The 72,089-nt window shown below is 43.0% G+C and overlaps 1 long non-coding RNA gene across 5 annotated transcripts; it reads left to right on the top strand.

Moving 5' to 3' along the window:
- The first annotated feature begins 35,042 nt into the window (after positions 1 to 35,042).
- Positions 35,043 to 46,811, top strand: LOC142827059 (uncharacterized). 5 transcript variants are annotated; one of them, XR_012901436.1, is made up of 5 exons: positions 35,043 to 35,286; positions 39,643 to 39,707; positions 42,840 to 42,935; positions 43,633 to 43,744; positions 46,511 to 46,811. It is a non-coding gene; the product is annotated as an uncharacterized LOC142827059 (long non-coding RNA). The 5 variants fall into 5 exon arrangements; XR_012901438.1 differs by lacking the exon at positions 39,643 to 39,707 and having other exon boundaries at positions 35,043 to 35,274; XR_012901433.1 differs by lacking the exon at positions 39,643 to 39,707.
- The last annotated feature ends 25,278 nt before the right edge of the window (positions 46,812 to 72,089 follow it).

Below are 72,089 nucleotides of genomic sequence, written 5' to 3'. Positions count from 1 at the left end.
TGGCATTTGGAAGCCAAATTATGGCTAAATTCCTTGACTGTTCAAAGCTTTCTGTTTGCAGTGTTATTGTGGCTTGTGTCTCTCACCAACAGAAGTTTGTCCAATAAAATATATTACTCTTCCTATCTAGTATCTCCAAAGACCTCTGGGCAGGTTTGAAAAAAGGTATTTTAAATGTTACAAAAATGTTACACAAACTAATCCTTCCCATATTTAAAATTTGATTTTCCATGCAGATTTAAAGTATTATGTTTTTGTGGACTTTAAATACTATTATAGAATGACAATACCCATTAGTGGGATGATAACTCATATGCCACATTTGGTCTCTGTTTCATTGCTGTATCTTTTTTTAATTCCACCACTATCAAAAACAAGTCTTATTAAATTAGATTAAAAGATACAATATGTTAAGTGCCACCACAAGCTTTTAATCTAAAGCATTATGCATTCTTCTGCCAGGTTTGTATTAAATATCAATCCTTCTTCATGCTTAATTAAAAATGAAAAGATAAAAATTTGAAACCTATAAAGAAATTAATTTAATCATTGACAGAAAGTAAAGCCCTATAACAAACTTCAAATTAGAATCCTTTGTATTCTAACATGTTTATTTAGTTATTTGGTGCCCAGCATCAGGAAACTATTTTGCACAATCTCTCCCATTTTCTCTCGCAGCACATTGTACCAGGAAGAGGACATCTTCACAGAGACACCAGTTTTTGCCTGACCCAAGAAAACAAGTGCCTGCCCAATACAGCTTTAAGTCCCATTCAGCAGCATACTTCTGAAACCTGTAAGCTAAATTCATCTGACATATGACATTCAACCCTATGCAAAGATGCAGCACAATACTGAAATAAGGGAACAAAAGGAAAAAGAAGACACCCTGCAGGGCTGGCCTGGGTTACTAGGGTGCATAGGCCCTATGCTGGTCCTCTACAGAGGGGTGAATTTGATCTCCAAGTTGGGACACCTCAAAAAATCTCTCCAAATCACTTAATCCAGCGTTCGGGTTCTTTCGTATGGGCAAAGAGGGGACAGTATTAAATTATCTAAGTTACCCAGCTTTTAGTGATAAGGCCGTATCGCTACATCTGTGTTGCTAAAAGTTGGACAGTATAGCTGCTGTTTGTCAGCTCTTTTGCAGACGAAACACTTCCACCCCCAACAAGCGGCATTGGATGGAGCACTGTTCACATCAACACTTGTCGTGGGCAAAACTTCTATCTTTCAGGGGGGTGTCATTTAACACCTTTGAACAAAAAAAATTTTGACATTCAGTTTCCAATGTAGATGAAGCTTATGAGAAAGACTGGATTCAATGCCCCCTCTTCCCCAAAGTAGGCTACTGATGGACAAATTGACACTGCTATTGCTTCTGCTCTTCCTTTTCAGGGGAATATTCTTTAACATAATAATTTCAACAGTTCTTCAGATTTCTGCTGGAATAATCTAACTTGATCTCTAAGAACACACTGAGGTTAATCTTCAGAGGGGAAGCGAAGTTAGTCTGTAACAGGAAAAACTTAAAAAACAACAAATAGTTTAGTAGCACCTTAAGACTAACAAAACATGTAGATGGTAACATGAGCTTTTGTGGTCATCTGAAGAAGTGGGCTGTGCCCACGAAAGCTCATGATACCATCTACATGTTTTGTTAGTCTACAAATGCTACTAAACTATTTGTTATTTTTTTAAGTTTTTCCTGAGATTAATCTGTTAGCATGTTCACTTCACATTGCACCAAATGAAAATATTTATTTGTCTAGTAAGACTGCTAAAGCCCAGTGATCTTTTCATTCCATATGGAAAGTACACTATAAGCCACAGCTATTTTCCTAGTCCCTAGATCTTCAGCTAAAACTTGTGAAGCAATTTATTTTCCATCCATAAAGAAAGATGCCATGTAGTAGGATTTACAATTTTTCTGAACTTTAAAGCATTAGAAAATAAGTGTGTACAGAAGGACCAGTGAATTCATTACATACACTGAAGATGCTTGAGATCCCATTAATAATGTTCCTGTACAGCCAGCCTGTTGTTTTAGCTTCTGTGTTAACAAAAAAATAAATAAAAAAAATTCCTTTTTCTTCCTCTCTTGACCTGAAAGTGTTCTAAGAGACCAGTTCTCATAGAAGTAAAGAGCTAGTTTTACAAATTGTGGTATTTTCACAAACCATACAATGGTTGGGCTTCCCTTAAGGAAATGCTGTGATTTTAATATTATGCAAGAATACCAAAGAGGGAGCATTCTTATGTTAATTCACTATGTCAAGCCATTCACAAATGAAAAGCCCTTTGAACAGTGCAAAAGTTGGGTTGTTAATGGGGTTTGTTTGGTTCAAGGGGAAAAAGAAAATCAGAGTTTACAATTTGTGCAGTTCAAATGGTATGGGGTTTCTTCCATTTTTCTAAAAATATCTATTTTATAAAAACAAAATACAAAGCACCTGTCCAAAAAGAGAACTCATCATGTATATGAATCTCAAATGCTTGTATTTGGGAAATAATAATTACCTGAGTCATGGGACAGCATGAAACCCTCCCTGACTGAGCTGAGGTCTAATTTAATGTGATAGTTGTTTTTGACATTCAGAGGTTGGGAATAGTATTTTGCCCTTCTGGAAAGACATTATTTTTCATCAATATCACACCAGAAATAATTATATGGTGTTATTAAAACCAGAACTTATCAAGCATGTTTGAAATGAGGACCCTCAGTCTGCTATTTACTAGCAATCACGTTAAGCTTTATTACTGGAATTAGTGCACAAAGGTTCTGTTAGATGAGGAAAATATTTTTACTAATTTTTTTTTAAATCATCTGGCAATTAAATAAATTAATAAATACCAACAACATTCTTCTTATTTCTATAACAACTGTACAAGAATCCTGGAACTAAATAATGAATCATAGATAAATGTTATCCACCATATAAATATTTTCTGTACGGGGCCAACAAAAGACCTATGTACCATTTAATTTTTCTGTTAACCCTAATTTGAGGCTTTAAATGTGATCTGTTGGGTTTATAGGCTTCTGTTGGCTCTCTGCCTGGGGTGAATTTCAATTTCTGAGAACAACAGGGGGGTTCCTGATTAGAGCATAGCAAATAACTGATTTCTCACTTAATTGCAAGTCCTGAAAAAACTGAGAAAAAAAAGTTTCACTTTAGCCTAAACTAAATCACAAAATTGTGAAAAATCTCAATAAATTGGGAAAAAAATGTTTTGAGTCAAATGTTTCATACAATCCAAAATGGACTTCTTTAGGCATTTATAAAGGGTAAGGTTCACAATATGGCTGAAGGATAGAGGAGTACTGATCCTATATAAGCTGGTGGCAAGCTTGCTGCTTTTATAACTTTTAGCCCTGTGGGATAGGAAAGATTCAGGTTCAAGATTCCCCGCCCCTTTAGGTTGTCTTATGAAAGACAATGAATAGGCATTGAAACAGAACACAAGAGAGAATGACTGCATTGCTAAGTAGAAAGGGCATTCACCTAGGATGTGTTAGCTAGTGGAGCAAGGAGTTGTGTCTATTTAATTATTTATGAACAGTGGACCAGTTTCAAAAGGAGACACTGAGAAACACCTACATCAGGGTATCCCATAGCTCACTGACTAGGAAATGATCCTGAAATACAGGCGCTCCAAGTTTGTCTCTGTACTTTACAGGCTGCCATACAGGGCTCATCACTATATTATCTGAGAGCTTTCCAGTAGTGATCTAAGCAACATGACCACACATCTGTCATGTTTGTCCTCTCACCCTCTGGCCAGAGCGAGATGCATGCGCAGCACAATATCTTGTTTTGGTAGCTGTAGTTGTGATGTTTCTCATGACACCTAGGGCTATGTGTCACGTAGGTGAGTGGAGCTGCTGGTGGGGCTGGAACAGCCCTTCACCCATGGCTAGCCAGGGGCAGAGGGCTGCTCTCGGGTCCCAGTTAACCATTACCTGGCAAGTATTACCCATTAAGAGTGATGCTTACTGGGTTACCGGTAACCCATTCACATCCCTATCCAAGACCCTGATAGGTGTCCCCTTGTGGTATCCAGTCTTTGATCAATAGCTGCCCACAGACTTCCCAGACCATCTGCTCCCAAAGGAACAATGTACTCCAGTTTTATCTCAGACCACTGCTCCTGTATCATGCACGGCACTTGAGCTCAATTATAAAACAAAATAATTGATGTAAGAGAGAATAGAGATTTCAAATAAAAATCAGAAAGAGAGATGGAAACAAGTGGTTACATATAAAACAAAATATCAGGAGTTCTTGAGGCTAACTGTTAGTAAGCCTGTCTAAACTAGCTTTTCACCCAAAGTGTTCTCTATTATTTTCAACTAAGCCTGGCAGATCTCTTTCTTCCTTTCTTCCTTCCTTCCTAGAAAATCCTGTGTCAATTTACTGTCTAAGCAGGGTTCCCTGTAAGGCGCACACCTCCACAGGCGTGCACCAAGAATTTCAATCCCATTAACTCTCAGCAGAGCCATGCAGTCATGGCCCCATCTGCTCCGGAGGGCAGGGCAATGTGGTGGCTGCCGGAGCTGTAGCCTGGGCCACAGTACTAAAATATAGCACTACGGCTCGGCTCCAGTCCTGGCATACAGAGCATGCTTCCCGGAGAGCCCTAAGGAGCAGAGACAGGCAGTTGCCACTTTAGCCCTCAACCCCGCAGGAAGCAGAAAGGAGGCAGCAGTGTGCTGGTAGCTGGGTTTGGCTTTTAGCTAGCGACTGAGCTGTGTTTCTTTCTTCCTGGAGATGCACCCGGGCCAGTCCTGTGCTGCACACTGCAGCCACCTCTCCGTGAGTGTTAAGGCCACCCTCCTCAGTCCCTACCCATTTCTTCGACCCTCCCCAGGGCCCTGCCTTCTCTTCCCTTCTCCTAGTCCACCCTTTTCACTCTCCTGGTCTCTTCCCATCCTCCCACCCTGGCCTTCCAGTCACACACTCCCAACCCTCACTAGAGTTGGCAGATGGAAAAAGGGAGGGGACAGGGTGATGCTGAGAGAGGAGAGAGGAGGGACACTGGGGGCAAGAGGAAGGAAGAGGAAAGGGGAGGAGTGGGTGCCAGGAGAAGAGGGGTTGAAAGAAGGGATGTAACGAAGAAGGTGAGGGATGGAGCAAGTTATGTGTCAGGGTGCAGAGGATGCGCGACAACTGAGGCAGAGTGTGGTGAGAGGGTAGGCACCAGGGAGGAATAGGGCAAGGGAGGCAGGTGTTGGAAGGGCAGAGGCAGTGTTGGAAGGAGGAGGCACCAGGACAGAGCAGGGGGTAAGGGAAGGTACAGGTGTCAGGATGATTGTGGAGCAGAGAAGCATGGCAGGTGGGTAAAGGGAGGTGTTAGGAGAGGGGTTGGGGAGGGGGACTAGAGGAGGGGTGGGCATGAGGAGAAGGGAAGGGTGGGTGCAGGGGTCAGAGAAGATAGGGAGGGGGCCAAGTCCCCAAAGTGTTCAGGGAAATGAGAAAGGCAGCAGCCAGGACAGAAGAGGAGGGTGTGGAATGGGGGGCAGAAGCAGGCAGCAGGGGAGTAGGTGGGGGTGAGGAGAGGGTGGGAGACATGTAAGCAGAGGGGGAAAGGGAGAGGTTTATATGTTGGGTGCCACAGTGGCACACATCCGAACAAGCTTACATCACCTAATTATTGGTGCACAAGACAAAATTTACTCTGCTCATGGATGAAATATCATAGAGGAAACACTGTTTCTAAGCCCTGGTCTACACTAGGGAGTTATTTTTAAATAATTCCCCTTATTTTGAAATAAGAAGCGGAGCCTCCATATTACCAAGCCCCGTACTTTGAAATAAGGAGCTGGTTATTTTGAAATAATAACTCCTGCTTTCCATGAGGAATAACTTATTTCAAAATAGTTATTTGGGGAGTTATTATTTCAAAATAAATTATTTTGAAATAATTTCCTAGTGTAGACATGCCCTAAGTGAAGGATCCTAGGGTGTTTCTCCGCACCTCCAAATTTATTAAAATAGAACTTTGACTTCAAAATAGAGTGCCCCCTGCTGTTTACTTCTTCCTGTTAATTTCCTTCTGAAGTCTCCCCCAGCTCTTTATTAGCTTGACCTAGATTGCTATTTGTCTGCCATATAATATACATATAATATACAGTATTCTATCATGGAGATAAATGCCTTCTGTCATCTTTGGGAAGACATTTTTCTCCAAATAGATTATCTTTATGTTACCTGGTTTTAACTACAGACCTACAGAACATACTATTTAGTGTATGTACATAACCCCTCAGATAGTTTCCTTATGTGTAATGATTAGGAACAGTATGACATGGGTTTTCAGTAAGGACTACATTACCCCTTTTGTTGAATGCATAAGATCCTTGTACTCCTGTATACTCCTTCGGCCTATGGCACTTGGCATCAAAAGGTCCTTGGATTACAGTGGTTTGTTTAATATGAATATACCTATAGCCCTTCTGTATTCATATTCAAATCCATTTCTACACGAGGTAAAGAAGGTAACTGAAGCTGAGCCTCCCACATGTCAAGTGACTGCTCTAACCCCTGGATAAAACGTTAAAGCAATTACCTCCTCTGGCCATTATGTGAATAATATCTAAGTGTTTTTTTAAAAAAGCCTAAAATGCTTTAGTAAATTTGTGTCAAATTCATGGATGGTTTCAAGTTGAGTGAAAGTGCATTTTTCGTGAATAAATTATTAATCAAATATATTTTCCCAGCTTTATTGCAGGAACAGGGCCACAGCTCAGACACATGCCAATGGAAAGATTCCCAATAACTTGAATAAGCATTGGAACAAGCCCTTGCTATAGGTCTGGTACCAATTTCTTTCACTGGTCTTATTTCATTGGTTTCAGTGCAGTTGCTCCTAATAGGTATACATTGAAAGATGAAACATTCACAAAGTGTAAAAACATGGTATGAAAAAAATAACATGAAGGCAGACTCCGCATTCTAGCATTTCTTTCCATATTTCATCAAAAATAATCTTCCCCAGTGTATTACTTCAAAAAAATTGACACCTATTCATTGGCCACCTTACTCATCTATAGAGACTCTAATTAGTTCTTCAAATGAAATTATGGGTCCAATCCTGCTACAATTGAAATAATTGGCAATGCTCCTATTGACCTTAATGGGAGAAGGTTGAGGAACAATGTAACATTCCCCACAGAAATATTTTAATCAACACTAGAAGCATATGTAACTAATCAGCTACATTATGGTTAAAACAATTTTAAAAGTTAGAAAGATGACATAATCATAACAACAGCTGCTGTACAAATGGCACATCTGATTCCTGTCAAATGATTTTGGAACAAAAAAGCAACAATAAATGTGTGGTAAGATATCTTAGAAAATTTAGAATAATGTGCATCATGTACATAATCAAATCTTGCTTTTCTCACTAACCTAAGTAGTCCTGTTGAAATCAAAGGCAGTTCTTAATGTAAATAAGGAAAGGAAGGTTTAATCCTATTCTTCTTCTAAGCACAGAAAATACATGAAGGCCTAAGTCTGATGTAACATTTATTATGGGAGAACTTGTGAAGACAATCTACTATAGATTTGAGAGTGTTTGTGCATGAGTCTGTCTGTCTGTGTCAGTTTTCAAGAACCCTGTAAATGGGCAGCAGTGCAGTCCCGCAGCACCCCTTCTCTACATCCCCTCAAGGTCCCTTCAAAAGTCCTCTCAAGGTCCCTTCTGCTCACCACTCCGTCGATTCCTCCACTGTTTGCTTTAGCCCTTTACCTCCACCTCCATGTCCTCCAGGCGTCATCGCAAGGTCTCCTCTCCCTTCTCCGACACTGCCGTAACCGGGTGCCCCGTCCACACACTAGGGAAAAGGAAACAAGAGAAGAGCCGACTCAGCTCCCCCTTCCTCCTTCCTTCTCTCCCCTCTGTTGTCACATACTAAAATAGCAGTGAGGCTATAAACTGATATAGTTACTATATTGCACATCTTTTCTTTTAAAGACCACTGAAACCATTACATTTCCCAGCAGTCTCTCTTAAGTTTTCTAAGTGTACAGTTTCTGGTATCTATTCCCTGGAGGGAACTCCAACAAGAAGAGGCAGGTTGGTACAGCAGATAACTATCTCTTACAAACTATGCTTGATGTAGTAGGTAGTGATAAAATTCCCTTATCAGTTTGGATCCCCGGTGCCGGTTTTAAACTTCGGCGCCTTTTCCCACACTAGCTTACCTTCCAGTGTCCCTGCTCTCCCTGTGTCCACCTGACCTCTGGTTTGCACACTGGCCGGCACGTGTTTGCACTGTGAGGGAGCCCCTCCGCACACCGCTTCTGCGCAAGTGCCACAGGCCCAGAACAGCAGCAGCCTGCCAGCCGCAAGCGTGGTGCCGCCGGCAGAGCAAGTGCAGGAGGTGGGACCCCAGTCACAAACCCCTTCCCAAATGGCAAGAGTTACAGTAATAGTTAGCATCATAGTGCTTAGCAAGATACAAACCCCAGAAAGGGTACATGCTTTTCCTAAAAAGCTTGAAATTTAAATGAGTCAAGCAATGCAGTCCAGGCACATAATATACCAGATTGCCACCAAATGATGCTCCACTTCAGAGCCCTGCACCTTTTGCTTGATCTTGAAAATATAATTGAGTCCGTGATTGATTTGCATTAAAAAGCAGTTACATGCCTTGATTTTCACTTAATTTGAAAGAAGGTATAAAATAAATCAGTAAGAAATATGTGTTGAATAACACCACCTCCCTCATTTCACCTATATGACCATGGCATGGATTCATCATTTGCCAAATTTCCGCCTTTAAATCAAAGCTATTGTTGAGTTATACTGCATGAACACAAAAAGGCATTTTAAAGCATCGACTTTGGCAGGGGAAATAAGAATTAAACAATGATGGCTTCACTTATAAAGGGATTAATTTCAAGTGTTTTTTTTCTAAATGGAATATTCCTGAGCCGAGATTGTGCGTACCAAACTTTAGCCCAAAGCAACTACTTACCGATTTAATCATTTTTCCATATCTCTTTGTAAAACAAGCATAAACCATTTAACTATAGTAACAGAAAAGGAGCCTGCATACTATATCAAAGGTGCAATTTAAGTTACAAATGTACAAAGAATGTGGGATAATCATGTGTAAATGTAGTAGAAAGCTCATGGACAGTAACCTGACTTACATGATAAGGTGAGATTCCAGTTTGCTTTGATCCACAGGAGATGAGCTGTAAAACACACATCTCTTCCGCTGCCTAGGAATGAAGAATTCTATTTGCTGCATTATGCATAACATCATTACTGACAAGGTACAAGTCAAGAGCAAGTGGTTCACCTATCCCACTGGCATACTAAAATAGCAGTGAGGCTATAAACTGATATAGGTACTATATTGCACATCTTTTATTTTAAAGACCACTGAAACCATTACATTTCCTAGCAGTCTCCCTTAAATTTTCTAAGTGTACAGTTTCTGGTATCTGTTCCCTGGAGGGAACTCCAACAAGAAGAGGCAGGTTGGTACAGCAGATAACTATCTCTTACAAACTATGCTTGATGTAGTAGGTAGTGATAAAATTCCCTTATCAGTTTGGATCCCAACCTAAAGGCAACTGCTGTCCAGATTGTATAATGAAAAGATAGCATAGTGCAATTAAAGCTCTTGACCCACAGATACAGACTACCAAACATTGCTTGCTTTTTGCAGGCTTGAGGGCTGGGAATTTGGGCTTTACATTTGCTGAACAGCTTTTTCAAATCCACAAATAAAGTAACCTCTTCCCTCCCAAATCCGTCCCACCCCAGCCCAAACACATGCATGTGTATATATTATAGGCAAGGGCTAGTTGCGTTGTTTATGAACATTTTTCCACACTTCCCATTCAGAAAATTCCAGGGAAAACAGTTCAATATTTTCAAGAATTAAGCTAGAGATTAGGTGAGAAGCCTGGGAAGAGAACTGGGACTGTCAGCTGGTGGGGAAGGGAAAGATAGATCTGATGAGGAACTGGGAGAAGAAACTTCAGTTGGCTGGGGAAGAACACTAGGGCAAGATATAGGGTAAGATCAGGAGTGGCCAGGGAGATTGGGACTTAGTGAATGCAGAGAGGCTGGCTAGGGCTAGGACTGGTTGATCAAGAAGACTGGGATGGGAAGTCTAGGGAGTGGATTGTGGGACTAGGGAGGGAAGGAAAATGAGATTTGGAAACCTGGGGTAGGAGGAAGGGATAGGATTGGGACACGTTGGAGGGGAAAGAGCAGAAGCAGTTAAGCTTAGGCAAAAGTGTGCTGAGAAACCTGTGCCCTCTCAATACACTTATTTTCTGAACCTGGAACGGAACCCAAGATTCCTCGCCATTTCTCTACTGTCTGTGACCCCCTACCCTATCCCTGGGCAAGGTGTTACACCCTCCCACCCGCTTCTCCACAGAGCTCGTCTTCATAGAAGTAATAGGTTGTTATTCTCCAATTCCCAATGAAACTTTGAATGGCGGAGGTCAGAGTGGTGGATCTAAAGGTTCCAACCAAATCAAAACAATTGTGTCAATATGATGCCACGTGACAGAATTTCTGGGTTTTTTTTTCCAGTTTGCTTTTTAAAAACCTAGGTAGTTACAGAGGCCATTGGTTTGAAGAGTCAGGAATTAGGGAATGCCAGAATTAAGGTTGCCCGTGCTCCTAGAACCCAGTATGGGCTCAGTTTTTCAGTCCTTATGCCAGCAATACTCCCATTGCAGACAATGAGAGTTTTATCAACATAAGGACTGCAACTCTGGATGAGCAGAAGTCTGCTTAACCCTAGTGATCTTTCTATTACAAATGTAGGAAACACCCCCATAAAAAATGCTTGCCAAAGGAATTGTTGTTACTTTTGCATTGACTGTCTTTGGGTGATGTACTACTGCTGTTGTGATTAGTGGCAGTACTCATGCTAGATCTGCTGGATATAAGGGGGTGAGGAGAAGAGAGATTGAGAGAGAGAGAGAGAGAGAAGAGAGAGAAGAGAGGGCTGCTGGAAGGAATGGCATCCCATGCCTTTTCTGAAGTAGCCAAGGTTTGCTGGCTTTTAGAGTTTACTACAAGAATCAGTGCTGCTGAGTGTCATTCAAAGAGGGCAAATAGACTGAGGCCTAGGATGGCATTATTTCATCATATGCTGTGGATTGCTAATAGGGATGGTCAGATTGTGTTGTATGTTGGTTTTATAATTTTAAATAACTGGCAAGGTGTTCCAAACTTGGGGGAGAGCCACTTTTTATTTACTCTAAATCTATAGAAATAAAAATGTCAGCTGGACTCAGAGGCTCCATCTAGGCTGTGTCTACACTGACGTGATCTTGCACAAAAGTGGCCGCTCTTGTGCAAAAACTTGCTGCCTGTCTACACTGTCCGCGTGTTCTTGAGCAAGTAAACTGACGTTCTAATGTATAAAATCAGGGCTTCTTGCGCCAGAACTCTGACGCTCCCACTCAGGAAGAAGCCCTTCTGTGCAAGAGCTCTTCCAGAAGAGGCCAGTGTAGACTGGCAACATGAATTTCTTGCGCAAGAAAGCCCTATGTTTAAAATGGCCATCAGAGCTTTCTTGTGCAAGAGAGCATCTACTCTGGCATGGATGCTGTTGCGCAAAAGCACATCTCTTGTGCAAAAGCACATGCCAGTGTAGACACTCTCTTGTGGAAGAGTTTTTGCACAAGAGCTCTTCCGCAAAAGAGTTCTTCTGGAAGAAGCTGCCAATGTAGACATAGCCCTAGACTGCAGGCTTCTTTCGGAAGAAGCTTTTCTGCAACAGATCTCCCAGAAAAACTTTTTTCAAAAGAGAGCGTCTACATAGCAAAAGCACAATAAAAAAGCAATGTGCTTTTTCAAAAGATAGCGTCCACATTGATTGGACACTATCTTGCATATAAGGCCACCCGGAACCAGTTCAGGCAGGGCATTAGGTCACCAGTTGCTTCCGAGTGCTGTTGCCTAAGGCTATCTGAGAGACGCGCTTAAAGGGACCCCCCTGGACAGCCATTTCTCTGCTTCTGCTGCGTGCTTGCCTACCTCTCCAAGGGTACATCTAGACTACAGGCTTTTGTTGACAGAAGTTTTGTCGACAGATTCTGTCGACAAAGCTTCTGTCGACAAAGAGCATCTAGACTACATTCAGTTCTGTCGACAAAGCAACTTGCTTTGTCGACAAAACCCTGTAGTCTAGACACAACCCTAGATGCAATAACACCTTCTGTCGACAGAACTCTGTCGACAAAAGGCGTTATGCCTCGTAAAATGAGGTTTACCAGCGTCAACAAAACCGCTAAGTTCTGTTGACGTTATGTCGACAGAACTCAGCGGTAGTGTAGACGCAGGTATAGTTTTGTCGACAAAAGTCCACTTTTGTCGACAAAACTCTGTAGTCTAGATACACCCCAATGGACAGCAAAGCTCTTGCAGTGACTGCTCTGGTTCCCCAGCTTCTGGACACCACAGCATTCTTCTTGCCATGGAGCTGGAGCTGCCCCATGGCATGCAATGGCACCACACTGATATGCTGCAGTTTCTGCAGCAGTTTCTGCAGGCTGCCTTCATGGCCCTGCACAAGCTCAACACTGAGCATATCATTGAGACTCTCTTCCTATGTGTGGAAGCAAGACTCTTGCAACCGCACCTCACAGTGGAGAGATGCTTTTGGAGGCTGGACACCAGTTCCGACTGGTGGGACCGGCTGGTCATGGAGTGGTGGGAGGACCAACACTTCCAAAACTTTCTCATGCAGAAGGCCACCTTTATGGAACCCAGTGCCTAGCTCGCCCCTGCTTTCCAACGACGCAACACCCACCTGCGGACCGCCATCCTCCTGGAGAAGTGGGTCGCCATCGCCATCTGGAAGCTCACCACCCCGACAGTTACTGGTTGATGGGCAATCAGTTCAGCATGGGGAAGTCCACCATTGGGGCCCTCCTCATGGAGGTAAGACACTCTCGGGCTGCAGTCCCTGTGGCAGGGGGGTCCTGGAAAATGGGACCCTAGGGAAAGGAAGAGTGGGGGCAGATGGGAGTGGGCTGGGGAAGGGGAGAAGCCCCATCCCCAGGGGGTTGTACCATCTTGCCCTTACACATCCCTGCTGCTGGGGGGGGGTGGGGGGGTGGCCACATAGGGGGTGGTTCCTGGGGTGTTTGTGGAGGGATAGAAGGGAGGCAGGCACTTCCCAAGGGCTCAGGCACTCCCTTTCATTCTGTTTTGTGTGTTTCTTTGTCTCCTTCTGCAGGTTGTGAGGGATATCAACTCCATCCTGTTTCACAGGGTCATCTGCCTGGGAGACCTGGATCCCATCATTGCAGGATTTGCCACTCAGAGGTTCCCCAACTGCTGGGAAGTGATCAATGGAACCCACATCCCAATCCATGCACCACATCATCAAGCGGCCCAGTACATCAACAGGAAGGGCTATTTCTTGATGGTGCTGCAGGCCCTGGATGACCACCATGGACAGTTTACAGACATTTTTGTCAGGGGGTTGGGCAGGGCATACAATACCTGTGTACTTAGAGACTCTAGCCTCTACCAGAGGCTGGAACATTCTTCCCCCAGCTTGACTTTGGGACTGGGGATGTGCAAATGTCACTGTGCGTCATGGGGGACATGGCCTACTCCCTGAAGCTGTGGCTGATGAAGCTGTACACCAGCCACCTGGACCCCAGCAGGGACCAATTCAGTGCCCACCTCAGCTGGGCCTGCATGCAGCTAGAATGCACCTCTGGATGACTGAAGGTGAGATTCAGGTGCCTCCTAACCTGCCTCCACATGGGGAAGCACAACATCCCTGAGGTGGTATCGATATGTTATGTTCTCCACAATCTCATGGAGAGGAAGGGGGAGGCTTTTCTACTGGGGTGGGGGGCAGAGGCTGGCCAGGAAGGAAGGGCCTTTGAGCAGCTGTGGACAGCTGCCACCCACCAGGCCCATCAGTTGGAGTGCGCATCTGGGAGGCCCTGAGAGGGAGTTTCTCTCAAGGACCCAGTAACTGTCCCCAGGGCCTCCCCAGTAGGGGCCTGTGCCTTGCTCCACTGTACCTTTCCCACCACCACCACCCCGTTCCCTGCTTCCCTGAACACTCAATAAACACACCTATTCTGATTTGAACAAAATGAACTTTGCATTTTGTTCATAATAAAATAAACTGGGGAGGAGGGGGGGCTGAGAACCTGGATGGGAGAGGGAAGAGGGGGGCTCAGGTCTGGGAGTGGTGTGTGGGGTGGCTGGAAGTGCCACCTCAGGTCCGGGGACTTCAATAAACTTGGGGTTTGGTGGGGCCTGGGATAACTGGAGGGTGGTCAGGAGGGGGGGGTTAGGGATGGCACGGGGAGGGGTTTAGGCATAGAAGTGGGAGGGAGCACAGGCATTGCTTGGGGAAGGAGCAGAAGCATCGCTTGGGGGGCCAGGGGAGTGAGCAGAGGCATTGCATGGAGAACCGGGGAAGAGGGAATGGGCATAGAAGGGGGGGCAGGAGGGTGGGAGACAGGAACAGAGACAACAGCCGGGTGGGTGTGCCATCATTTCCTGGATGATGGCACACATGTTATCGCCCTGCTGCACAAGCTGGTCCCACATGTGGCTCCACCATTTAGCATCCTCCCAGACCTTCTGGGCCAGGCTTTGCTACATGTCATGCAGGACGCTCACATGATGCCTCAGGAGGTCCTCATGGACCCTCATGCACTTGTGATTCCCCCAGCAGTGGAGAATAAAGAGCGAGAGGTGTTCAGACGTGCACATGCTATCCCTGAGGCCGTGCCCTCCTCTGTGAGCAGTGACCAACAGTTCTCGGGCTAGCGGATGGGAAGGCCCTGGGAGCAAGGCCACGTGTGGACTGCACAACAGGCCCTGCCTCAGAGGGGCCCTGAGATGCCCAGGGGACCATGCTACCTGCTTCCTCTCCTCCCCCATGGACAAGCAGGCAAGGGAAGTGTCAGGCCATGGTGAGATCCCATGGGGTGGGAGAGGGGCCTAGAGCAGCCTGGCCTTCCATGGGAACTGCACACACACCTGCACCTGGCAGCGTTGTCTGCGGGAGCAGGTGGTGCCTTGCGCATGCAGGCATTCCCGTGTGCTATGTGCAGCACTCCTTGGTGTGTATGGGGTCATGCATCCACCCTTGTGCCCAGTCTGTTCCAGTGGCGGCTGGTGGTGGGAGGGCATCTCCCTCGGGGGTCAGACGTGTGTGTGGCCTCCTGCGAGCCTGTGAGCAGGATCACAAGAGTGCTCTGGGGCTGCCTCCTCAGGCTGCATGGTTTAGATTGGCACTGCACGTGCTTCCCCGAGCACCGACTGCAGCACGATGTCCAGCCCAAGAAGGCCAAGCGACAATCGCACCCCATCCCCTCTGCGCCCGCCTCTCCCACTCTGTGTGCATGAAAAACTGAAAGCAATCACCTGATGATCCCTTCCCACCATCAGAGGATGCCTGTGACACATCCAGGCCCTGAGATACCAGCTCGAGTGTGAGAGTGACCGTATTGGCCATGTCCTCTTTTTCCTGCACCTGATGTTCCTCCTCCTCCTCCTCCTTCTCAGTAGGGAGCTCCAGGTGTGTGACGATGGGCGTCTCGAGCCCTGAGTCCACCACCACAGGTGGGGAAAGAGCTTTCCCACCCCCGAGGATCTGGTGGAGCTCCTGGAAATAGGGGCAGGAGTGGGGTTCTGTCCCAGCGCAAGAGCAGAGCTCCCTGGACCTGGCATAGCCCTGGCGGAGCTCCTTAACTTTACTCCGGACCTGTTCCATTGTCTGGGGGAGTGTCCTCTCTCTGCCAAGGCCTTGGCCATCCAGCCATAGATGTCAATGTTTCTGTGCTAGGCGTGGAGATCCTGCAGTGTCTCCTCCACATCTCAAGGAGGGACAGGATCTCAGCTCTGGACCAGGAGGGTGCATGCCTCTGGCTGGGTCCTGGGAGTCCTGGTGTTGCTCCCTGTGAGGGCCAGGGGAGTCTCAGGAGATTTGTGGCTAGGCCATAGGTCCAAATCTGTGCGGTCAGGTGCAGCTCCCAGGGCCGGTTTCCTGCCACAAGGCTTGTCCCAGGTACCTGCAGCTTTGAGAGCTACCAGGAGAAAGAAACTATAGAGTTCTGATTACTTTGGATGCAGTGGCCACCAGGGCATCTGTGTTATTTCCTGGAGGCTCCTTCTTTCGAGTAAAAAAAAAAAAAAAGCCTCTTCCATGTCCACACATTCCTTTTTCCAAAAAAGCTCTTTCGGAAAAAGGCTTCTTCCTCATAGAAAGCTGTTAGAAAAACCCCTCCATTCTTTTGACTTTTTATCAAAAGAATGCAATAGCAGTGTAGACGTAAGTGTCGTTTTTCTAGAAAAACAGCAATTTTTCCGGAAAAACCCTCCAGTGTAGATATACCCAGAGGGGAATTTTTCAAAAGTTTCTAAGGGATTTAGGAGTCCAAGTCCCTGTAACTTTAATGAGCAAAGCACATTTGAGAGATAATGGCATTTCTGCACAAAGAATTAAAACCCAGCTCAGAACATAATAACTACCAGCCTAAATAATGCACTATTCGCCAATTGCTTAGTCCCCAACTAGTGAAATGTGGGCTAAAAAGGGATATCCAGAGATAGGGAACTGCTGCTTTGGACTCTGTCATTTGAAAGACCAATAAATGGGCAATAAAATATCCTTTGAAAGTTCAGGAATATGAAAAAGATTGTGATATATTGTAATATAGCAGATGTCATGCTATATCCTTTTTATGATTTGGAATATTTAAAGTGAAAATAAATCAGACACACTGATTAAGGGGGAAAGGGGAATCAGTGCTTGGTTATGTGCATTTGTTTTTGATTTGTAAATAACCCTTTCCATTGCCTAAGAAAGGAATCACATGGCAACGTAAGACACAATTCCAGTAATCCGTGGTCCATTCCCATTTTCTTTCATTTCTATTCACTCTCTGAAGGACCATGAAATTTGTTAACTAGCTCTGTGTAGAAGTTAGCTAGTGCCAGCTAGATGTTTTATATCTTCACTATTTCTGTCACCAACAATAGAGGGTCATAGGCTCAGTTTATTTTCAGTAAGAAATAAACGATGTAGTAGTTAGTAAATTATTTGCAATGCTTTCCCCCATAGCTTGGCTGCCTCTTGGGCCCAGTTCCTGGATGCTCCTTTGTATTGAGCCTGACAGGCACTTGAACCTACATACGAATTTGGCCCATAAGGAGATTCTTTGGATGCAATTCCTCACTTTCATGAAGAAATTCATTATGTTCCACAAGAAAACAAGAAAACAAACTGGCTCCTCCAGAGAAGTAAACAATACAATTACAAGAATTCTATTTCAAGCTAAAGCAATCACCTAGAACAATAAAACTCATACTCCAGATGACGAGAAACAAGAGACTCCGTATTGAGAGTATTCACTTGTGTCTTTTATAGAGCCACTTGAATTAAGGACATCAAGCTGAAGGCTGATATGAAAGTTGTCACACCAGATGCTAAGTTTGGCAGAGGAGTTTTGTTTTAAGATTTTTTTCAAAATAAAGTTAGTTTAAATTATTTAAACCACTGTCAAACACGAAGGCCTCAGTTCGTTTGTGTGCTGGTGCTGAGCTAAGTACAAGAAAGGAGACAGTGACAATGCCCTTCCCTTAGCTTCAGGTTGTCACAGAGTTCAGTGACATACTCCTATGCTATGGATCAGGGTTTCCCAAACTTTGTCAGAGTCAGAATCCCTACGGGGTCCTGAAAATTTGGTAGAGCTCTTAAAATAGTGTGATTTTTAATTTATTAGGAACCCAAATAGACAAAGTTTTGGAATTCTATTTTTATATCTTGTATATTTCTTATACATTTCTTAAAGAAAACCATCAGAAAATTAGTAACAAAATAACAGGGTCATACAACTGTCATTCACATTTTCTCACAAAGCTTCTGGAGCCATTTCACAGAGCCACAGGGAAAACCTTTGGGAAAGCCTGCTATGGATGATGACTACTCAAGATTAGACAGTGCCCTGGCCATGCTTTCTTCTCTTTTCTGTCCCTGACTGTTTTTGTTCTGAGTCATCATGGGAGTCCCAGTGGCCAGACGGCTATTCTAACTCTGTACCTCTAGGGCAGACCTCCTATCCTGGGAAAATGCCCCAGAGGGAAATGTTGGTGATACAAAGGGATGAGATAAATATCTCCTTTCAGTTCCACCCTTGCAAACATCTAAGAATTAAATCTTGATGACTTTACACATTCAAAACACCCAATTACACCAAGAGAAATTTTACATTGAATGAGGACTGCCAGATTTGGGAGCCTAAAGTTAAGAAGGGGACTGAGTTGTATTTACAGCTCTTGAAAGATCTGCAATTTCCATCCTCAGGGTTTTATAAGGGTTATTTTGGTTTTAATTTCTGTGGGGTTCCACCTTGTGACACTCATTTTGGGTTTCAGGTTCAACAAATCAAATTAACACAAAGCAATTTACAGTGAGGGAAAAAAGCAGAATTTCAGCTTGTTACATGTCAGACACTTGCAACAGTAAATCAGCCTAGTTCACTCAAAATTAATGATAGATCTGTTTAAAAATTCAAAGACTTTAGTTTAATGTTTCCATAAACTTGGCTGAGCTTTGAGATTGCACGGATGGTTTTCATTTTCATAGTTGCAGTTGTCACATGTTCACTACACCCAATACATCAATGTTACAAGGACCCGATTCTCAGCTCTCTTACACCATAATAAATCAAAAGGAGCTCCTTTGCAATCAGTGGAGATATACTAGTGTGAGAAAGATTCAAGTCAGGCTCCCAGTGCCTAAATAACTCTTATATATAAGCAAGTTTTGTTTGAATTCACTGGGAAATTTAAGTTTACTGAATGGACTATAATTTTCAAAAACGGTGCAAATTTGGCCTTGCCTATGTATATAAATATGCCATATCTGGGGAAAAGAAAGCAAAGCTTTAAAAACCAGTGACACGTTTAATTTGACTGCAAATGCAGCACCATTAAAAAATAAAGTGTGCTTTATAAAAGCGTGATGACTTCACTTAGGTCCTCACTTAGACTTTCGTGTTCATTTTTCTAAAGAAAATGATTAAGTGTTCAAATTGAACTTGCTTTTTCAACTGCTTTTATGCCTATGGCATTATGTGAGCTGGCGCTCCATTTATTGAAGATGGGTGCCCTCAGGAGAATATTCCCTCTCAGCTCTATGCAACTCCCACTTGACATTTGTTGAAGACAAGAAATAAGGCAAGGGACACAATGTGGTTAAGAATCCAAGGCAATAATATGCAACCTTTGAAAAATTCAAAGTTCAAATACAGTTACACACAAGGTGCAGGTAAAAGCATTGCAGATTGTTTTTTATGTTGTTTCTAGTTCGTACTCCCTAAGATATTGTAAGGTTTACTGTTCAGTTTGCAGTTCAAATTGTATATTTGTGAACAGAGAACAATACTGAGCAGTGGACTGAAGTGAGTGCCTATGCTTACTTAAGACTCTTGGAAAGCTTAAAATACTTTTAAATGTGATTCCAAACTAAATAATAGTGCAAAACTTTTCACCTGAAGTTCAGAATATTATTGCACAATAGGTTCCTAAATCTGGTATTTGCAAGATTTAAGAGGAAGATTATGAAGATACTGAGGGTATGTCTACACAAGCCACCCTAGTTCGGACTAGGATGGCTAATATAGTCATTTGAACTTGCAAATGAAGCCCGGGATTTAAATATCCCGAGCTTCATTTGCCTGTTCCCGGGCACCGCCATTTTTAAATGCCCGGTAGTTCGAACTACCTGCCTGCGGCTACACGTGGCATGGGCTAGGTAGTTCGAACTAAAGCTCCTAATTTGAACTACCGTTACTCCTCCTGCAATGAGCACCAGGGCATTGTGTGAAAGAAGCTATTTGCATATTTTTCAATATATATTTGCATGTATATGCAACCACACTTAAGTTGTGGCCTTTGGTATGTATTGTGGGTATCATTGTGGCCCCTGGGGATTCCAAGGTTGAGTAGCCCTGAATTACAGTAATGTATTGGTTTGTATTATTAATAGGTTGCAGCACCACCTGCAATATCCAAACACAGAAACAATATGGATTTAGCATTGAGTATATAGCCACTGATTTCTGTTTACTAATTCCAGAACCACTAAAATTAATACACTGTAGGAAAATGTCTTGCAGTCAGATTTTTAAAGTTATTTAGGCAGCTAAGAGATGCAAAGAGGTATCTAATGGAATTTTTGAAAAAGCAACCGTGCCCAAAATCCTCGAACATAACATCCTTAGGTGCCTATCTGCATGTTTAGGTACCTAAATTACTTAACAATCTCTCTGTTCCCCATCTGTAAGATAGGAATAATACTTTGTAGCTATTGTGTGTTTTGAAAAGTAATAGATGAATGCTTGTACAAGATTCTGAAAAAATGTAAAGCACTAAGTTAATAGTTTTATGCTAATTATATAGCTAATGGTGGATTAATGCAATAGTTGAACCCTGTTTTATGAAGGAGCCCTGTTAGTTCTTGTAATGATAAATCAGATTAAATGAAAGGAAACATTCCTGTTTGTGGCAGCTACATTCCACAACTAAGTGTAATAAAACAAAATGAGCTATCTCTGTGCAACCTCGCCCATGATAATATCTGCTAAAATACCTTTTCTATCAGCTACTGTACACATTTTTCCCTGTGTAAGTGTCTCCCAGAGATTCCTGGAATGCCTGACCATTAGGTGACAGCCCAGACTAGCTCATCTTTTTCTTATTTTAGATCATATGTGCAATATAAAAAAACACCTTATGTTAAATGTCCAATTGCTACTAACCGTTTTTGGTAAAACCTGAACAAAAAGTCAATTAGCAGTTCTGTCATTCCCACATTTTCTGCTATTTCTATTATTCCCTCTCCCCTCACTGAGTAACAGGCCTACCCTGTTCTTTGCCTTTCTCTTGCTTTTAATGTATTTATATAATGTTCTCTTGTTATTCTTTATACCTGCCATTAGTTTAATCTCAGGTTATGCCTTGGCCTTTTTAATTTTAGTCCTACATACTTGCACTATTTGGTTAGTCAAGCTTTGTAATTTGACTTAGTTTCTACTTTTTGGATGACTCTTTTTTAGTTTCAAATCATTGAAGATTTCTTGGTTAAGCAAGAGTGAGATTGCCATACTTTCTCTTTCCTTTGCAGTGGTATAGTGTACTTTTGTGCCCTTAATAACATGTCTTTGAAACATTGCAAACACTCTTAAACTGTTTTCCTCCTTAGACTTGTTTCCCATGGGATCTTGCAAACTCCCTGAGTTTACTAAAGTCTGTCTTCTTGAAATACATTATCTTTATTGTGCTATTTTCCCTCCTACCATTCCTCAGAATCATGAACTCTACTATTTCATGATCACTTTCACCTAAGTTAACTTCCACTTTCAAATTCACAACCAGTTCCTCCCTATTTGTTAAAATCAAACTCCAGAACAGCCTCTCCATGAGTAGATTTTTCCACCTTCCAAAACAAAAAAATTGACTCTCCTGTGTTGCAAGAACTTGTTGAATAATCTATGTCCTGTTGTGTTATTTTCCTAACAGTTATTTTGGTAGATGAAGTCCCCCATCACCTCAAGGCCTGTGCTTTGGATAATTTTTGTCTTAAAAAAAAACCCTCATCAACCTCTTCTACCTGCCTAGGTGTTTTCTTGTAGACCCCTATTATGACATCGCCCTTGGTTTTACCTCTTTTATCCTTACCTAGAGATTTTCAACAAGTCTATCTTTATTTCCATCTTAACCTCACTATATTTTTAATATATGAGGGAACGCCTCTCCCTTTTTTCCCCTGCCTGCCTTCCTGAGCAAACTGTACTTTTCTATACCAATATTCCAGACATGCATATTAGCCCATCAAGTCTTTGTGATGCCAACTATGGGTACTTCTACACAGCAACATCATTTCAAAATAACTAGCATTATTTCAAAATAACTTATTCTGCATCTACAGAGAAGGCAGTTATTTCGAAATAATGTCAAAATACTGTCAAGCTGGAGGACTTCTTACTCTGACTCCTGTAACCCACATTCTACGAGGAATAAGGGAAGGTGGAGGAAGAGTGCTCTATTTCGAAATAAGTGCTGTGTAGATGCTCCTTGTCTACACTAGGAAACTATTTTGAAATAACTAAATTCAACTTTGTAATGAACAGGGGGAGTGCTGACCAGCACCCGGTGATTAAAGTGTTAACTCAGGTACCTAGCAAAGGTGTCAGCCAGGGGACCAGGGAACCAATCAAGACAGAGGGTTGAAATTTGAATTGGATATAGGTTCCTTGTCTGCTATCTTTGTGGAGAGAGCTAAACCAGGATTTGAGAGACACACAATGAATTAAACCCAGGCAGTACTAGTATGTCCCTCCATGGAATTCAGGGCATCAGAGCAGAATGAACAAAGAGAAAATTAGAAGTGAGTACCAGGGAAATGTGAATCCAGTAATGTTCAGGGTAATTTTTCTTTATTTTGTGGATTTGTTTGAACTGTTCTGTGAGATTCTATGCCTTCCCTCTGCCTTTACCATCTAAGCACTGTCAGAGCTTTTTTAACCTCTATTTGAATTTGTTCTCCTTAGTTGTTCTGTAACATTCAGCAACCAAGCATACTTTATCAACTTTATCTTTTGTTTTGTAATAAAAATCACTTCTTTTAAGGTGATGATTTGATTCTTTTGTCCTGGAAGGCTTATCTGTGTGTATGTGCATATCTCTGGCTGAGGGAAATTTCAGGGGGCAGCTGAATTACAGGCAGTCCCCGGGTTACGTACAAGATAGGGACTGTAGGTTTGTTCTTAAGTTGAATCTGTATGTAAGTCGGAACTGGCGTCCAGATTCAGCCGCTGTTGAAACTGATCAGTTTCAACAGCGGCTGAATCTGGACGCCAGTTCTGACTTACATACAGATTCAACTTAAGAACCCCAGGCATCCCCAAGTCAGCTCCTGCTGAAACTGATCAGCGGCTGATTCCAGGAAGCCCGGGGCAGGGGCTTCCTGTAGTCAGCCACTGGTCAGTTTCAGCAGCGGCTGACTTGGGGACGCCTGGGGCAGAGCAGCTGGGGTGCTGCTGGGTTGGTCCAGTAGCTCCGCCGCTCCTTGGCGCTACTGGACCAACCCAGCAGCACCCAAGCTGCTCTGCCCCAGGCGTCCTGATTCAGCCGCTGCTGACTCTGACCAGCAGTGGCTGAATCAGGACGCCTGGGGCAGAACAGCTGGGGTGCTGCCCGGTTGGTCCAGTAGCGCCCAGAGCGGCGCTACGGGACCAACTGGCAGCGCCCCAGCTGCTGTTCCACAGGTGTCTGGAGCAAAGCCACGGAGCACGGGGGCAGCGGGACAGCCCAGACGCGCCGTGGCTGTCCGCTGCCCGTGTGCTCCGCGGCTTTGCTCTGCTTTGCCCCCCCCCCCCCCCCCGTCCTCCTGGTCTGCAGACCAGGGGGATGGGGGGGGGCAAAGCAGAGCCAAGCCACGGAGCGCCCGGCCAGCTGACAGCCCAGAGCGTCTGGGCTGTCAGCTGATCGCGCGCTCCACGGCTTGGCTCTGCTTGGCTCTGCTTTGCCCCCCCCCCCCCCGGTCTGCAGACCAGGGGGAGGGGGGGGCAAAGCAGAGCCAAGCAGAGCCAAGCGGAGCGCGCGATCAGCTGACAGCCCAGAAGGTCTGGGCTGTCAGCTGGCCGGGTGCTCCGCGGCTTGGCTCTGCTTTGCCCCCCCCCTTCCCCTGGTCTGCAGACCAGGGGGACGGGGGGGGGGCAAAGCAGAGCCAAGCCTCGGAGCGCGTGGGCAGCGGACAGCCCTGTCTGCTGCCCACGTGTTCCGCCACTTTGCTTCCTCTCCCTGGTCTGCTGGAGACCAGGGAGAGGAACCCCGTTCGTAACTGCGGATCCGACATAAGTCGGATCCACGTAACTCGGGGACTGCCTGTAGTCTGTACAGGTAAGCTGAAAAAACAACAAATAGTCTGGTAGCACTTTATAGACTAACAAAACATGTAGATGGTATCATGAGCTTTCGTGGGCACAACCCACTTCTTCAGATGACCGGAGTGTAGGATGTCTAAGACCAAAATAAATAGGAGGGATCAGCTACCAGAGACTGCAGCTTGTTTCTCTCTCTTTTTTTTTTTTTTTTTTTTTTTGCAAGCTCTTTTTGGAGAAAAGAACTTGGGGTACCCCAAGGGGTGATTTTGAGTGTTCACCCCCCCCCCCAGTTTTAGGGAAAAAGCAGTAATTGATGGTGGCAGCGATTCCCCAAAATCTGTGCATTATGATTCTGGGGGGGAAGTTTTGGTAACCAGTGCCTGCAGAGGCAAGGTTTTGAAGTTCTCTTGTGGGCCCCTACCTTTTGCACTTGGAGTGACAGAGTGGGGAACAGCCTTGACAAACTTAATAACTCCCAATTTTACAAAATTGAAATAGTATATCCCCACTACGGGGAAGCTACAAAATTAGCCCGAAGTAGGCTCCATTAAGGTAGACCTGTTACCTCAACTTAGAACCCCAGGAAGCACTGGGGAGTAATTTGTCTGAATTACTCGGGGGAGTAGTTATTTTGAAATAGTGGCACTAGAGCGTCCACACTAAGGCTATTTCGAAATAAATATTTTGAAATTAGCATTATTCCCCAAGAAAAGCAAGAGTACAGATTTCAAAACAAGCAGCCCCTTATTTCAAAATAACGGGCTTGATAGTGTGGATGCTCCACTTATAAATTCAACATAAGGGGGGGATTTAAAAATAAAGCCCTAGTCTAGACCAGGGCTTATATCCCTCTTCTCCTTGCTGTAATGACCCATGATGTTCTCAGATTCATGATTATGATTTACCTGTGGGCTTTTGCCACCTGTCCCTACCAAACTTAGTTTAAAACTTTCCTCACTAGGTTAGCCAGCCTGTATCCAAATATGCCCCTTCCCTTCCTTCATAGTTGGACCCCATCTCTGCTTAGCAGTCCATCTTCCTTGAACACCATCTCATGGTCAAGAAATCCAAAGCATGTTGGTGACATGATTCTCACATCCAGGCATTCACATCTAGGATGCATCTGAGTCTGCCTGTGTTCAAAGAGAACATTGCATTTACCCACAACTGCTTCATGCATTCTCCCAAAGCCCTCTAGTTACATCTGATGTGCTCAGTCATACCTCCCAGTATCACTAGAGCCCACATGGGGGAGTAGTCAGAGGGCTGGTTGATCCTCAACAGTCTCTCAATATGTCTTATATATGGCCTGCTGTCAGGCAGCATATATTCTGGGATGCCACATCAGAGCCAACAGATGGGTGCCTCCACCCTCCTCAGAAAAGTCACCAGCCACCAGTACTCTATTTTTCCTTCTGCTAGTGGTGGCTATGATTCTCCCTGCCTTAGGTGTACATCGCTTCTCTCCCTCTACCTTCAGAATAGTGATAGAAATGTAGCCGTGTTAGTCTGGTGTAGCTGAAACAAAAAACAGGACTATGTAGCACCTTCTGAAGTGATTCTTCATAACTTATACCAGGGAAGCATGATGGTTCTTCATCCCTCGGGTGGATGGGATGGGAGTAGGGATGGAGCATTGCCTGCTGCCAGAAGTATTCCCTGTGATGGAGCCATCTATTTCTCCCCCAGTGGAAGGACAACAGTCCACTCTAGTTGGATAGCTTCCTCAGCCTTGGTGTCAGCCGACGGTCAGGGCAGTGTGTGCGTGTGTGTTATACACCCGAGACTTCAACTGCTGAGACCGGGGTCCCTTGCAGCGGGCAACCTGGAGGAGGTTGATGGGCACTCCAATAAGTTTACAGGGAGAGCTTATAACACCTCAGATTTTAGCTGCTAGGATACAGAAATCCCTTCGCAGCGGGCAGCCTGGGGAGGCTGAGAGGTGCCCCAACAGATCTGTCCCCTGGAAGCGACACGATCCAAAACACCCAAGCTCTCCCTATATCTGTCCCTTATGACCGGCTGAAGATTTTTTAAAATTGTGCTTGGTTCTGTTACAGCAACTGAAGGAGTCTGGTTAAAGCTTAAACAGTTACTATTTTATTGTTACAGGGTAAACTTAGTTGTTAAATGCTACTACTGTGTTACAGATAACACAGTCACTACAAAGGACAGGACAGAAATTACACTAAGAAGTCACTTATAGGTACCATGAAACCCCTTTGGTTCTCTGAGCTCTTATTAAATGCATGCAAATAGACACATAGATGGTATATGTTCTCACCCCGGCGTTCCAGACTTGGCGTGGCCAGCGTCTTTCTCTCAATCCCTCGGGAAGAAGTAGGGCGAGGTTGGGCGTCCCACAGACCTCGGGAGACAATCAATACCTGCCAGCAGGTATAGATGATTGGAGCTCAAATGGGGTGGGCTGCTGAACCTCTTTTATACCCCTTGGGTCATGTAGGCTTCTTCCTGGTCTTACGTGGCCAATTAGGAAAAATGGCTTTGAACGCCAAGTTTCCCACGAAGGGTGCAAAGCATAATTTACACCTGGGAAAATGCAGACAATGGGCACCTCTGGTATGTGATGGGTGAAGATTCCTCTCTGGGACAGTGCAGGTGTGTCAATTACTGGTACTAGCCATCAGGGCGACGGGAGGCCCCGGGTCATCAGCTAGCCCATTTACTGTCTGGTTTCTGTTTATGGTAGAGTCAGGGACAGGCAGCACACCTGCGTTCCCAGGGCATCAAAGGCTGACTGCCTTTCTCTTGCTCTCTGGGGGGGGAACAAGATGGGGTTCGTGTCTGGCTACACTTGGAAATCTCTATATAATACTCAGTGAATTCCTTGTTGGCACAGAGGCTCCTCAGCTTAGCTACCTCACCTGTAGCTCTCCCATCCTCTTCCTGAGAGATCCCACCAGTAAGCACCTTCCATAATAGATGATCTCCCCCAACCTGGCTTTCTGAGAGTGGGAAATACAGGCCACAGTCTCTGTAAATCCATACCAGGATGTGGGCAGAAGCATCTGTGCTTAGGATTTTTATCTGTATATAGGTGCACACAGAGGCAAGAGAAGCAGTATTGGCACTAATGATGCAGACCTTCCTAACTTACTGAAATTATATTATGACTCCAATTATAAACTCTCCTATTTGCAGTCAGTCTCCTGTTCACTAGCTCCCCTTGGTCACTCCGCCTCTGGCTTTGAAGATTTTCTCTCCTATGTCAGCAGTAGCCAATCACAGAGAGATTGTCCTGAGCCAGCTCTAATCAATATGTGCCTGCAGTCATTCAGTTTTGAATGGGGCACCCATCTCTTGCAGGCATCTCCTTTCTGATCAAGTGTGAGCCTGCTTTTCTTTCCTTTCCTACAAAAGAGGTGATAGCTGCCTCTCATGTGTGCTCACTGACCACAGCTGATAGTTCTTTCTGCAGGTCTTCAGCACATACTGTTCTCCTTTCCAAAGTATATAGTCTCTAGTTCTTACTCACAGTCCTGGTACAGAGGTCACAGCAACAATGTTTCCTCCCTTCTTTAACCATTCAACAGGGGCCCATCTCATTTGGTGTCTTTTTAGCAGCTCAGTCTTCAATGGTTTTCAGGTATCTAAAAGGGTGTCACAAGGAGGAGGGAGAAAGATTGTTCTTCCTGACCTCTGAGGATAGGACAAGAAGCCATGGGCTTAAACTGCAGCAAGGGAGGTTTAGGTTGGACATGAGGAAAAACTTCCTAATGGTCAGGGTAGTTAAACACTGGAATAAATTGCCTAGTGAGGTGGAGGAATCTCCATCTCTGGAGATATTTAAGAGCAGGTTAGATAGACATCTATCAGGGATGGTCTAGGTGGTACTAGGTCCTGCAATGAGGGCAGGGAACTGGACTTGATGACTTCTCAAGGTCCCTTCTGGTTCTAGTGTTCTGTGATTCTATTATTCATATATCAGGGCTCATCATGGTCCCCTCATCTGGTCTGGCTAGGTTCTCGGCTCAGTCTGTCTGAGCAAATCTGTCCATAGTCCTGTCCGCTCCTCCCTCTTCAAGCTCCAGGCAACAACTGACCACTCTATTGCTGCTGCTTCCTTTTATATGGCCCTTCTGGCCTCTGATTGGTCACTCCAGCAGCCCCTCTGATTAGCTGCTCCCCTACAGCCACTCTAGGCTATCTGGTGGACTTCTCCTTTATTCTTTTCTGGGGCAGGGCCACAAAGCAGGGGCACTCCAAACTTAATTCACCCAGTCACAGCGGATAACATACTTATTTTTCAGTCAAGTAGCGGGCTTTGTGCTAAAATAATCTATTTATACATCTATATCATAAGCCAGGCATGTCTGGTAGTAACATAGCACATGGGAAAGAGTAATTTGACTACAGCTGAGTGGATAATTGATTTTTGGTTCACTGGCAATTTCAAAAAATTGCCAAAAGAACTGATTCAGATGAAATAGAATCCAACTATTCTGGATTTTTGTGGCAAATTTAAATTTAAAAAATCATTTTGGCTCCGCTAAAGCTGCAATTTTATGTGACTAAAACATCTGTCAAAATAAAAAAAGAGTCACACAGCTCTAATTTTGACACAGATGAGCTGCTGTTGTAAAAAAATAATAATAAAAAGTTCAGCATTAATCATATGTACTAGCAGTAGATCCAGGTAGATTAGGGTGAGAGTGAATACTGTGAGCATGCTCAATACAAGCCAAGAAGTGGGGCACATGACCCTTAGTCATCTCTGCTTTTTAGAGTAGTATTGAGGTACACAGCTACTAAAGAGCATATCATTCCATCCTGAACTATCATGACCTACTTGGCCTTCTTAGTTATATCTTCTCCCTTCTCCTTGCTAACTATATAGCATGGGCAGGATTTTCCTTTCGTATTCCAGTTATCGAAAACACAAATATCAAAGTATTTGGGATATAAATTTCCTGTCATGTTGTGCATATAATAAGCCAAGGTTTTCTGTTTGTTTTATGTTTTAATTTGGAACACTAATACTAGTGAATATACAGCTAGAAGGCTAAACTGGTGGATATTCTCTTGAATTATACACTATTGCAGCAATAAAATAACATCATTAATTGTTAATCAGAAGAGTTCTAAGACGATTGCCTTATTTCTAAAAAATCCTGCTATTGCTAATATTGGTTCAACTCCACCGGCTGTTGCAATGCTGAGAGCCCCAGTGCAGATGGACTGCTCATGTTGTAAACACCATGTCCAGCTGTGCTGTGAGCAGTTCTAATCAACATAGTGTAAAAATACTAGCAGCACTTTCTGGGGCTTTCAGTGCTGCTGACGTATAAGCAAAAATGGGACGGTTTTAAAAATTGTCCCAACTAGGCAAAGGGTAGGCATGTTTGCTAGAAAGTTACTGCGATACCACTACAGAAACAGCAGAAGGAATGTAACATAAGGTTTTTGAGAACCCAGAAAAAGTGGCTACATACTTTTAAAAATGTACCTGAAGCAATTTTTAAAGTCTAGAAATATAAAATCCAAATAACATTTCTGATATAATAATTTTAAAGTACTTTATTTTAGGCCCAGATCTGGACCTTTTACTTTTGACAGTAACCCTTGTAATCTGCTTTTGTTTGTTTGTTGTCCATTTCAAAAAGCTTTTATAGATTTGGGCAGACTCATGAAAGCAGCAAAGGTTTTAATAATTGTAATCTTTTTCAATCAAAATTGTGCTGTTTATAAGCATGGGTGCATGGATTAAAATTCTTAGACAATGGAATATTGTTATTGGCCAACATCCTAGGCTACATACCTGGTATGCTGAGTTATAATCAAGCATAGGTTAGGGTTTTATGTGTGAAAGCAATGCTTGACTGCATTTAAATGGTTTTGATTGGAGCACATATGATGCATAGTTGGACATAATGTTCATAATTGCCTATTTTTCTTGGCAAACGTAACAGGTTGTTTGATGACTGCATTCTGAAATGTTCACAGCTATGTCTTTGTGAAGTGCACTACAATTTAATGGTAATTCTAAACAAACTTGTATCAGAGTACAAGGCTTTGTGAGATTGCATTCCTTATTGTCCAGAACTACTTCATTATAGCAAGCTAGCCGACTCTCTTTCGTTAAGGTGGAAGCTTGCTTTTTGTTTTAAGCACGATTTACACACATACCCATGTCTGAAAATGTTTCATGCATGCTCTTCTGTGCAGAAGGAAATTTTTAGCAGTGTTTGATGCAAAATAGAGGAGGCATTTTGGAGATATGCTTTACACAGCCATAACGCCTCTAGTCAACATGCTTAGCCAAACACATCTTCTCCTTCTGCAGACACAGTTCTGCTTTTGAGACATATGACTTTACTCACTGCCATGCAAAATGAATTTTGGTATAATTTTGATATTGGTCTCCGGAAATTTTGAAGGAGGGATAAAGAAATTCCTCTCACATGCTTTCCTTGAAATGGGCACTGCTTGGCTAAGATTTCAGAGCCTATGAGAAATCACAAGCAGTACTAACACCAGATAAGCAAGTTCCTGGCATATTCATAACTCTCTTCAGCTGACATTTCTGTTTGCATCAATGTGCAATAACAAACTGAGAATGTACACAGAAAATCAGGGTGTAGATGGTGGGTTGGATTGTACATGTACAAAGGGAGTAAGAGGCACCCTCAAGGCAGTTCCGTGTGGCTTCCCTAAGACCTTGGGTCTGGACGTGAAGAAATAAGCAAAGGGCTCTCCTGAATTCTTTAATTTCTATGAGTAGCGGGGGAGGAGAGATGTGGAAGGAGTCTCATCTCCACTCCCTATCCTTCCATTCTGTTATTCTCCGTTTGAGCGATGCTGGTGTGTGGGGTTGGAGAAAGTGAATACGGAGAGCTACTTCTTGTCTTAAGACAGAGTATCTCCAGACAAGCAGAATGGTTTCCACATAGCTGTACAGCATGACACACAGAGGGAGACACTAGAGTCCTGAGATGACTTCTTTCAGGGCTTAAATTCAGCTGAATTTGTCCGGAGTGAAGCTCTAGTAAATTTTCTTCAAACCCGTGGGATTCTAGCACCTCCCTCAGGGCTAAAGCCCTGAGCCCCTCTCTCCAGAGCTGAAGCCAGGAAACCTACCACCCCACAGAACAGAAACTCCAAGCCTCACCACTACAGATGAAGGGTAATGAAGACAGAGGAGGCACTGCCTTCCCAAAAAGACAGTGGTGGCCCCACCCACACTCCGCCCCAAGCCCTCTCCTACTTGCATGGATCAGGCTGCTCTTGGCCCAGAACTGAGGCAGGTGGTTGGAGGGAGAAGTGGAAAGATGCAGTGAGAGGTGGGCTTGACTCCATTGGGGGTTGGAGATGGAGCATGGACTTGGGCAGAAGGGGCAAACTGGGACTGGCCTTCCACAGCCAGGGTTAACTCAGACCCATGTCTACCACCCTGCTGCACGGTAGAAGATCCCCATCGAGACCAAAGTCTAAAGCCCAGAGTCCCAAACCCACCCTCCCCCACAGGGCCTTGGCATTTTTATAGCACGTAGGGAGGCACCGAGAAATACTCTGAAAGTTTAAGCTCTGATTTCATCCCTCAATATGTCCCTTCTTTTTCTGTTCTGTAAGCAGAGCATGCATAGGTCTTTGATGGACAAACCTTGAGGACTAGAGCTAGGTGAATAATGTATTTTTAAATTAATATACAGCTTCAAAAAGGTTTTTGAAAGTCTTTTGGAGTCAGATCAAAACTGCAATGTTTCAAAAATTTTCAATGAATTGAAAAGTTTGACCGTAAAATGATTTTTTATAACAAAATTGTTTTGATGGAAATCTAAATGTTTGGGTTCAATTTTGACCATTTTCAGAAGATTCTGAATTTTTGTAATTATTGTGGGTAAGAGCTGGAGAATAGGGCCCATAGTATTGTGCCCGAGGGCCAATGTACAAGTAATCTGACAAATAGGCTGCAATAGAGAGATTATGTCTGCATTTCATGTAAATTCCCCAGTGGTGCTAGAATAAAATATTCATTGTTTAACACACTCTGGTAATCTAAATTTTTAATTCTGCACTGAAAGAAACACTTTGAAAAGCACATGCTTATCCTCAGGGCAAGTTAAGATTTAGAGTATTATCTAATTTACAGAAGATTTACAATTTAAAAACAAGGCTGTAGTGTGTCTTTAAGGCACAGCCTGGCATTTGGGGGCATCTGGGAGTATACTGCCTCTATAGAAGCCCCCAGAGAAAAATGCCTCAAGCTCTCAACAATATATTCACATTTTGAAAGCATAAACCATTTAGAACAGAATGGGGCATATCTGTAGCTGTGCTGTAAGGCGCGATGTCTTAAGCACATTGTTCACAACATGGGAGAGAATTGTGAATCCATGATTTCTCATGGCATATGCGGGAGTTTGCATCAAGGACTGTCATTCAAGTGGCATGAAAGTAAGATGGAAGCTCAGGGAATGCTGGGAAGCAAAGAGCTGGTTGATGGGACATTTTCTCATGTTCCCCAAATGCATAGGACTATGTTGTGTATTCCCACAGTGCTTAGTGGCTGAGGGTGACTCTAGGCACTTTGGAATGCTTTCCCATATTGCTTTGCTCTTTCTGTCAATGGGTGCTCACAATGTAGTCATGGAACGTCAACAATTGCAGGAAGAAAAACCAGTTTGACTGTTTTTTACTTTTGGTGACTTTTGCACGTTGACGGCACTTTTGTTGCCAAATCTTTCCAGTGAAGACATAGCCTTAATGTCTTGAGAGTGCCTAGTTTCTTGCCTCTCGTGCTTTATCTACCAGCAGAATGGCACCAGTTTAACTCAGTTGTGATTTTAAACCTATGTTGTTAAAATGGTGCAACTGAGTTGAGGACCCTCATTTCAGTTTGTGCTAGGCTTATTTCAATGTATTTGAAGTAAGTTAAAAACTGGTTTAAGCGACAACAAAATTAAGACACTCTTAAACAAAATTAAGAATTTAATTAAACTGGTGCAAGTTTGAACACCTCCCTTCATGCCAGCTGTAATTGTGCCTTACTGGGACAAAACAAGGAGATGTTCTTTGTGGCCTTTCTGCCCGCTGCATAACTGGCCACAACCTGAAATCTGTCTTTGAGACAATACTAACTCTGGAAAGGAGATCTATGTCCTACCCAACCCCTGTTCACCCCATACCCACATATGATGGCATATGTGATGGCATAATCAACAAACACAGACTCTGAGTGCTTGTCTGAGCTGAGACAGTGGTGTTGGCATTGATGTGCTGTTAAATGTCCAGATTTTAAAACCAAAGTTTATACCTCAAGCAATCTTTGATTCAACATTTTAAAAAATAGTTATAAACTGTGTACTCAAAGAGTAAAAATATCTTCTTTTTTTGGTACATCTAAACACTGAGCTTTGCACTGGCTTTCAAGACTCTTCTTTAACTCCTTTCTCCCTGCAGTAATCTCGCTTTCCTGTTTGCATGTTCTGATTCAGAGATTAAAATTAATGCTTCAAAATGGGGAAAGGATGAAATGTGATCTCCTAGTGCTAGTGTACATCTCAGGAGGATCTTTTGGCAATTTATCATGCTGGCTTTTTTTTTTCCTTTTCTTTTCTGTACAGAGACAAATCTACCATCTTGTGCAGAGTTTGAGAAATTTATTTTGAGAGGATTTTATTTCCTCTCTTTTTTTCTGAGTCATCTTAAACTCAATCCTTCGATGAGATGCAAATAATTAATTTCAGGTCAGGTTTGTCAGAAAAGCTAGCTTTGTACAGAGTGGTGTTCATCACAAATCCCATCCTACAGGACTGTGTGGCCAAACAAACGATCATATTAGTAGATCACAGTTTCACAGGTAATTCTCAATAAATATTGCCTTTCTGTAGCCAACACACACCCCAGGAAAACAGAGCATAAGCCTTAGAGCAATAAGAATAGAATAAATATCTCAGTGATATTCTAGGAGCATTAGTCACTTGACAGCTTCTGCTCACTCACAACAAAGCAAGGGCAAGCTAAGTATTTTCTGCTGCATGAAATAAAAAGTTGATGCTAAGTCCCAGCACTTAGGAACAAATGACAGCCCCTTGGAAAATGCTCTAGCTCTGAAATGTCAAAGAAAATATGAAAGCGATTTTCAAAGCACATAATTTGGTGTTTCTTCTAAAGAGAATGTGATCCCTGGTGCCTTTGATAAAAACCAGGTAACAATTTTTCTTTAATTCCATTTGACTTTACCCCAGAAACAACTGTTCTACTTCATTTACCTACAGTTACCTATCACCACAAGTACATCAAGACAAAACACTGACAAGCCAGGTTGATAATTCATTTTAAAACATTCCTGGAGGGAAAACAATTGCAGCTTTGAAATACTTTCTCTATTTTTTAAAACCGTATTATCAGCCCTGTTCTCCAGCTTTTACCCACAATAATTAGTACCTTCCTCCATGAGTAGTCCCACTGAAATCCGTGATACAGGCTTAGTAGCATGCTACTATAAAGATGGAAGAACCAGGCTCCTGTATTCCGTGAACCCTCTTTAATTTCTATTTCAAATAATCAAGACATTTTAGATTACTAACACTTTGATATTTGTCTTGTGTGTTATTTGCTTTCTTAATTAAAGGAAAGGGAATATATTGGCATTCCACAGTCTAAGAAACATGGCTTACATGAATCATCCTATTTAGTAAAATGTTCCCCTGCAAACTGTTCTCATTGATAAGTGCATGTACAAATAAAAGAATGGAAAAGGGGAATTGTTTGGTTGAGACATAAGGGCAAACAAAGTGGTTAGCACTAAATAACCTGGTCAGCAGCCCAACTAATCTGGGAACCTTTGTTTTCACAGCTTTGCACTAAACATTAGTGTGGATGTCCTGACACTCCCTGCAGAGCCTGAGAGCGTGTGGCAAGCCAAGATACCAGCCTCATAATTATTCACCTGTGATGCCAGATAGTCACAGGGAGAGGGAAGGCATGCTGTAAAAACAAGAATAAACTTCCCTAGCCATTTTTTCTCCCAGCAATCTCCCAAGCCAAGCTGCCAAGCCCAAGGTGGTGGGTCATCTAATGACTAAGCCCATTACTGTTTTAATCAGGGCAGGGCTGGGGTGATGATTTGACAAGTGAAGGGAATTCAACCACCTCAAGAGGGCTACAGTGCCTAAAATGGGCTGCCTTAGCTCTACTTCAACTTGCTCCTGCAACACAGCCACTTTACTCAGCGTCTGAGTTGTGAAACCATCTCCATGCAGCTGCTCTGCAGAACTACAGAAGGGCCTCGCCCTGAGTGAGTGGGACTGAACTCTTTTTTCTGAGCCACGTGACCAAGAAATGAACTTTGAACAACCCGAAAGCAGAGCTGATCCTGCCTTTGTCTTCGGTTAGTTACTGGGTGAGGTAAAAAGCCGTCCGACTGACCGAGTTAGATTTTCACAGTCCATTCAAAGCAGGAGATTGTCTGATAAGAGCTTCCTCTTTGTGCTTTAGTGCATTGCTCAGTGCAATAAGCAAAGTGTTCTCTGTTTAACTTTCATTGAGCACCACTGAAGTCAATGGGTATTTTGCTATTGACCTTCCTGGAAAGATAAAGGCAATCTACATCTTCAAGATTAGACCCTAAATTCATTTTCATCAAAGGTATTTAGGCACCTAGCAATCAGTGAGTGGTGCTTAAATGCTTTTTAAGAGCTGGGCCCAAATCTCTAATACATAGAGATGGTGCCATATTAGTCTGTAGAGGCCTGTACTGATACAATATTTTGCATCTGTATCCACAAAAATGAGCCCCAGATATCCACGTCCATGGAGCCAAATATCCCTCAATATAAAGTGAATATCCGTGGATTTGCAAGGCTCTATTAGTCTGCATCTGCAAAACCAATGAAGAGTCCTGTCGCACCTTGAAGACTGAAGCAGATTTATTTGGGCATAAGCTTTCGTAGGCAAAAACCCGCTTTGTCAGATGCATGGAATGAAAATTACAGAGGCAGGAATAAATATAGTAGCACTTGAAAAGAAGGCAGTTACTTTATCAGGTTGGGGGACCAGTGTTAATGAGGCCAATTCAGTTAGGGTGGATGCAGACCATTCCCAATGGCTGATGAGGTGTGAATAACAAGAAAGGGAAAATTGCTTTTGCAATGACCTAGGTATTCCCAGTCCCTGTTCAAACCCAGATTTATAATATCACATTTGCAAATGAATTGCAACACTGCAGTTTCTCTTTTATGTCTGTTTTCAAATTTTTTGTTGTTGAAGGATGGCCACTTTTAAATCTCTTATTGAGTGTCCAGGGAGATTGAAGTGCTCTCCTACTGGTTTATGTATGTTACCAGTCTCAATTTCTGGGGTCTCAGGGCTAGTAGATTTTATGGGGCCTCCTAAGCTCTGGTGTGGGGCCTAAACAAGGGGTTCAGTGTGCTGGAGTGGGGGGGGAAAGGCATGGAAGTGCGAGGTCTGGGTGGGAGGTAGGGTGCAGGATTGGGGTGGGGGTCTGACCGGGTAAATGGGTGCAGGAGCAGGCTGGAGGTGGGGATCTGGCTGGGAGACTGGATGCAGGAGCAGGCAGAGGGTGGGACATTAAGCTTAGTTTCTCTCTCTGATATCTGACATAATTACTGGGGGTCAAGAGAGAGCACTGCACTAGGAATGTGGAGGTTCATTCTCCATTCTGAGTGCTGTTTGGTACAGTAGAGGGGAAGCAGAGAAAGAGCAATCTATTTGTGTATATCCCTGTGTACCCAGGCTAGTTGTGTGCCTGTACCATTCTCTGTGAAAGCTAGAGCTTCTGGGCTTCACTGACTTACTTTTGCAGTCCATGGCCCCAAGGGGCTTACACAACAGCTAGAGTAAAACCATGTCATAGCCAAGCCTCTCCCCCCAGTGACATCTTACCTTGGGGTCTATGAGCTATTATGACAACTTATTGGCGACTGGAGATGACTACCTCTTCATCATGGGCAGAATTTATCAAACTGTGGGTCAGAACCACAAAGTGGGATTGTGAGGGCCCAGGGCCAATGATGAAACCCAAGGACTTCCACTATGAGAAGCAGCAGGGCTCAGGTTACAGGCCCCTGAGCTAGAATGAAGCCCTTTGGCTTTACCCCTCCTGTCTTCCCAAGGTGGTGAGGCACAGGCTTTGGCTCACTCTCAACTTCTGGGGCAGCAGGGATAGAGTGAGCTCAGGCTTTGGTCCCTCCATCCCAATGAGGAGGTGTAATAATTTTTGTTATCAGAAGGTATTCACAGTGCTATGAAGTCTGATAATTCTTGGTCTTGGGTATGTCCCAGTGGCTAAATTCATTGTTTTTACAATCTCTATCTGCCAATGCAACATAAAAGGTTTCAAATGTGGCAGTCAGGCCTGCTGTCTAGTACCCTCAGAAACCAGCCAGGTTATGTGTGCACTGCAGAGGGTTTTTTTGAAAAACGGCCGTTTTCTGAAAAAACTTCACTTACATCCACCCTGCAATCATGTTCTTTCAAAAAAAAAAAAATTAAAAGAATAGAAGGGTTTTTCCAACATTGGTAAACCTCTTTCTACAAGGAAGAAGCCTTTTTTTGAAAGAGCTCTTTCGAAAAAAGGCATGGGTGGATGGGAAGAAGGAGTTCTTTCGAAAGAAGAGGAAAGAGGAAAAAGCACAAGTGCCCTGGTGGCCACTCTGTCTATAGTAATCACAGCTTACATGCGAGATAGAGTCCATTCAGTGTGGATGCTGTCTTTCGAAAAAGCAGATAGTTTTTTCAAAGTACCTTTTGCTGTGTGGAAGCTCTCTTTTGCAAGAAGTTTTTTCTGAAGATCTCTTCCGGAAAAGCTTCTTCCGAAAGAAACCTGCAGTCTAGACATCGCCTAAGGATGGAGATTTGACTCTGTGTTTCCCAGCTCCCTTTATTTGACTGTGTACCTCAGGAGGCAAGAGAGCAGATCCTGTGTAAGGAATGCAGGAACTGCTGTAAATGTAAGGGGTATGTCTACATTACACAGCTTTTAGTGACAGAGCACTCTTGCAGACAAAGCACTGCTTACATTAGTACTTGCTGTGGCAAAGCTTTTGTGGTGGGGAAGGGCAGGGGAAGAGTTAAGTACCTGTGAATGACAAAAGCTTTGTGGCTCAATTACTAGTGTAGACAAATTACTCACACACAATGACACAAGTAATGGGTTCCCCTCCTCCACTACCTTAACTGCAGCATATGTGGTCTGAGAGGGTTCTGGAAGGGAGATGGAAATTAAAGTTAGGGGGAGGGTGAAGAGACACCTGCAATTGTTGAAGACCTTGTACTTTTAAGTCATGACTATGGCAGCATTAAAAGGGGTTGCTAAATTTTCTGACAATGTAGCCTTCCCACATTCATCCCAATACCACTGATGCCATAATCTTATACATACAAAAGTCTTCATTAGACTTGGATAGCCAAAAACTGGTTAAATTCGAAAGTACTATATACGGAACTGAAAGAGGCAACTTAAACACGGGGAGGGACAAAATAGTCATATAAAACTGAATACAGTAATTAATATAAAGAATTGTAATTTGTAGCTGAGTAGAAAATGAACATTTAAATGTTGCCATTATGAGAGTTTCTACATGGTCTTCTAAATTTCATAATTCTCTGCTGTGGATTACCCGGTTCTCAGATGTGCTGTGACAGTTTAATAAGAGAGAGGAAGAAGCCATTTCTTTGTACTGTATGTCAGGAATAAGTTCACTCATGCAAAGCCTAGAGCAGTGGCAAAAAATAATCGATGTATAAGGCGAGATCAGACATCCCAGTACTCATCCTGAACCTCTTACCTTTGTGTAAAATGCAAGTAAGTGCCGATTTAATGAGCTCTGGGTAGAGATATTAGTTAGAATACAGTGCTACAGCTCTGAGACAGCAACTAGTGTGCCATCAGCTGCACTTTCCCAGCAAAAGCTCTTTGAAGAGTAAATAAAAAGGTTATTCTAATGCGACGGATTTAACATACAAACTTGAAGTGTGATCAAAGACATAAATTTGCCTTTACATATTGGAAATAAGGTTCCAGTAGTAAAAGTCTTCATGACACCAGTTATTCTAGCGGGATCTGTCTGTTCCAGTTGTGTTTAGAAACAATTATGAAATTCAACTATATATAAATGATGCATAAGAAACTGCAGCCTTCTGTATAATTTTAAAGCAACTAAAACATCTTAATATTAATGTAAATCTTCCCAGCTCCTACTGGACTAGATGATTCCTGCTTTGTTTACTAATATTGGAACCAGCTTGATTTTGCTTTGGCATTTTGCCTTTTCTAATTCTGCTGAAAAGCACAAATGCTGACAATGCAAATTTTGAAATGCAGATGGAGGGGCTGAACATTACATTTATTGAAACATACAGATACTGTCTGTACTTAGAGAACAAATGATTTTCTGAATTTCTATGACTGATTCAGAATTGAAAGATTTTCATGTCTCATGTCTGAAAGTAATAGAGAGGTAGCCGTGTTAGTCTGATCTTGGTAAAACAACCAGTGGCTGAACTTAAATGCTCAGTCACCTTACCCATGAAAGCCTGCCTTTTTGCCATCATTCAGATATTTTGGGTACTGTCTGCTTGCAGTGTGCTGCTTCAATCCTGGCACTTCATAGAGAAAACTAAGGGCACTTACAGTCCAGGTTTGAGATATGAGTTGTACAATGCACCAGCATGCTGCTCTCTAACTCCTCTGTGGAGACCCTGCCGTTGAGCATTAATAAACTTCTGTTTCAAACAGGACTACATTGATATGCACTAAGAAACACATAGTGCACCTGACAGAGTTCACCTGGAGGACTTAAGGTACGTCTACACTGCACTCTTATTTCAAAATAAGCTATTCCAGAATAGTTATTCTGAAATAGTTTATTTTGAAATAGCACGTCTACACTGTAGGGAAGCCTCAAAATTAGTCCAAGGCAGGCTTCCCTAATGCAGATGTGCTATCTTGATTTAGAGCCTCAGGAGGCACTGGGGAGGAATAACTTAGAATGGCCCTGGTGAGGGGCTATTTAGAAATAGCAACAGTGGAGCATCTACACACATCTCATTTCGAAATAGCTATTTTTGAGTAGGCATTATTCCTCGTAGAACGAGGTTTACAGACTTCGAAATAAGTCATTCGTTATTTGAAAGTATTTTGAAATAACGGAATGTCTGTGTAGATGCTTGCATTGTTTTCGAAATAATGGTGCAGTGTAGATGCACCCTTAGGCTGTGTCTAGACTGCAGGGTTTTTTAAAAAAAAATAGCCTTTTTTCGATAAAATTTCACCTGCGTCTAGACTACAGCCGCGTTCTTTCGAAATTAAATCGAAAGAACGCGGCTTTTCTTTCGATGGCGGTACTCCTCATTTCACGAGGAAGAACGCCTTTTTTCGAAAGTGATCTTTCGAAAGAACGCAGCAGTTTTTTCCACCACGGAAAACCTCATTTTACAAGGAAAGTGTTCTTTCGAAAAAAGGTACTATGTAATGCAAATTGTGCTTTTTTGAAAGAGAGCATCCAAACTGTGTGCTATAACTACCAGTTGTAGTCTAGACGCTCTTTTTCAAAAGAGGCTATTTCAAAAGTATCTTTTGAAAAAGCCTCTTTCGAAAGAGGTTTGCAGTATAGACATAGTCTTAGTGATTTCAACTCTTCAGCCACCACCTAGGCTGGCAAAAGATTCCAGCTTACACTGGAAAAACAAAAAGACTCCTGATGGAGTCTGCTTTTGGTCTATCCTTAGAATGGGAGGAAGATGGGAGGACAAGTTGAACCAGTCTTACAGCTCACACCTGGCAGGCATGAAGCAGGCTCGCTCAAGCCCCTTCCCCCCAACTCAGTTCACTCACTCTGGAAGGGAGAGGCTTGTTTATTTGAGACCCCTTACAATGATGGTGTCTTTCCTGCAGGCACTGGTATCATATTTTACTGTTCCTACATTTGGGGGTAGCATGGTTTGTGACCCCCACAACAGCCAAATTAGTTACAATACACCACATTCTATTCTAATAATGGCTCCTCCATCAGCCCTGGCTGAATTGGGTTTATATAACCACACCCCGGCTTCCTTCCCCATCCCAGCATGAGCTGTATTTACATATTAATAATTAATTATATTGCAGATCTAAACTTCAGCTAGCTGCATTGCAAGCAGTCCTCCAGTCCCTGCTAATATGTAGGGCCTCGTTCTGTTCCCACTGATCTCAATGACAAAAACTTAGAGTGACTGGGGAATTTTTCAATGATATATTTTTCATTAGAAGAAAGTTGTTTCGTTGAAACCAAAACTTCTTCTGGAACATGGTTAGTTTCAATTAATTTTCCCTTGAATTTTTTTTAAAACTTTCAAAATTGTCGCAAATTTCCATATTTTAGTTCAAAATGATTTTTTTAAAACTTACATTCATTTCGATTTTAAAATGTTTTAAAATAAAAAATTCTAAATTTAAATCAAACATTTTGACTGACCTGATAACAAAATGGAATTTTATGTTTTATGTAAAGATTTTTACTCTTCATCCCAATTTGGGACAAGATTTTTATTTTTAATCTTGAGAATTTTTATTGGAAAAACCATTTCCTGTCAAGCTCTAAAAATTCTCAACTGATTTAAATGTGAGGCAGAGGCAGGTTCTAAATATCAACTGAAATTCACTAATTTCAAGCTCCCAATTTCTCCTACTGAGGTCAAAGACAAAAGACTAGTCCCTAGCTGTCAGACATCATTGTAATGCAATTTTTCAATCTTTCTACTAAATATTCTATATGTCTATATGTGGTCAGTCTGGTTGCACTGTTCATGTACCATAACTTTGTGAAACAAAAAACGGAGCAAATTAGAGTAAGGAATAAACTACAGGGAGGAACCAGCCACGGGCGAGTAGATTGCATTATCTGTCGAGCCCTGCTAATAGTAACCTTACATCATATAGTAACTTTCATGCTGAAAGATCCCAAAGTGTTTCATACAGCACAAAGCATATTAGGATCTTTCTAGAATGATGAAAGTCACTGTGCAGTGTGAGGATCTGATCCTGCCAACACTTATTCATGAGGTTGTCTTGACTTCAGTAGGCCTCTTATATGCTAAAAGCTATGCAAATGTATAAGTGTTGGCAGGATCAAAGACTAAAGGACTCATGTCACCTTTCAAAAGAGTAGGGGGATGGCTGAATGTCAGTGCTTCAGGTAATATTGTGCTGGGTAAATAAAAATACTTCAGTAGGAGCTTTAATGGCTCATTTTCCACGCCATTGTAATTCACCTAGCATCACGTTTAGACCACAGAATATCCAGGGTAGAATACAAAGGTGCCATTTAGAGGGGTAAAGGGGGGGCTACAGCCGCCTCCCCAAGTTTCCTACTGCAGTAGGACACTGTCTACTGCCTCCCTTCTAGCCAGGAATGGAAGAAATGCAGGCATCTTCCTTTGTTTACTTCTCTCTCCCTCCCACTCATCCGAGTGAAAGGAATACAGATGCATCAAGCACAACAAAAGACCCAATAAATGCAAACTGCTGCTTGGCTCCTGGCTGAAATCAGGTGCAGCTGGGTTAGAATCTGAGCTCCTGAGATACTGTTTCCATCTTGGCAAGGACAGAACTGCAGCAGCAAATGCAAAACACAAAGATGAGCAGCCACCTCCATTAGCTCTCCTCCCCCCACCAGCCAAAAGCTACCTGTGCTGCTGTTCCTCTCCAGGCTAAACTCTTCCCCCAGGCTCAGCCACACTGGCAGTTCACTCATCCCTTCCCAGTCCTCCTGGCTGACTATTCTTTGCACTACCAACAAAAATGCAGAGGTGTATCTGGCAGATCCAATAGCAGCGCTGGCAGCTTCTGCAGCACTTTTTTTCTAATTCACTGAGGCTCAGGAAGTGGTGGCTGGGGAAGAAGGCTCAGAAGATGATTGCTGCAGATTTCATCATGCTCTGTCCTCATCCTCACAGGTTGCTATGTTACAAAGCTGGGAGGAACAAGCTCTTCCTGACACAAGGCTACTCAGGCAGGGGAGTGGAGGAGCCTGCAGCCCCATGCACATTCAAGTGAGCTCAGCGTTGGATGTTTCAGTGCTTCACCGGAACAGCAGCTGAACTAAAGAATGACTCAGCTGAGATTTTTCCCTGTTGTTAAGAAACATGCATGAGGTGTCACACCAATACCTTTGATTAAATTACATGTAAAACTTTCCCATTTTTTTTCTAGCTCTCCAGTTTTGGCGGGAATAGCAATACCCCAGGGTGGCTGTCGGTTCTTCCATTTAGTTCCACTCCTATGTGAAAGTCTTTCCTTTCGTTATATTGGGCTTTGGGTCAGGTTACCAGGGAGGAGTCAAACAGACTGTGGGTATGTCTAGACTGTGAGGATCTATCGGAAAAAGATACGCAAAATGCACCCCCCATTTTGCATATCTTTTTCCGATACTTTTGTCAGAAGAGGCTTTTCCAAAATTCGGCCCAGTCTAGATGGGGCCAAATTTTGGGAAAAACCCTCTTTCGAAAACTCCCTTCTTCCTTGTGGAATGAAGAATACAGGGGCTTCCAAAAGAGCACATTTGCTCTTCCGCAAAAAATAGCGGAAGATCAAACACGTTCCCTGGACGCGGCGGAGTTTTTTCGGGCGGTATCCCGAAAAACCCTCACAGTCTAGACGTACCGTGTTACACACAAATGTTGATTCCTCAACAGGATGGTGATTGCACTTTTTAATTTAAGGATTTTTTTCCCTGGATCACCTTTTAAGGAGCTGCTGGAGTTTTACATGTGCAGATACACATAAATGCTGCCCTAAACAGCCAGCCATTTTGCAGATGGGGTCCTGATGTGCTGTATATGTCCTCCTTCTCTTCCAACTGGTAAGTCATCTTAGTTCCTGTTTACTTCCTCATCCTAGGCCTTGCCCCTGCCCCTCCTCTTCCCATCCCTGCTCTGCCCTACTTTGCCTCCACTACACCTCTTCCCCAAAGGGTAGATGGAGCCCTACCTTTGCTCCAGCCCTGGGTCTTCCTGTCCCTTCTCTGCCCCTCCCATTCCTTCCCCAAAGCCCCTTCCTCCCAAGCTATGCCAGCCAGAGGTTTATGGGGGCCTGGCACAAGGCGGTAGCAGGGGTCGCCTCCCCCCCCCCACACACACACTCACTGCAGTAGTGGGAGCCAGAGTGACCCAGCAGCCTGCGCTGCTCTGTCTGCCCCGCTGCCTATCTCCCAGCCCACTGCTCTCCTCTTCATCAGAGTAGCAGCAGGAAACTGAGCACCTTGGCCCAGCCCCAGCCTGCTGCACTCCTCCAAATCCTGAATTACTCAGGAGAGCAGAGGAGAGTGGGCTGAGGCTGTGCCAAGGGGCTGTGCTTCCCGCCACTGCAGTGAAGCAGCATAACCTGACTGCGAGATGGTGGCAGAGCAACGCAGACTGCTGTGTGTGTCATTCCACCTCCTGGGCTTCCACTGCTGCAGAGAGGGGCATGCCAACCCCTGCTGCCATCCTATGCCAGCCCCCACCCCCACCCCAGGTAATCCCCCAGGCCACATTGGGCCCCATGGATCCTGTCCATAGGACAGTTGGGGCAGCTACCGCAGGACCTCTCAAAGCACGGGGACTGTGGCAGCTTCCCCAAACTGTCCTATAGCTCTGATAAACACTTTGAGCCAAGGACCATATTTTTCATTTGTCATGCACTACTATGGTACTGTGTAAATCAGTGGTCACCAACCAGTAGATCAAGATCTACCAGTAGATCTTGGAGCCTCTGATAGGTGATCCTGACTGGTTTGGCCAGTGCTTTTGCGGAAAAGCATCCGTGCCAATCTAGATGCTCTTTTCCGAAAATGCTTTTAACAGAAAACTTTTCTGTTAAAAGCATTTCCGGAAAATCATGCCAATCTAGACATAGCCTGTATGTGTATCTGTCATTCTCACAAACACACACACTGCTCTTCACTCTCATCTCCTGACCCAACACATATGTGGAGGGTTGTTGTTACTTCTTTTATTGCTTGCAAAGTATTTTAATTTTGGTTTTTGACTGGTCTGTGCATTCCATAATTTTCATTTCTCTCTTATGCTTAAATTTAATTCTTTGAGTAGTGAGTTCTAAAATGCCTAACTTGTCGTGGTGGGAGTAATTATCCTTATGGTAATTGTTGCTCTTGGAAGTGTCAGGCATGTCCCTGCAGCCCCTGAGAAGGCAGAGCAGGGGGTATCAACATGCTGTCCTTGTGTGAAGACACCACTTCTGCAGCTCCCATTGACCAATAATAGGGAACTAAGTCCAGTAGAAGCTGTGGGCTCAGTGCCTGTAGATGATGGGCAGTACATGGTACGATGGAGCCATTGCATACATGCCAGCTGCTTTCAGGAATGGTGCAGGATAGGGCAGGAGTAAGCCTGTCTTAGCTTGTATGCGGAGAAGTAGAGTTATCTCAGTTAAACAGTGCCAAGACAGAGCCTGCTTCCTGACTTCTGTCCCAGCCCTGAACCTTCTCCTGCACCCAACCTCCTGCTCTAAACAGGAGTCCCCCTGCACCCAAAGTCCTTCCCAGAGTTTGGACCCTGAAACTTCTCCTGGTCTCCAATCCCCCACCCTGGGCTAAGCCCAGAGCCCCTCCCACACTCCAAACCCCTAGGTCCAAGACCAGAAAAGTGGGTGAAAGTGTGTGAGGATGGGAGAAGAAGGGGGATGGTGTGAGCAGGGTAAGGCATTAGGGAAGGGGGGAGCAGGGGCGGGGCCTCAAAGAAGGGGCAGGAAGGATGTGGGACAAGGGTATTTGGGTATGAGGTAGATCTTGCATTGCACTTAAATTGCAAAAGGGGTCTTGTGGTTAAAAAGGTTGGAAACCACTGGTATGATTAATAATATATAACATTAATATAGTCACAGGTAAATAGTGGGGGAAGACAAGAACCCTGAAACTCATTCTACTGCACTAATCACAACAGAGTCTCACTAGGTTTATCTCCTTGGGAGAAGACGGGCTAAGAGTGAAAGGAACAGCTGGAGTGTGTTTTATTTGTTTGGAGTTTTATGTTCTCTGGCTACACTATTTTCACTTCTTCAACTAATGTAGGGAAAGATGCTCATTGTGTATATGACTGAGTCCTTGCTGGCAGGATGAGAATAGTGTTATAAAGACAATGGTGTCTGGATTTTGATGGCCTGTTGTCTAATACCTGCATTTGAATTCTCTAATTTTTTTATATTAATATCCTATATGTCTGTGTAACATCTCATGGTTTCTTTCTTGAACCAGCTGTACAGTGAACAGACCAACTAGAGTAGAAATGGTGTGCAACTCACTGATTTTTTTTTTTAATCTGGCCCTTTGTGCAGTACTGGAACATTGTTGATACTATTTATGAAAAACAAACAATCAGATAAGATTGCTTTTCCAAAATCAAAACTTACTCCCTTGCAGAGTTCCTATGACTTGATGACAGAATTATCTACGTCACTCTGCTTTTTAAGAAAACTATCAGGAAAGGACCTGAACTTTCATGGGTCAATGGGACCAGATTATTTTATTAGCATCGTCTGGCACTTTCTGAGTGTTTAAAAGCAGAGGAGATGTGTGTCTCTAAAGGAAATTTATCTTTAAAAGTTCCAGTAACCTAACCCTGTCTTCTAGTTTACAGTAATTAGACAAGCCTGGGAAGAGTTAATTGAAAGATCAACAAAGATTCCCCGGAAAACAAGGAAAGAAGTATCACAGGAAGAAAAGCAACAGTTTATGACTGAGCAATTAACACATGAAAACATGGCTCTTTTTAAAGTTGTTAGTTTAGGATAATAAGAGGTAAAACTGTGTTTTTTAAGGAAAATTTAACAGCAAAAACTAAAAGTTCTCACAGAGGAAATCCTAAAGGTTGCAAAAAGATGCTGTGAATATCTGAGTTTGGGTACAATTATGGTGTTGTAAATTATTATAATTTGACAATTAATAAAGGAACTAATCCTTTGAGATTCGTGTTTAGATGAAGAGCTCAGGGACATGGGAATTTGATGATCAAGGCCAGTAGAGCAGCAAAAGGGGGAGAGCCCAAGGAGGAAAGTATATCTGTCTAACAACATTTCAGGTTGACTATGCTTAATTCAAAGATTAGAGGAGAAAGTGACTTAAGAAAGAAGTATCATTGTTCCTGAGATTTGTGATTTTTGACTGATTGTAACTTACTTGGAATGTTTCATGGAGATGTTACCAAAAGTCAACAGGCTGTTTAGAATGCCATACAGACAATACAGGTCAACTGAACTGCTACTGGAGGATTTGGGCACCTGGAAATAATCATGTGTATGTTAAAAGAACCATGCTCCAGCCAAAGAACAGTGACAAAGAAAGTAACTTAAAAGTAACCAAACATGGCCCACTTGATTTTGTCACAGCTGATGTTCATCTTTGAGAAATGTGAAGAATAAAGGGCTTCTAGTCACACAAGCCTTGGATCTAGTAAAATTGATTCCGGGGCATAAATGTGCATGTCATACTTTATATGTGAGTCAAATTCCATCCTTGGATATTGGCACCCAAATCCCATTAACATCAGTGGAAGTAACACCCAATGAGCTAGACTGGGCTGCTTAGGCACACCCCTGCATCACTTGGGAGCCCAGGAAGTGCCTCAGAGGTGGTCATGTGTCCTGTTAGTCAGACCCCCTCAGGTCATCAGAGGAATGCATGATGTTGTGTGGGGCAAGTCTCTACCTATCCAGAACCCGCAGCTCTTTAAGGTCAAGGGAGGTCCTTCTCAGCTCATAGATCCTGTCTGAAGGGCATGACTGTTTCCTCTGTCAGAGCCAACCTTAGCTTTGCATTCCCTAATGTTCGTCCCACCCAGCATGATTCAGTATTGTGATGCAGTTAGTTACAGATGCAGCTTTCCCCTCTGAGTTGCAAACCCCTTTATGCAGCTGACTACTGATCCCCCTCTTTTTCCCCTCCATTATTGTCCTGTCCTTTCCTATTCTCCTGCACTTCTGCATCTGGTCCTAGACCCCAGACCCTTTAGTCACTGCTTATTTTCTTACACTTGCACTAGATGTCTGAAACTCTCCATGCATTTGCCCTCTCTAATCTGTATTTTCCTTTGATTGGGGTTTTTTAATCTGTTTGGTACTCCCACATCTATCCTGTACAAAACAACATCTGTATGCAGATGTGTGAATGGCTTAACTTGAGACTTTGGGTTCAGCTGGGCCTTTGACATGACTGAGTCAGGAACATGTGGCTGAGCACGGAAGACACCTCTAAGCATTTTGAAAATGTGGATTGACAGCCCAGCCCCTCATCCACCAGGAACCACGTTTGTTAGACACAACCAAAAACTTGTTCTGAAAATTCCCTGGAGTGCCTAAAACTGTACTGAAACCACATTAGAGTATGTATCAGGTCAATTGCATTAGTGCAGGCTTCTGGAAATTTGCCCTACATGCATAAAAAATTGTAAACATGTTTAGTTCTTCCAGACTTATTTACACACATTCATTATGTCCCACATATTACTATTTGTCTTATAGAGATTCCAAGGTCTGCCCATCTAGTTACTGCAGAGAGAGAGAAAGCACATTGAAATGTATGTGATGAGAGGCTAGAAAGCCCATATCTTATTTATTTGTATTGTGTCTTGCATATTTTCCTTATTTAGAAGAGAACCTTCCATTTGTTATTTTCCATTTATAAATGTAATCATACTAGGAGCACAGATTGTACAGTACAAAGCCCTTAACAAAATGTTCTGTCATTAAACTAACCTAATATAAATGTTTATACCTAAATTCAGAAAGGTTTATGAAAAAAGCAAGATAATAACAAAGCAAGATAAGGATGTGAAGGAAGAAGTGAGTGCATATAACTAAATTACTAAGGTTTTGCATAGGCATCAGATAGCATTGTATTTTTCCAGTTGCTTCTATTAGTTAACAAATTTTCAGTCAGTGCCAGTGCCATTCTTAAGCATAGGCAGGCAAGATATCTGTTTTCAATTATCTTACAATGCTGTTTTGGTGAGAACAACAGAGACTTCAATCCATTTCTTACTACAGATTGAGAGCCCTGACATATCTAATATCTCCAATACATACAAACAAGGTGACAACAGAAAGTTAGAGCCCCACGTTGACCTAGTGCTTTAAATATACTACCTAGGTACTTCTGCAATTTTTTACAAGCAAAGAATGAGAAAAAGCTTGGCATTCTTATATCTACTCCTCTATTTGCTAGGGTTGCCAAGAGCAGCCTAAAATAAGTGTTCTGGGGTGCACTAATATCAGTTTGGATATCTCATTTGACAAAATCTTAAAAAGAATTGCAAGCATCCCTTATATTCTCCCAGGTGGTTTCCCATTACAGCTCTTTTTCCCCCTTTTTTTCTCTGGGACTGTTTTTAATAGGATTTTGCAGAGAATTAAGCCACTTAAAAGACTTTCCCATAAAATGCCTATATGCTGATATTGTCTACAATAGATAGAACCATAAGTTAGACCAGGTCTCACTTATCTGTAAGTCAGTGGTCTCCAACCTTTTTACACCCAAGATTACTTTTTAAATGTCAGGGCAAGCCAAGATCTACCCCACCCCATCCTTGAGGTCCTGCCCTCTCTGTTCCCCATCTCTACATCATTTGCTGTTCCCAGCCCTTACTCACTTTAACTGGGTTGAGACAGGAAGTGTGGGGTCTGGGGTGGGAATGAGGGATTTGGGTGTGGGAAGGAGTGAGAGGTGAAAGCTCTGGGAGGGAATTTGGGAGCAGGAAGAGGTGGAGAAGGGGATGCTGGCTCAGGGAGGGGGCTCCAGGCTGGACAGTGTTGGGGTCAGGCGGAGGGTTGGGGTGCTGAGCAAGCAGCAGACTTGTGGATGTGAGGGTGCAAGAGTTTGAGTTGTGGTGTATGAGGGGCTCAAGGCTGGGAGGTTGGGAGTATGATGGGCTCAGGACACAGATTTGCAGTGTGTGGATGGTGCAGGAGTGTTGTGGCAGAAGACTGGAGATGTGGGGGTGCAGGAGTTTCAGGATGTAAGGGGCTCAGGACTGGGGGTTCCGGTGTAGGATAGGCTCAGGGTTGAGCCCTGTGGGGGTGCATGAGTTTTACGATGCTGTGGCCAGATGGGGGGTTGGCCCCAATTGGGGGCTTGTTGGCCAAGCTTCATTTTTAAATAAAAGATTACGTCAAACACACAATGTTTCAGGATTGTCTTTATTTATGAGAGGGGAGGGGAACCTGTTTTGGGTCAGGGGTCACTGACCCACAGAAAAATCAGTCGGGGACCACACAAGTGAGATGCAAAAAAAAACCCCTCCAAAGCCCCCCAAGCCTCACTGGGTGGAAAATAGGGTATAGGAGCAAGCTGTGGATAGGTGTCTGGCCAGGAGGGAGAGGCAGAGGCAGGGTGCTGGATGGGGTCTTGCTAGGGGCCAGTAGCAAGGTGCTGGTGGGGTTCTGGCCATGAGTCAGGGGCAAGGTGCTGGATAGTATATGGGCAGGGTGCTGGTAAGGGTCTGGCCAGGGGGCAGGAGCAGGATGCTAATGGGGGTTTAGGCAGGGGGAAAGGTGCTGGTGGGGGCCAGGGCAGGAGCAGGGTGTTGGTGGGTTTCTGGACAGGGAGCAGGGTGCTGGTGGGGGTTTGGGCAGGGGGAAGGGTGCTGATGGGGGCCTGGGCAGGGGGCAGGCTGCAGACTCATGGGAGCCTGGTCAGGGTGCTGTTGTGGAATTTGGTGGGGGGGCAGGGTGCTGTGGGGGGGGGGGGGTCTGGCCAGGGAGTGGAGACAGGAACAGCTCAGCCAGTACCTGGGGATTCCATGGTGTGCACTGCCCCTCCCCTCCCCAAAACAGACAGCGCACTTCCTAAGAAGTTGTATCTGGAATGCAGCCGTGAACTTCCTTCCCCATGCTGCCTGCCCGTCTTCCTGCAAGGGGTGAGTCCTGCAGCTGCATGCCTGCTTCAACTGCTCAGGAAGTGCACGCACTGCTCCTCCCCTCCCCAAAACAGCCAGCGTGCTTCCTGAGAAGTTGGAGCTGGTGTGCAGCCGGGGACTTCTCATCTCCCATTTTGGGGAGGGGAGGAACAGCACGCGCACTTGCTGAGACACCGGATCTGGCGTACAGCTGGAGACTTCTCTCTCTCACACACACACACACCATAGGAAGCCAGCACTACCTCCATTTTCCCAGGAAGGAGCACAATATTGTTCCCAGGGGTGGGGGGAACAATAAAAGGGGGCTGGAACACCTCACAATTGACCAGTCATGACCCCAAAATCAAACAGTTGATCGCAATTGATGGGTTGGTGACCAAGGCTGTAATTGAATCAGTGAGGACAGTTGCTGAAAGGGAAATCAGTATGAACCTCATGTGAAAGGGGTGGGTTAGGACAGGTTGGCCCAATCAACTGATTAAGCAGCAAATGTGGGTGATTTAGACTGTGTGGAGAGCACTATTAAGCCAGGAGGCAGCCAACACCCTAGTGAACACCACAGAGCTCTCTGTGATAAGGAAGAGGCATTGGTGACATCAGTGTCCACCAGGAGCAAGAGCAGCAAGGCTGGTGTAGACGTATATACTAACTGCTTGCTACAGGGCTCTGGAGTGGAACCGAAGTAGAGGGTGAGCCTGGGTTCCCTCACCACCCACTGTAGAGTGGTATTGCTAGGAGCAATGGATAGGAAGACTACTGAAGTCACACAGTCTATCTGTAGAGATTTAGCCCATTAATAGAAAAAATACTTCTCTAGGATACTTTCCACTTTGCTGTGGCTACATTTCCTGTTGCATTCAGGGCATGTCAGACATTAGGCACAAAAATACTTGAAGTGGAATCTTCCAGTGCTCACTCAGGGTGTGTCTACACTGCACCTTTGGCTCAAAATAAGCTACTCAATTTAAGCTACACAAATTATGTAGCTACTTTCAAAATAATGGGTGCATTGTCAAGATGCAGAAAACACTATTTCAGGATACCAAAAGTATCCCAAAATAGCACCACTGTCTAGATCCAACCTCAGTGTATCTCAGGCTACAGTACTTGAGTCTTAGTCTCACCTCACCTGCATCTCAGAAAAATCTGCCATCACTGAAGGAACCTTTCCAGAGCTCGACTCTGAAGGATATTATCATTTTGACATTCCCAGTATTTGAAGGTGTCTTCCAGAAATTAACAGCATTCCTATTCAGTCCTGTACTGGAAAGGCAGGAGCCATACTGCAGTTGGCCCTTACTTAGACACAGGAGAGATATGAAAGATCAGTTATTTTTCTTTCACATTTAATATAGTATTGGTGGGAGGTGCATGCATGATTAACTTTTCAATAACGTAAGAACAACACGGTGATGTCAGTGCATCAATCAACTTAATGAAAGATTGTGAAGTCAGATTCATTTGGGGAAACAAATTTTATTGATTCAATTAAGTAACATTTCAAACATTTTGCTTAGAATTAAAATGTCCCTACGTACAGAAATAAATATCTTAACGTATAAAAAAAAGCTTTATACATTTTCAGTGCTTAAAAAAAGAGTCCTTTAGGACTCACAGATTTGTGTTTGTTTCTTGAGCTGAACAAAAATATAGAGCATAATGTATAAAATGACCCCAAAAATGACACATTCAATGCCCAAATGCTTCCTTCATGATGCATAAGGGAGATGAACATTTATAGCTACTGTAGCTTTCATATTAAGGGATAGATTCTTACTTACAGTGAGAGATTCAGGCTGTATGTCAAGGCAGAGCTGGGTCCCAATGAATTTCCCCCCCTAGCAGCTCTGGTCTCCTACACCATGCCCAATGAGAGGTAAAAGAGGGGGCAGGCAATGAGTAAGGAACATGTCTCCAGAATGTTGTGGAGATCTAGTGGATGGAGGGTTATTGACAGGAGTGGTAGGAAACCAGCCAGAGACACCTTCAAGCAGAAAACAGCCTGCTTCCCTGGCAGGTGCAAGTGATCAGCACAAGGCTCATTTAGCATGAATCAATCAGAACACCAGTCACAGCAAATGTGGCACTAGAATTTCCTCATCTTCCAGGAAAGATTGGGCCACAATGACTGGGAACTCCCTGTGGCTACAGGCTTGGCAGCTCTGTCTGAATGGGCCATGCTGCACTTCTTATGCATGCTGCTTCAATCTGAGGATAGGTTTCAGTGATAACAAAGATGAAGAAAGACTTTAGGGCTTTTGACTGAGCAACCCTGGAGTGGTCAGAATATGCCATATGCAGTTCCCTCCTTACCTCCAATTCTGTCCTTTCTCTAGTGTGCAATTGTATGACAAGAGATAAGGTTTTTCCATGTACATTTTTTGACAAATAACAAATATTGAAGAACAGGTTGTGACTCGCTGGTTTCCCAGAGAGTGGGGAAAGACCTCAAAGAACTTACTCTGCATAGAGCCCCTGAAGAGATGCCAACAGACTTGCTGGGCCTCTCAGAAAGGGGGATGGGGTGGTTCCATGCTCCTGGAAAGGGCAGGGCCTCAAGCAGAAGGGGTGAGACTGGAAGCAGACAGCCCTCAGTGCGTCCAAGTGTACCAAGTGGCCCACATTCCCAAGGCAGCCCTCAGAGCAGCCTGCAGCGTGCTGCACCATGCGGCACTCCAGTGCTAATTTAGAGGACTTGGGGCTCTGGCCACCGCCACTTCTCTGGAATCCCAGGCCCTTTTGAATCATTAAGCCCCAGGGTAATTGTCCCCTTTGTGCCCTCTCCTTCCTTTGGCAGGCCTGCTAAGCTGATCCAGCTCTGGAGAGTAGTTTATGCTGCAAAATTAGGAGTGGAGCTGACCCTTCCATATGAACTTTCCCAGGAACAGAGTCTGAGGCTATGTCTAGACTGCAGGTTTCTTTCAGAAGAAGCTTTTCCGGAAGAGATCGTCCAAAAAAAACTCCCGAAAGAGAGCGTCCACACTAACAAAACGCATCGAAAAAGCAATCTCCCACGTCAGCTGGGATTACTATGGACGGAGTGGCCACCAGGGCACCTGTGCTTTTTCCTCTTTCTTCTTCTTTTGAAAGAACTCCCTTTCTCCCATCCACACATGCCTTTTTCTGAAAGAGCTCTTTCAGAAGAAGGCTTCTCCATCATAGAAAGAGGTTTACCTATGTTGGGAAAATCCTTTTGTTCTTTCGCAATTGCAGTGTGGATGTAAGTGAAGTTTTTTCAGTAAAACAGCCATTTGAACTCACACTCCCTGGCTTAGGATGCCAGTGCCTTGTCCATTAGGCCAGTGGGGCCTAAGAGCTATATAGTGATCCTAATACATTTCATAGCAGGGTGCATATAGCAGAATATATATAAGCTAGACAAAATTAAATAGTACATAAATGTTTCCACTGGCATTTCCAAAATCTCCTATATCCTGTATTCTGGAAATCACTTCCGGAAAAAAATCAACTAAGTTCTGTCTCTCTGACACCAGAAGCTGGTCCAAGAAAAGATTACCTCACCTACCTTGTCTCTCTAATTTAAGTAAGACTAGTCAACTACTCCTGCCCTGTTGGGGGCACTGTGTCCAGTTTTTCCAGTTTGTGATGGATAGGAGGAGTGCTGGCCTTTTCTGAACATCCCAGCATTTGGTGACTAAAGGGTTAAACTTAGGAAGCTAGGGGGTGTTAGCAGGGAGCCAGGAGAGCCAAAGGGAGAAGGTATTGAGATTTGAATTGGAAGATACACTTGCCTGTTGTTTTTCTTTGTGTGAATTTTAAGTCAGTAGTTGGAGAACAAGATGAATTGAACCTGGCAGAACTACCATGCCTACAAGGAATCCGGGGCATGGAAATGGACTGGTCCTTAAAGTATGAATCTGTAAGTCGGTAGGGAATTAAATGTCTGTTTAGACTCGATCAGGTTATTTTCTTTGTTTTGTTGTTTGATTAAAATTCTCTGTGCTAAGTCCACGTGCCTTCCCTTCCCCTGCTCCATACACTGTACTTTAAGCTGTATCCCAGGGATGGAATTTCTCTGTGTTTTTACATTGTTCTTTTCTCAGTTGCTTTAAAACACCTAACAACCAAGTATGCTTTACCAAGTATATCTCTTTGTTTTGTTAATAAAATCACCTTTTTAAAGGCAATTATTTGATTCTTGTGACCTGGAAGATAACAGGAGGTCTTTGTATGCATGCCTAACACTGAGAGGTCAGCTATTGCTGTTTGCAGTTTGTTTTTCTCTCTCTTTTTTTCAAGCTCTCTTGTGGTAAAAGAGATTGGGGGTGCCCCTCTGGAAGAAGTTCAAAATGCTTCCTCCTGGGTTCAAAAAAGAAAGGGGCTTTTTCCTTGGTGGTGGTAGCTACCCAGGGCCGGATTAAGCGGGAGGACTAGCCGGGCAGCTTCCCAGGGTGCCAACCTATGGGGGGCGCCTGATTGAAGTGGTAAGGGGCACCATGCACTCAGGGGCAGGGCCACGCATGTGCCACACGCCTGCTGCCCAGGGCACAAGTATGGCTCAGTCTGGCACTGCAGCTATCTCCCAAAGCCAGGGAATCTGTGACCTTGGGGAGCTTTTAAGCAGAAGCCTATAGAGGTAAAGTATTTTTAAGGGTTCTTGCCAGGTCCCACCTTCTGCACTCGAAATACCAGAGTGGGGAACAGCCCTGACACAGGTACACTGATTTTATGCTAATGAAACTCCACTGAAAGTTGTTGAACTAATGTAAAACTGGTGTGGCAGAGTAGAGAATCAGGCCCACCATCCTGACAGTATTTTAAGATTATTTTCTTCATCATCCTTAGCAGAATGTGAATCCAGGCTTCCCTTCATGGTGGCATGTGCTTCAAATAAGACATATCAGAAGATCAAGGTTACATGGGCTCAGCACCCTGCTGCTACAAAAGCTTAGCTTCACAGAGTCATTATGTCTCCCAAAGAACAGCTCCACTAAATTACCTATCCACACCCCTTCTCTGCTGTCAGAAAATATGTTTAGAGTATATGTTTAGAATATTCCTATTGCCACGCCTTTTTGTTGAGCATGGAGTTCTACTTCCAGATTACTTGTGGCTATAGCTAAATGTCACAATCCAGCCCTCGGAAAATGGTCAGATAGATTAACTTTAAAATTTGTGTTGTACAGAATGATTAGCATCCTCCCTTTTACTTAAGTATAACTACACTATTCTTTGGCACATCTTATGCTTGCTATCTGTGTCTTAGAATAATCTGCCCACACATTTCTGCAATAACAAAGATGAAGGAAGACATTTTTTGACAAATAACTTCCTGAAGAATGTGGTTCATAAGAATCACAAGAATCAGGATAATAACTAACTCAAAGGTGAAAAATAAAAATTCCCTACAAAGTTTTGAAATTTGTAATATAAAAATTTGTTTTACATCCATTTTACCCAATTTCTACTTTAAATGATCCATGTATAACTCTCACTCTACAGCCTAGCAGAATACAGTAATTGCATGGGCAACAAATGCATGCGTGATTGCTAGAAAGATTGACTGAGAACAAGTTATTTGTAATCTGACTTGTTAAAGTAATCAGTTACAGTCATGGCAGACTTCTTTGAAAAGTAGCATAAAATTTTCAAATGGGACTTACGCTCCTAAGTCAGTTTAGAGCTTTTGAAAGCTGATTTCTTTTCTAGAAAAAAAAACCCACTGTGATCTATTTCTAGATGATTGTCTGTAGGAAGAATATATTTTCCTACCTTTTAAATTTGAGCTATTTTTTTCTGAAATTTCAAAAAAAAATCCTCACGAAGAGGAAACTGAGTTGGCTTCATTCCAAACAAGCAGAGGTGTTTTTCCTTTCAGAAGAACAGGATTTAAAATACATGCTGGTAAAATGGTTCTCTGCAATCCGTCTATGAATAAAAAGAGTAGCTTTAGATTTCCTGATCAGGATTGAAACAGAAGCATGGCTCTTTCAGATCTAAACGTTAACGTTAATTCAGCATGTCATTCAAAAAAGACTTCCTTGAGTCAACAAAGACCGAGGGCATTGCCAGATCTTTATAAGAGCTTGGTGAACAAAGAGGAAATAAGGGAGGGGAGGACGCCAAAGGACCATCAACAGCCCTTCAACCCCTTTCCGCCCACCACATACACACAGAATTATGAACAAGTCCAGTTTTCAAATGGTTTAATTAGTCCTGTTAAGCTTGCTGAACACATGCATAAGAAGTTAGAACCGCTTTCTGACTTTGATGTGAATATATCATAGGAGAGACAACAATAATTATAGAAAAAGCTCCTCTAAGCTATCCAGTATCCCTTCCTGGCTTTCAGATAATGTTAGTTTTCTGTTGCCACCACTTTTGGTTGATGGTATAGGACATGTACCTATGGAATCCTGATTTGGACTTTATTGTACCTATTGCCATTCTGTGTAAAGGAAGGACCCTTTATTCTAAGTTACTTATTATTTTTTTAATTAATCAGGAAAAAAAATCACATTCCCAAGCAAACAAATGACAGGGTTAAAGGGTAAGTTGTTTATACGGACAAGGAGACCAGACTAGTGCTCTGAAAAATGGTGAGCACATCCTGTTATTGCTACTACAAGTAAAAACAGTGCATGGAAAGATCAAGACAGACTAGTTACCCAAGTTTCCCAAAAGGGGCTATTTTGAGCATAATGACAAAAATGCCTGTGTTTGCACAGGAAGTCAAAATGATTGATATGAGGAGTAAAAGATCAGCTCCAACCCTGAATATGGTCTCCTAAGAGGAGTGTGTGAAGACAAGAAGAGATTCCACCTCGGAACGTGGAGTCTGAAATAACTCTAGTTACCATTTCTTATTTTGTTTCGAAAATGAAACAAAATTATTTTAATTTTCAGTGCTAAATTAGAGACTTGTTCTCCAGTGCACCAAACAACCATTCAGTGCAACTTGGAGAAGGGCCCAGACTACCTTTCCACCAACATCTTCTCCCTGATACAGGCAGCTTCCAGGTTTAAATCAGCCCTACTTAGGTTACAGCAGTCTCAGAGCTGCTCTAAATACTGCTGGCAGAGAGGGCCCCAAGAAGTAGCTCACCAGGCCAGCTCTGCCTCACCCCCAAGAAAGTCCAAGACACCCCTTGTGCCACAAGAGGCATAACTGTAGCTATGCCTGACTTTCCCATAATAGGGGAATCCTCAGCTACTACTGTAAGACTGCTTTATGTCCCGTTTGCTGCAATAGTACAAAGAATACATACATGGGGTTGAGCATTTAGCCGGTATTTCATTTTGGTACATTATATAGCAAATGCAGCAGTCCATCCATACTTGTAATTCCTACTGATGTCCATAAGGATTCCACAGATGGGAGGGTAGCTACGTGTTAAAGGCAGCTTAACATATGAGTTATTTTTTCTAAATCAATATTACAAAAATGCTTTACTTACAAAATGAGGACAATGGGTAAAACCATGGCTCTGCTGAAGTAAATTGGAATTGTGCTATTGGCTGCAGTGGGGCCAGGATTCCATCCAAAAGTGTTAACATAAAGTAGACATTTTTAATTATCAAAACTAATTCTGAGCTTTTTAAGAAATATTTGTTGTATATGTAGGCTCCCTTCACTATAGGAGCCTCTGACTTTTACTGGGAGGATCCTTTGTGCTGCAATCTAGCCCTAGAGACTACAACTCCCATGATGCCTTGGGAAATATGAGGAAAACTGTTGCTCTTTTCTAGGTAGTGCAAGGGAGAGTTGGTAGGCTTCAAAATGGAGAAAGGAGCCAGATTGCTGGTGTGGAGCCTTTTCCAGTTCAGGAGCTGCTGCTGAAGCCTGCTGGGGCTTTGATCTAGCAGGCTGATTCAGGGGCTGTTGATTGTCCTTGAAGGGGAAGGACCTTGGCTGTGCCTGTGGCTCAGAAGAGCCTGGATAGATGGTACTGTGAGTAACTGTGGCTGTCTGGGAAAGTGTTTCCTGCACTGAAGACAAACTGACTCTGGGTCTAGAGAAAGCCAGAGGGATAGCTCAGTGGTTTGAGCATTGGCCTGCTAAACCCATGGTTGTGAGCTCAATCCTAATGGAGGCCATTTGGGGTAAAAATTTGTCAAGGATGGTACTTGGTCCTGCTGTGAAGGCAGGGGACTGGACTCGATGACCTTTCAAGGTCCCTTCCAGCTCTAGGAGATAGGCAATCTCCATTTGCCCAGTGAACCAGAGCTGCTGGCATTTGGTGGGGCCTGCTTTAGTGGCAGAGAGATTTTGCAGTTGTTGGACTGACACAACCTGAACATTGCTGTCTCCACTCCAGCTGAAGATGTTCAAGTGCACCATGCAAGCAAGTATCTGGAACTCTGAATCCTGAAGAGTGCACACTCTGGAGTGAGATAAATGCTGGCATGGTAAATGCCAGTTAGATAAGTTTCCTTTATTCCGGTGGCCTTTAATTGATTTTATTTACTTTTAATCTGTTAAACCCTGCTTCTTTAAGTTCTTATGTAAAAGTGTGCTGATTCTAATTTAATCAATTAGATGTATATTATTTATAATTGTTGTGTTGGAGTTAGATCCAGATTGCTACTGGAATAAGTTTATTCCTGGAGGCTCCTAAGGCAAACCATTAAGTGTGTATAGGGCCAGCCAGGTGAAGGCAATGCCACTGTATATTCCTTTAGAAGCAAGGGTCTTCTCTTCAGCAAGGGAGTGGATAGGGGACCCCCAGCTATCCAACATCACCACTGGAGTACTCAGGATCTCATTTTATGTTAAAATCATCAGGTGCCCATGCACACAGGGGATCATGACCTGCTCCCGAGTAACTCAGGGAAAAAAGAGGGAGTTACATATATGTTTGGAAAGGGTTGTTTTTTACAACTTCTTAGTATTTCAGTAATGATCAGAGGTCCCAGATAGAATCAGGACCTAATTCTGCTGGAGTCTGAAACAATTACATGGCAAGAGATAGTTCTAAAGGAATTTACAATCTAAGTCCTCAATTCTATAATCAAATCCACACATGAGTGCCATAAATCACACTTTAAATCTGAATGCAAAAGAAACATAAACATTGTTTCTTTCGGTGTGTATTTCTAATGAGGGATTTGTCCTGCTTTGTTCAGGTTTGTCTATTACTATAAGAGGAATTGCTTGAATTTGCTGAATTCCTTTAGCAATATCCTTCATAAGTGGGGGTTACTAGATTTAAAGCTGTCCAAGAACCATTAATTACACTAGTGCTTGGGGATTGGCTTTTTTGTTATCTGTAAACTTTTTAAATGACCAAATACCACAATTTGCTCATTAATTATACCTATTTCTCCTCAGCAGGTCTCTGCTTTCTTTTGAAGATGAATCCATACCACCCCCAGCCTAAAGCCTGGCTTTTGATTTAAAGGAGTCACAGTAGGGAAAGAAACATGCCTGATCCAAAACTCAAACTGATATCAGTGATTCTGGGTATAAAGGAAGGCACAAATCTAGACCTCTGACCAAGCTAGTATGGAGGATGCAGGGGGAAAGGAAACCTTCCCTCAGGCAGTGATTGCTTCATCCAAGCTGAAATAGCTTACTCCTTGAACTATGCTAGCAATTATGTTGGCATAACTGCATCACCTGAGGTATTTCCACCTCTCTGATCTATCTTCTTGTGTGAACAGCACTGCCTCAAAAGGAGGGCTTCTCCTGTCAACATAGCTACTGCCTTTCAGGGAGATGGGGTAACTACACCAATGGTAGAAGCCCTCTCCTCTCTGCAATTAATGTCTGTTGTGAGGCAGTACAACTCATTTGGCACAGCTGTGCCTCTGGAGCCTTTTAAAGGCACTTATATTAGACCCTGTAAAGGATAGGGCCAGGAGCATTAAGAGTGACAGAACAGCAACTCCCCTGCTGTTGACTGTCATTCAGAGGGCTCACGAGAAGCAAACTTCCAGCATAGGGTAAAGTGACCAGGTAGCACGTATGAAAAATTGGGAATAGGAAGGAGTGTAATAGGGTACATAGCCCCTAACGTTGGAAGTTTAGCAAAGGGTAAAAAATATAGGAAGTGCCTAAAAGGTATCTCTCTGACTACCAGGCATCACTAAAAGAGCAAGAAAAAGAAAGTCTGCCTCCGAGAAAAAGAGATTGATTGTAAGTGGCAACCTGTCACCAGTACAAGAACTGACAATAATGACAAATGGCCACGGGACCAAACCCCAAACACAGAGCCCACTAAAGTGCATGGGGGGTGTATCGGCTCACTTCCAGATGGTTGAGGGTTGTGACTTTGGTTTACACTTTGGCAACACTTGAATTGCTTGACATGACTGTGAAGCATCCTGGAACAGAACTAAATTAAGTGACCTTGTTCCAGGCTGAAGGAGAAACATGAAAATAACCTTGAGGCCCAAAAGGGAGAAGGAGATAAAGGAAACAACTAGGTGAGAAGAGCATGAGGGATAAGGAGAAGAGTAACAAAGATGAAAGATGAGATGTAGGCACAGGAGCTGTGAAGAGCTTTTAAAAAAATCAGTTTGTGGAGTAAATGTTTTTATACTGGTGCTATGAGCACCAGTCTGTGGAGTATATGCAAAAAGCTACAGGGAGCCATAATAAGGCAAGATTAAGTGAGCTACGAAAGAACTAAGAGATAATACTTATCAAATATTATAACATTGTTATAAACACAGAATAATTTTAAAAAACTAATTTGACAATCTGGGGAGAAAACATCCAAGAGCCAAGGGGGAAGATGCAGAGGGAAATAGCACATGGAGGAGAGGGCTGGAAGTGAAAGGTGAGGGCGGCCCTGTTTTCATATTTTATTCCAAGCTCTGAACATCTTTGTTGTTCTCTGAACCTCAAGAGATGTGGAAGTTTGGGTGCGGACTAAGAAGTTTAGATACTTGTCCAAATCTTAGCTACAATAGTTAAATCTCTATACACATATTAAAATTGAACAAGAACTGCTTGCCCAGCTTGTTGAATTATTCATTATCAATAACATTTGTTGCAAATGCAGCCCTTTTTTTTCCTATTTGGGAATAATTTATGAACTTAAGACTGATCTATCAAAATGCAAAGCACCCTTTGACCTCAACAAGAATGGAGAGGGTTTGAGCCCTCTGATTAATTTATTCACTATCATTTCTTGATGAATAATATATGCAAACAAATTGAACCCTATGGAGGAATTGCTCATAGAGTGGTTGATGGGAGCATGAAGTTCTATATCCAGAGACAGACATTTAGTTCTCCAGGGTACATCTACACAGCACAGTTATTTTGAAAAAACTCCTCCCCAAGGCCATAGTATTTCCTCCCCAGTGCCTCCTGGGACTCTAACCCAAGGTAGCATGTCCACATTAGAGAAGCCTGACTCGGACTAATTTTGAGGGTTCTCGATAGTGTAGACTTGCTATTTTGAAATAACTTATTTCTGAAAAATTTTTTTTGAAATAGCTTATTTCGAAATAAGCTTGTTGTGTATATGTATGCTCAGATTCATAGCTTTCATTTATTTTTATCCATTTGTTTGTTTGTTTATAAAATAAGTCTCTAGCTGTTGTGGTTTCAATGAAAAATTTGAAAAATGACCAAACTGTAACAGACAGGGATGTCTGCATGAGTTTGCAGAGAGCCTGAAAGAGCAGTTCTCAAATGATAACTGCCTGGTCCATTGCAGTTGGTTCCTCACTGAGATGCCATGGCTGATGTTTTAATTGCCAACATTATTCACTGTTTCACTGCTCAAAGCATGTTTTGAAAAGAGAAGAAGTTTCATAGTATGAAGATCTAAATAATTTACACTGAGAGTATGTGTAGACTTCATGGCTCCATCGATGGAGCCATGTAGATGAGTTTACTAGACATAGGAAAATAAAGCGACGATTTAAATAATCGCCGCTTCATTTACATCAAAATGGCCACCACGCTGTGCTGATCAACTGTTTGGCGGCACAGCGGGGCAGTCTGGACATGCCACAGTCCAGACTGCCCCGCTGTGCTGCCAAACAGCTGATAAGCACAGCGTGGTGGCCATTTTGATGTAAATGAAGCGGCGATTATTTAAATCATTGCTTTATTTTCCTATGTCTAGTAAACTCATCTACATGGCTCTGTTGATGGAGCCATGTGGTCTAGACGTACCCTGAGTGCCCACTCAACTTAGGCAGGCTTTTATCAATGGATGGGGTGAGGGTGGGAGGAGTTACAACTAATAACTCTCCTGAAGTTGGGGTGCTGATCTGTGTGTTATTTGCACACTGTTCAGTTTGACTATTCACTATTTATTGTTCTTGATGGGAGACTGGTTACCAATCACATATTTATTCCAGGTTTTTGATTGGATGATTCAATCTTTTTAAACAGAAAAATAACAGATACGCTTGTTTGTGCATTCATATGCAAATATTATTATTGATATAAAAACAGACATTCCCCAAACCATCAGAATAAAAACCATTCAGTGCAAAAGTTTGGGATTAGTAGAAAACAAGCGCCCTGAACATGGTTACACTGAACAGCCATTCAGAGATCATATGAATGTTGATGAATACTTATGCAATATTTTACGTGTTCTCGTGTTTCTTGTATTCTGCATACGATTAGGGTTTGAGGAAAGGAGAGAGTCCAACAGTTCTTGTTGTGTCCAAACTTGTCCCTTCATTCTAACATTGTGAGAAATCTTTTCAAATTGTGACAAAAAATGTTGAAAGTTAAATACTGTCTTGTGGAATTTAAAACTAAATCATATTAACACCTTTTGGCTTGTTTGTTTGTAACCCAACCTGAACACATTCAAGCAACCTGACTTCATCCTTAATTTCAATGTCTGAACATCCAAGAAACACAGAACATAAGAAAGTTAGAAATAAGATATTTCATTTGAAGATTTATCAAGAACCATTCAATGCTGAGCCAAGAGCCTTCAAAGAATGAGCTATGTGCTCATGTGGGTATAAAAATAGCTGCCTGGCCATAAAGTGTTATACATAAGTGATGAAAAGAAAAGACCTGTGCAAAATGTGGAAGAGTGAAAGCTCCAAGGGTAACTTGGCTACTTTTTTCTCACTCCATTTTTATAGCTGTAGGAATTCCTTATTACTTTTTCTCAAGCTGTCATCAGAGCAACAGAACCTGCTGTTATTTGGGTTTCTCTTCTCAGTAGTTGGAAACAGCAGGAATGCATTAAAGGTTAGTCATGAATGATAGGTTGTAATCTATCCAGAAAATGACCCCACCTCACCTGCATTTGTTCTCTTGAATTGTGTTCTCACAGACTTCCAGTAAACATATCTGCCTCTCATTGATCATCTCTGATAGGCACACCACTAATTGTGGCTCCATCTTGACAGAAAAACAGCATATGCACCACTTTGCTGAGGTTTTTTTTGTTTCTTTTTACAGGCACCACATAACAATGCTGCTAATTTATCTGATGAAAGACATGCCAGTGAGTGCTGCACTCAACCCAGATGTTTCCCTGCTGATATTTTACATAGGAGCAAATAACTGTGGTGATTGGAAGATGCCATTAATTCCAACTACTTATAAGCAAAAAGAAGGTCTCAGCATTCCCCTTCACTCTTGCAGACCTCATCTATGAAATATCTGTCATGTCTTACATTGTTGTATAGGCCTAAAAAGCTTATTAGTTTCTTCACCCTCCCTTCATCTGTTTTCTCACAACGTTAATATTCACTTAAATAAGCATAACAGTTTTCACCTTTTGAACTCTTACTCCTTCAACTCTACTCAGATTAGATCCAGGGTCTGGAAAAATTGACTCTTGTTTCACCTTTGACAGATTTTCATATTATCCCTTCCTGACATGCAGAGAATTGCACTGATACCACCTATACATTGGAGATGGACTCTGGCTCCATATCTGATTGTCTGTACCAAGAAGCATTGATGGCACCCTATTTTATTTCAGTTTCTTCTAACGATTGTGATAGATATAATGAATTCACTCGCACATCTGTGAATAAGGGCAAATAGGTGCTTAGAAGTCATCTAATCCAGTGGTTCCCAATCTTTTTGATACTGGGGACCAGTAAACCCCTTCACAAGCTTTTGGAGGACCGGTAACATTTATTTGCATATTTGCATATTCATTAAGCAAATGATGAACATGCAAATAAATTGTGTCGCTGACCCTACCTATTTGACAGGTTGTTCTGTTCCCCCCCCCCCCCCCGGCCCCAGTCCCAGCCGATTTGTCAGCCAGCACCAGCTCCCCCAGCTGCGTCGGGCGCCAGGCGTTCTGCGTCAGTGCACACGGCACATGGCCTTCTCCCTGGGTCCTAGTGCCCACTGGTTCTAGCCCCGCCACCCGGGGGCGTGCCCGGCAGAGACATCGCAGCTGCAGGCTCTCTCCCAAGAGGGCCATGCCCCCGCGCTCGGTAGTGCGGGGTGCTGTTACCCCGTCACACAAATTAATAGGATCCTGCGCGATAATTTTTCTAAGGACCAGTATTTGGGAAAGGCTGATCTAATCCATCGCCACACACTGAAGGACAATTAGGTATATCTTTCTCTTTTGTTTCTGTGGAGCTGTATGTATGACCTGGGACACCTAGAAAAACCACAGGAGCAGACAGAGAAGCAAAAGAAAGTCAAAGACTGTCAGAAAAGTATTTGTAGTGTGATCCTAAGATAAAGCTTTTTGGGGTCAGAGCTGAGTGAGGAAAAAAGAGGCTTGGAATATTGAGCAAAAAAGCTGTCTCCTTCTGTTTGATTCCTTCTGTATTCAGGAAAATATAACTTTGTACATTCTTTATAAATAAACAAGATTGAATCAAATAAACACCAGACTCTTCCTAATAGAAACAAACCAGACACTGGCAAACAGTTTGATCAAAAGGTGGTAACAGTTAATTAGGAAGCAGGATCTCAGGAATTTGAAATGGATGATAAAAAGCTAAGGGCCAAACTATGAGATGCTGTGGAGCACAAGTAGTCTATACATTCCCTAGTACACCTACACAGGGATGTCACAATTAGGGATGTCAATGAGTAGTCAACTAGATGATTAACCGATAAGCCTAGGATTATCGGTTAATCTTATTGACTGCTTGCATTCTCCTCCCCTCCTTCCTGCCTCTGTAGGGAGGGAAGGAAGCTGGTCCCTCCCAGCACCAACTCTGGGTGCCATCTCCACCCTCTCTACCATGTTATTTGAGGCAGTGGGGGGAGGGGGAAGCCTCTGTCCATGAGGAGCTCAGACCCCCTACGGACAGTGCTTGCTACCACCCTGCACTGCTGCCTCTGTATGAAAGGCAGAAGCGCGGGGTGGCAGGCAGCTGATCCACAAGTGGAGCTGCTTTTTAAACTGGCTCCCCTTGCAGATCAGCTATGGCCTGCCATCTCACGCTGCTGCCTCTGTATCAAAGGCAGCAGCGTGAGGTGGCAGGGAGCTCCCCGGGAGTGAGACTGGGGGCACACAGATAGTCATGTAACTGCAAAGATTTCATGCGGTTACACAACGATTCAATTACCCACTATCTAACATCCCTAGTCACAATAGCAGGTCCTAAATCCCCCATGCTCTGGAAATTGCAAGGGCTGCTTGTCCCTTCCCCATCCCTCCAAACACAGGAAGCAAAGAGATGGTGGGGAGTGGCAGCTGGGGAGATGGAACCACAACCCTGTCACTTCTCCCCCTCTACACTGGCTCAGGGAATCAGGCAGACACACCAAGGAGTAACTTACTTCATTTTAGTAAATAAAGATCAGATACACACACCCTTCCCATGTATACAGAGAAGCCCCTGGCAAGACTGCATGCCAAAGGCATGAATTCCCCCTTCCCAGTGTTTGTCTTGGGCAGCATGCCTCTGCACTGAGTTTTGGCATAAATGCCATACATTTACCTAGAAGTTTAAAGCACAACACTGCCTCACTTATTCACACTGACTGGTTAGTATCTTATTTCAAGAGCAGTTCCACTGAAATCATTGAGACAACTCACAGTATATGCTACACCTCTGTTGAAGTAAGAGTAAGAGAGAAAATCGGGCCCTCGTGCTTTAAATGAGTTTTGGACCAGACCCTAAGCACCTCTTTTTTTGAAAAGGGCTCTCTGGCCCTTTTGAAATTTTACCTTTAATATGTCACGGCATGCAAAACAACATGTATCATTTTTCAGCTGGGGACTGAAATTCCTCATCCACAGTAACTAGCAAATCAAACTTCTCTTTCTTTTCAAGTATTTGTCCTAAAATTCCAAAAGAGGAATCCAGCTGCCCTAGATTAAATTTCACATTTTGGGCCTCATCTTGTTCCTATTGATGTCAATTGGCGTTTTACCATTGACTTAATAGGCTCAATCATACTGCCATTTACCCTTTGTGTACCTTTGAAATCTTGGTTAGCGCTATCTCTTTGATCCAGTCACCCTTTCTGCCCCCAAGCACAAGCTGAGGTCATCAGATGCTAGCCTGCTTGTTATCCAGTACCAAATGTCACAGTAGGTGGTCATTGCTTTAACCATTTAGCACTGTCTTTCCAGAAGTTGTCAAAAATACTGTTGTTGTCATCAAAGCGGAGAACTCACTCATTTTATCCTTCTTTTTAATTATCTGTATCATACACCAAAATGTGTTTGACTATTAAACTATTCTGTATCCTTTATAAAGATCTTTGAGATCTCTTGGCATAATAAGGTGCAATGTGCAATAAAGTTACTGCTGTGTATTATATGATAACATTCCCATTTAGAGGAAATACCAATATTTGCTTTCCAAACACATTATTTGGGTGGTAGGGCATTTCCTTTTCCATCCTGAAAACTGATTAGTCTAGTATAAGTGGGTGTAAGATCATTATTTGCCACCTTTCTCCGCAAGGATACACAGCATGATATTTTAAACTTTCTGTTAGATCATTCAGGATCAGATGTGCTCAAAGTAAAGTCACCTTGATACCAAAAATCAACTTGTCACACATTAAACACTCTGGCTAGTGACTATTAAAGAATAGTAGTTACTTCTGAATAAGTGTACCCTTTTCAGTGGCCAGATATAATTTTCAAGTGCTTATTATCTGAGCTTGCAATTTTTAAATACCTTATTCTATTATATCCATTCTATTACATCCATTCTTTCAGCAATTTCCTTATAAAATTAGATTTGTGCTAGCTTTCTCTCCCTTAAAGCAGTGAACCAGAAAACTGTGGCAATCTCTATTGCCTTTCATGCCAGATTTAACCTTATAATACATGTATTAAATATAGATTAACATCTTGTCTTTGAGAAACTCATGTTTAGTAGAACATGCCAAAAGTTTCATTAAAAAATAAATCAATACACATTTTATGGCAAAGAAAAAGCCTATCCGGGTTTTTCTAATATTCTTCTTCAATCACAATTATCAAGCTTTTCTGAAGACTATAAAACATTTCACCTGTATTAGTGTGACTAGGCTAATTACTGTATCCTGATCGGTGTTTTTACAGTGTAATGAAATGTCATTGAACAAAATAGCATTTTTCAGTCACATAAATCATAATTTGGTTCTTGCTAAAATGTGACAGTATGAAACTTTTTCCAATCTAACAGATCTCTGTGGATTTAGAAGTTTAATTCCCAATTTAAAAATACAGCCGACAAGACATATTTGATTCCATGTTGAAAACTTAGCTAAACAAAGATGCACTTTCTTCCATTTCTCAAAGATCTAAAAGAAAAATAAAGATGTGATTTCATCAGAAAGTCAGTTTGATTCCTTTTGAGATTCTAAGGAACAAAATGGAGAGTAACTGTACTTAAATCCAGATGGTCAAGCCTATGATAGCATCAATTAGACAAAGCCATTATTTTCAAAACCTGTGCAAAAGCAATTTGAACAGTCAAATGTTCACTCCAAGAAATAATAGAAGCATATAATCAATTGCGGGGAGTTGCCATGGAACCATCATCCCAGTAGAACTTGTGCAAATGTCACTCACCACTGTCGGTTTTACTCAGGTTCCTGGAGTTTCTTTCCAATAGATAAACTGCCATTCTTAAACATAGTATTCAGCTCCTAATAACAGTCAAAGTTGCAAATTTGGAAATGTTGGCATTGGGTCTACGCAGCAGGGGAGACTCAGATCCAAGTTATAATTCCTTCATGGTAGGGCAATAACTAATTATTCTATAAGCAGACACATGTTTCCTAAAACTGAATGGGGTCTTTCTAGTTAAGAGAGAGGAATACAAATAAATAAGAAATTTAAAACCGTTTGGAATTTTTAATTTTAAACTCCTATGGGGTTAGAGAGTGTGCCCTTTAAAACCTGTTCCTGAGGCAGCAGCAGCACTGGCCGTTCCAGGTAGAGGTGTGGACAAAAAAAGAAAGTGACAGTGGTGCATGTGCCACTGGAGCTCTAGATCAGTGGTGAGCAACCTTTTTTCAACCGCAACCCCTACAGCTGGACCTGGCCGTTGGCGGCTGGGCAACACGGCGCTTAGATCCAGGCGGCCAGGGAATGGGCCCTGGCCATTGGCAGCCATGCGGTGACCCCTCAGTAAGACATCCACGACCCCCTTGGGAGTCGTGACCCGTGGGTTGCACACCACTATTCTAGATGACAGCCTATAACCAGCAGTCTCTCACGTAGTGAAGCAGCCAAGAAGTAGAGCAGCTGAGCAGGGATCTCCCAGGATGGGAGCCAGGAATCACCTCAGAAGGACAAATTGGAGCCAGACCAGATATCACCGTCAACCAGAGCTGTAAGAGGACATGTGTACTGGGGTTTGTGACACTGCACTGGGAAGGTGGCAGGTTGTAGCCCTAGGGCAGAGACCTCCACACTGCGGGCAGCACACTGTTCATCAGGGTGAGCCACTGTAGGCTACCAGATGGTTTGTTTATTTGAGCCTCCACAGACACAGAACCCTGCCACTCTCAGTGGCTGTGGATCACCCATTCACAGCCAATGGGAGCTGCAGGATGTGGCACAGGCTGAGCCACTACTTCCGATCGCTCTCATTTATCAAGACCAGCAAACTGCAGCCAATATTCCCTCTAATCTTTTCCATTCATGACCGTATTTTTCCATCCACGTGCAGAATACAGTTTGTTATGTACAGCGAGGCATGTGTGAGTTTGCATCACAAGTAGAAACAAAAAATCTTAAATAGACTTTTCCCCACGGCAGGAACCCTTTGTTCAGCACTGCCATCTCCATAGAAGATTGACGGTTTCAAGAGGGATTCCAGTACCAGTTGGTATGATCATGTCTTTCTAGGACCACCCACTGTTTGGGCTTAAAGGACAAATAAGACTATTCACAGGCTGTTGGTTTGAGTACTGAGTCATTAGGATACAGAGCATCAGTAATGGCCCTCATTAGCACATTTAGAACTATAAATAGCTTCTCGTTTTATCTTTCTAACTTCACATAGAAGAGTGATACATACACAAAAACAGAATATACAGTTCCGCCGATTATAGCATTAAAATTGATATGTTACATGAGGTATTTTGTCTCAACTTATACATACGGATATTCATAAGCCAATTTTCATAAAACATGGGGGAGCATGATAAGTACATCTATACTTTAAGCTGCAGGTATAACGTTCAGCTTAGGCAGGAACTGCTGTGCTTGCCCTGATGGAGTTAGTGCACTACAAGTATCAATGTAATGGTGGTGGTGTGAGCTGCAGGAGAGTCCATCCATGAGAGTATATACCTGGTGTCTCAGACAAGATTGTACTCAAGACGATTCGTCAGTGCCCTGTGCCACTCATGACACAATGGCTACTAGCTGTACTTCAATGGCTAGTGCACTTGCTTGATCAGAGTTACCATGGCTATAGCTCCTGAAGCTGGAAATTACCCCTTCAGCACCAAGTGTAAACTTATCCTTAGTTGAATAACTGTTGCTTGGTAGAGATCCTGAAGTTTCTGGTCTCTGTCAGTGGGATTAGAGCAGATGCGGTTGTATCAAAGGGCTTGGCTATAGATGATGGAGCGTATGGTGTGTTCTGGATGGGAGCTGGAGGCATGTAGGTAACTGTATGAGTCAGTGGGTTTTCTGTAGAGAGTGGTGTCTAATTTTTCATTGCTGATTTGTACTGTGGTGTCCAGGAAATGGATCTGTCGTGTAGAATGGTCCAGGCTGAGATTGATGGTGGGGTGTAGGTTGTTAAAATCTCTGTGGAATGTCTCCAGTGTTTCTTGGCCATGCATCCAGATCATAAAGATGTCATTGATGTAGCATAAGTAGAGAAGGGGTAAAAGGGAACGGTATTTGAGGAAACGTTGTTCTAAGTCAGCCATAAAGATATTAGCATACTGTGGGACCATGCGTGTACCCATGGCTGTGCTGCTGATCTGGAGTTATACGTTGTTCTCAAACTGGAAATAATTGTGTGTGAAAACAAAGTTACATAGGTCTGCTGTCAGATTGGCAGTGGTGTCCTCTGGGATAGTGTTTTTAATTGCTTGCAATGCATCTTCATGTGTTCATTTTTTTAAATTGTATCCTTTGGTATATATGGTTTTGACAATTTTCTTCCACTGTTTGATCTGAGGAAGTGGATCTGGCCCACGAAAGCTCATCACCTAATAAACCATCTTGTTAGTCTTTAAAGTGTTACATAGTCCTGTTTTTTGTTTCTGTTACTTACAGTGCTTGAGTCAGAAAGTGGAAGAGAAGATTCAATGTGACTTTTTGGAAATTGAGAGAGAAACAGCAGCTGTTTACACTTAAGATAACTATCTTTCCATGAAAGACATTACAATGTTTGTGCCTGCTGAACAACCAAGAACCATCATGCAAGGAAGAGTGAAAGGAAAGTGATGGCAGGAAAGACAACATTAGTCCCTGATAAAAAAAAATGTTAAGGTACTCGGTGCGGGGATGAAATCAGGAGAACTACTTATGAGACAGCCCCCGAGGGGACTGGAGAAAAGACATGCTTAATGGCTATGCCTTGTGTGTCTTGAGCTGTTTCTATGGCCACAGAATAAGGAGGTCCAATTAGATCAAATAAAACAGGGTGGCACTGAACACTACAATTAGGGCATAGTGAGAAAGTAATTACTTCTTGGTCCAGTAGAGATTGCCTGTTACTTCCTGAAACTCTGTAATATCTAAATAATAGATGTTAGCCAGCACTACAACTGGGAGTGAACTGGGAAAAACTGAGTTAAAAGTCACTTTGCTACATGTTATAACATCACAATGTATATTAAAGTTGTGGTAAACTGAGAACTTACACTTGACATGGGAGAGATGGTGGCGATTACACCAAATTTATGTTTATATTCCAAGCAAAGCTGCAGTAAGATCTAAAATTTGATTCCTATTGCTATTTATCCATCTAATTTCTACCCTTTGATATGATAATAAAAAT

Source organism: Pelodiscus sinensis, chromosome 1, assembly GCF_049634645.1.
Source record: "Pelodiscus sinensis isolate JC-2024 chromosome 1, ASM4963464v1, whole genome shotgun sequence".
In the NCBI taxonomy this organism is placed as follows: domain Eukaryota; kingdom Metazoa; phylum Chordata; order Testudines; family Trionychidae; genus Pelodiscus; species Pelodiscus sinensis.
The sequence above is the reverse complement of the archived record's forward strand: the minus strand, read 5'-3'. Positions and strand labels throughout refer to the sequence as shown.